Genomic DNA, 72,089 nt, shown 5'->3' with positions numbered 1-72,089 from the left:
CCAAGTTAGGTTATGGTTCGCCTCGCTCTGTGCCCCCTTGGTGATAGATGTAAGCCACAGCTGTGGAATTGTTGGAATCATGGCAGGACAACCCCGTAACCTGAATGTCCAGGCCTTCAGAGCCAGACCTGCAGCCCCAATCTTTAGGATATTGATGGGCAAGGTCCTTTCTGTCCTTGACCACTGTCCCTGCACAGTTGTCTTTTCTAGCACTGCTCCCCAACCTGAAAGGCTGGCATCTGTCATTACCCCCTTCCAGATAACTGGTCTGAAGGATTTTCCTTTCAGCAGATTCTGGGTTACCAACCACAAACTGAGGCTGAGTCACCCTTGTGGACAGCCGCATTGGCAAGTCTAAAGCTTGAACCATTTTGTTCAAAGCAGACAGGATACTGTTTTGCAACAGTCTGGAATGGAACTGGGCATAGGGAACTGCTTTGAATGAAGCCACCATCTTTCCTAACAACCTTGAGCAAAGGTGAATGGAAGGATTTCTTTTTGACCTGACCATCTGCACCAGCTCTCTTATGGCGTTGATCTTTGCCTGAGGCAAGAACACCTTTTTCTGGGCTGTGTCTATGATCAGACCCAAGCATTCCAGCCTTTTTTGCGGTTTTAAGGAAGATTTCTCTAGGTTGAGAATCCAACTCAGATTTTCCAGGTATTTGGTTGTAATGCACACGTTTTGCTCCAAACAGGCCCCGACTGGTGTATTAGCAATAAATCGTCTAGGTACGCTAAGACTGTTATGCCCTGTGCCCTTAACCTGGCTACAGGTGGAGCCAGAACCTTTGTAAACACCCAGGTGCCATAGCTAGCAGGAAGGGCAAGGCTAAAAACTGAAAATGATGCTGTTCTACCTCGAACCGTAGAAACCTTTGGTGAGCGGGAAATATAAGGACATGCAGATATGCATCCCTGAAGTCGATAGTTCTCTTGCTTGTAGGATAGAAACCACTGACCTGATCGATTCCATGCAAAAAGAGCAGATCTTCAGGGACTGATTTAGATTCTTTAGATCTAGAATACCGTAAAGAGGTTTGAATAAAACCCCAAACTTTGCTCTTCTGTGGGGATTTGTATGATCACCCCCTGAGCTAGTAATCAGTCTAGTGCCTGAAGCATAGATTGCCTTTTCCCTGGATCTTTGGGAACGTTTGACCTCATTAAACGAGATGGTGGAAACTCCTGAAATTCCGGTTTGTACCCTAGAGTTTTTGACCTCCCAGGACTTCTTTTGTGTCTGGGTCTGACCCTGAGGCTTTCCTCTAGACTCTGACAGCGGAGGACGTCGCCACTGCCTAGAGGCGGATGCCCCTAGCGCCGGAGAAAGAGCCTGCTTAAATGAAGGGTGTTTATTTCTTCTCTTGACTGGCAAAAGAGTACTTTTCCCACTTGAAATCTTTTGGATGTATTTGTCCACATGATCTCCAAATAGCCGATCCCCATGAAAAGGTAAGCCAGTCAGGAGCCTTTTTCATGGTGCCTCGGCTAACCAATTTTTTTTAAACCACAGGATCCTACGCATATATACTAGCACAAGCACAAGGCTGGTGAATAGAATCTTTAATGGCATCTATGGAAAAACATAATGTTCTTGGTAGTTCGGCCAAATCCTGGGCTTGCTGTACAGGAACCTCCTTAAGGGCCTGCCTAAACTGGTCCTTTAGGAATTGACAGATGCCTATTACAGCGACTGCAGGCTGAGTAACTGCACCTACCGAAGAAAAAGAGGATTTTAACAGGAATTCCAACCTTCTATCTGCTGGATGCTTAACCACTTCCCACCCGGCCAATGCACATATACGGCCGGGTGGGAGCCGTCTACTTCTGATAGGACGTTCAGGAACGTCCTCCAGAAGGAGTGGGATCGCGCGCGCGCGCGCGTGCCCGCGCAGCGGCGCGATCCCGATGTGCTCGTGTCACCCGGACACGGCACATCTCAGATCAGCAGGAGGGCTCTGTGATTGGCCCTCCGGATCACATGACGGCCGTGTCCAATCACGGCCATCATGTGATGTAAACAAACAGCCGGTTGCTAGGCAATAGGCTCCTCCTCTCCTCACACAGAAGTCATCGCTGAGGAGAGGAGAGCAGATCGCTTCAGCCGGCTGATGATCAGTAAGTATAAGCTGTTTTTTACAGCTTTTTACTCACTGATCACCAGTCTAGTGTAAACACACAACACACCACACAGTATAAACACAGTCCCCACATATGTCCCCAAAACACACATGTCCCCAAAACATACATGTCCCCAAATAATAAAAACACATGTCCCTAATAATAAAAACATGTCCCACTAAAATCATATGTCCCAATGATTATCTGCACACATATGTACGTGATCACCTGCACACATATGTACATGATCATTTGTGTACATATGTCCGTGATCACACAAACCAATTATTATACACTTAACAGAATTTTTTTTACCAAAAACATGTAGCAGAATACATTTTGGCTTAAATTTATGACAAAATTTGATTTTATTGGATTTCTTTTAAAATAGAAAAAAGAAAATATATTTTTTTTTCCAAATTTCCGCTATTTTGTGCTTATATCGCAAAAAATAAAAAACGGAGTCGTAAATAAATACCACCAAAATAAAGCTCTATTTGTGCGAACAAAATGATAAAAATGTCATTTGGGTACAGTGTAGCATGACCGCGCAATTGTCACTGAAAGCGCTAGAGCGATGAAAGCTGAAAATTGGGCTGGGAAGGAAGGGGCAAAAGTGCCCTGTATTGAAGTGGTTAAGCATTTGTTCATTGTCTACTGGACAAGTTAGATTTTTATTCACACTGGAAATAGCAGCGTCAACTGCTGGTACATTCCATCATTTGGTGAATTTCTCCTCCATGGGATAGAGTACCGTGAATCTCTTTGGAGGGAGAAAATCCTTATCCGGGTGATCCCATTCAGCATAAATAAGCTGTTCTAGTAATACATGGACAGGAAACGCATGCAAAGGCTGTAAAGGTTTTAAGGAACCCAAAGAAGAAACAGAAATTTCAGCTGACTCTGTCAGGGGTAGCTTGAAAGTGGAACAAACCATTTCCGGAAGAGACTGTGCCAGCAATTTCTCAGATTGTGAGGCTGAAAAGGGTTCATCCACCGTTGTTTTCTCCGCAGAGGAATAATCGGTTTGTGTTTCCTCCTGATCGCCTGAGGGTAACACCTCATCCTCTACCCACTGTTCCCCTGGTAAAGGGTCTAAGGTGGAGGAGGGGGATCTATCATGTTTCCTATCCCTTTGGATGGAGGATACAATTAAAGCCGCTAATCTTCCGTCTAGCCCCAACAGGGCGGAGGAAAAGGCATCTTCAGTCACGTATACAGGGGCTGAGATGTGAGAAGAAGCTGCACCACCAATTAGTTCCAATGACTCACCCTGGCTTGCCACATCGGGTATTTCAGGAGAAGTTGATAGTGTGCAGGCATGACTGGAGTTCCCAGCGCCTGGGGGTGAAGTTTTTGGTACCTTTTTTGAGGTCTTTGTGAAATATAGTCAAAAAGAAAGGCAAGCTTAAAAATATTGTAAAGTTTATTAATTATTTTTTTTAAATAAACATGTTATACTTACCTGCTCTGTGTAATATAATTGAACAGAGCGACCCTGATCCTTCTCTTCTGGGGTCCCCGGCTGGTGCTCCTGGATCCTTCTCTAAGTGTGCCACCATAAAAAGCTGCTTCCCATGGTGGGGCTCAATCCCGAAGCAGGCCATGTGTGCCCATAGACACTGCGTAGCTTGGCCCCACCCCAGCTCCCTCATCACAGGATTTGATTGGCAGCAGCTGGAGCCTGTCTCCCACTACCTCAGAAAAGCCTCTGAGAGTAGGGAGAGGTGCTACAGATGGACACAGCGCTGATCGAGTGAGGTAAGTATAGGGGGGTGTGAGAGGGTGATATGGGTACTTCAATGGAGGAAATGCATTAAGCACTTGCCAGTACGTTTACCGCGGGCGGCTGGCATTTGCAGGCTGGATCAGATACATGTAAGTGATTCAGCCTGCTTCAGGTTAGGGGCACGCAACGCACTGTTCCTGCGACCGCTGTGTCCATCGGACACGGGATTGTGGATCCTACAGCCTGATGATCATCTGATCACTATGCGCTTACAATGTCAACAAAGCTGTTATGAATTAATTTATTCATAACAGCTGTGTTTCCTATGCTATGATTGGCCCACAGCTATCACATGTAACCCATTCATGACAGTGAAAACTTTTCTGTTAGGCTCCATTCACACTTCAGCGTTTTGTATCGCAGGCAGATTTGCTACGATTTGAAAGCACTGATGTGTGAATGACAAATCGTGGCATTTGCATTTTGAGATGCCAATTATTTGAATGGCACCTAAAATTGTGGTGCGGGTCTGCTGCGATCGTCGCGTGATAGTGAGTAGCTCCTGAACTTTTTTTGGGCAACATGCTTCACATTGTGGCAAAATCTCAGCAAATATGCCCACGATCCAAAACGCTGTTGTGAATGGAGCAGCAGCTGTGTCTGGGCAGCCACTGCATCCCAATTGACATGAATGGGACTGCCTGCACACAGATAACAGAACACCTTTTCATCTTGTGCAGGCACCCACATGGGTATACTTAAAGCGTAATTCCAGCCTGACAAAAAATAAAAATAAAAGTCAGCAGCTACAAACACTGTAGCTGCTGACTTCTAATATAAGGACACTTACCCATCCAGGTATCCCGCAATGTCAGCACCCTTAGCCGATTTATCTATTGGCTTCAGGTGCAGGCACCGGCAATGCAAGTAAGAGAAACTGGGTCCTGTCGTCTTCTTGCACACACACAGGTCCCAGAAAGCAGTGGGGGGAAGGATAAGGGGCCAGACATGATGCAGATCACCGTGCAGCGATCTTACCAGGAAGTGGGAGCGAGTACCTGTCAAAATCAGGTACTCGCTTCACCCTCCGCCCCAGAAAGTGCCAAATGTGGCAGTGAGGGGTGGGGGTGAACAAGTGGAGCTTCTTCTGTTGGGTGGAGCTCTGCTTTAAGCTTTAGGTATTATTTTCTCCATTATGGTCTGTTAATTAAAACATTTTAAGGTATTTCTTAGATTCAAAAAAGTGCAAAAAATACCTGTTGATCCTGCCAGAAATGTTGTGAACTGATAACTCACTGCTCTCTGCTTGTACTGCACTATAATCAGTTCTCCCTGTAAAGGGCTACAGAACACCTCTTCTGTATGTTACAGGAGAAGGAAGGGAGGTGTTCTGTAGTCCTGTCTTGGATGACAATGCTGCAGCTCCGTGGATGCAGAAAGGTGAGGGTTGTTACTCCAAAATAGAATGTTTGCTCTTGTCAAGATTACAGGTGAAAATGAAGAAAACAGTCTGAAAAAAAGAAAACTAACAGAGCCACCGCATTTAAGAACCGGTAAGCTGCAATATATAATGTTATACTCGTTCAATACGTTTATTGAAGTTTTAACACATTTAATGGATTAAGATTGTGCATATTAGTTTACAGGACCTACTGTTGTAGATAAGCCAAGATGTAAGGAAATACACTAGGAATACATCTCCACCAAGAAATAGCAGTATAACGTATTATCAACTTAAAAATTATATTAAAAACATCCAGTGCAATATCATTTTTTTTCTTTAATGCAATTTTTATTTAAAGAACATTTTACATACAAAAAAATAAAGTGACTCACATCGCTCATCAAAAGAGTACAAAAACAAAAATAGTAATAAACATAGAGTTTCAGTCTTTGGCCTCTGCAACAAAGCAATGCTACTCACAATGTAAAATCATAGTGCAATCAAGGGTTCTTCAAATGGTTCTAGGGTCCCCAGAAGTGCAGAAACTTGCATTATAATAGAGGGCTCGCTTGCTAGAAAAAAACAAAACACATAAATGGAAAAATCTATTATTTTCCAATTAGGGGCATGTCAACAGTTTAAGAATATAGGATGCCAGAACTATAGACCCCAAGGTTTAATAAAGTGCTAAGGAAATATAACGCACAGATTTTCAATTGGATTCGGGTCTGGGCTCTGGCTGGGCCATTCCAAAACATTAATCTTTTTCTGGTGAAGCCATTCCTTTGTTGATTTGGATGTATGCTTTGGGTCCTTGTCATGCTGAAAGATGAAGTTTCTCTTCATGTTCAGCTTTCTAGCAGATGCCTGAAGGTTTTGTGCCAATATTGACTGGTATTTGGATTTGCTCATAATTCCCTCTATCTTTTGCAGCTGAAAAAAAAACAGCCCCAAAGCATGATGCTGCCACCACCATGCTTCACTGTGGGTATGGTGTTCTTTTGGTGATGTGCAGTGTTGTTTTTGCACCAAACCTGTCTGTTGAAATTATGGCCAAAAAGTTCAACCTTGGTTTCATCAGACCATAACACATTTTCGCACATGCTTTTGGGAGACTTCAAAATTTTTGTTTTTGCAAAATTTAGCTGGGCTTGGATGTTTTTCTTCGTAAGAAAAGGCTTTCATCTTGCCACTCTACCCCATAGCCCAGACATATGAAAAAGGTGGGAAAAGTTCTGAAATGATTTAGGATAGGAACAAATTTGGGGAATATCTCACTGTTGGGAGTACCCAAGACTCTTCAAAAGCTCCTCTCACTCATTACTTGTCTGGAGCAATGCTGTGGATGGTTTACTTCAGAGTCTGTGGCAGTTATATTTTACAATGACAGAGCAGCAGAGAACTACTGAAGAATCTTATAAATTCAAAATTCCATGTCCACGTTCTCCTAAATTAATGCAGATCTTACCCCTCTTTTCCTAAATTTCATTTCAGCATGTTGATGTCAAAATCATCTAACACAGATTTTTTACATTTTTGACTTAGAGGAGTTCCAGCCTGTAAAAAAATAAAATTAAAAGCCAGCAGCCATAAATACTATAGCTGCTGACTTTTAATATAAGAATACTTACCTGTCCAGGTATCCCGTGATGTCAGAACCCCTAGCCAATATGTCAATCGGCTTTGGGTGCTGGCACCGGTCAGATTAGCGAGCGCATCGGATCAGCGAATGGAAGTGACGCTCCGTCAGCTGCGCATGCGTTTCACCTCTACCAGGTTTGCTAATCCAGCAGAACACCTGCAGTCAGAAGAAGGCAGCAGACATCTTAGTAGACCCAGCTACATCTTGAATTTCTGAGTAATTTTAGCAATAAAGTGAGCGTATATATATATATATATATATATATATATATATATATATATATATATATATATATATATAAACATAGTATATTGCCATCTGCAATGCTGTTGGGATGTTACATTTTAAAAGAAACTGGACGCCAGCAGTAGGAAGGTGGCGGAGGCCATGTTGATAAAACCCACATTACTCTGCGCTAAACCTTTAGGCTTTCAAAATTAAACATCAAAACAGCATTACAGATGTCAATACACTATATTTATTATATATGCTCACTTTGTTGCTAAAATTACTCGGAAATTCAAGTCAAGCCATAGCTGAGTGTAGTAAGATGGCCGATGCAGTTGCACTCTGCAAGTACAGATGCTACAGAGCTTAGTAAATGCGTTAAAGCTTCACTTTACAAAGAATACCCAATCACGTGCAAGGAAAAAAAAAAAAACAGCATTTTTGCTTCCACATGATTGGTCGATGAAAGTCAACAGAGCTTATGCTCGTTTATTAAGCTCCGGAGCAACTGTTCCTGCAGAGTGCAACTCTATTTGCCTTTAGTAAATCAACCCCAATGTTCTGCAATAAAGTACCGGAGTGACGTCATCCCCTGCCAGTCAATGAAGAGGCTTGAAGACCGACACACAGAAAAAGATGGCAGCACAAGCGAGGTACTGTCGACATGTAAGTACTCACCATTTAGTTTGGCTTTAATTTACCCTTCCTGCATCCACTTCCTTGTTCCCTTAGTGCACTGGTGATGTAGCTCTGGCCACACAGATGCCCCCTGGGAAGGCAACATCACTCAGAGAGATCTCTTACCTAAGCTGTGACATCTCACAGAATATTGCAGTATGGCATCATTGGCTTCATCTGGCACATGCACCATCGGGCATTAACTTGTCTGTTGCTGAAAAAAACTTTTGCCCCAAGATCTCATGAGATCAAGGAAAAAGCTTTTTAAAAAACAAAACAAAAACCTGATGACTATGGCGCATTCGTGAGATGAGGCACATGACGTTAGGCACCTCATCTTGCATATGTGCAGTATAACATAGGTGTTAAAAATGGAAACAGAGCACAGCCTGCACAGAGGAAGCCTGTAGAAGCACAATATGAAAAGCAGCATGCACATAGGTAAATGTACCTGTCATAGGCAGCTCTTTGTCTGCCAGGGTATCCTCAGGGGTTCCTGCAGTTATCTAACGCAGCCTATTTCAACCAGAGTGCCCAGGTACCCTGGGGTGCCTTTAGGTTTCTTCAGCGGTGCTTTGGCAAAATGGCTAGAAATTGCCCCAAAAAGCCAGCAGATGGATGAAGCCTGCCTTTTAGTTACACAAAGCCACAGGTTTTCATAGTGCACCATTACGACCTTCTAGCCGCTGGCGTCCTTACAACCAGTTATCCTCTCCTGCTCCTCTCTGTTGGTGCTGCGGTCACATTAGCTGAGTGAGAGAGTAGAGAAACATTGGAATACTAGTCAGTACCAGTGAGCAAAAGTGTATTGGATTTAGAAGAATAAATCACCTCTAACGTTGGGTTTCCTACGTTTGTGGATGTTGATGCATTATGTAAACGATTAGAATAGTTTTTTGACATTTTAGAATGGGGTGTCTCAAGATTGTCTATCATTTTAGAGGGTGCCTTGAAATTGTCCATAATTTTAGAAGGTGCCTTGACTGAAAAAAGATTGAGAAACACTGATCTAATGCATGTAAGAAGAAAACCAACACGTTTCAGGGGCTTACCAATCCCCTTTTTTAGCCTGTCTGTCTCTCCTTTTTATTCCACTTCTGTACAAAGAAAAAGGTAATAAAGAAAAGAGAGAGACAAGCTGCTGGCCCTGATGAAGGGGGATTGATGAGCTCCGAAACACGTTTACATTTGATATGACCTGTCGCGTGCAAAAAATATTTACTGGACTTGCATTCATTTTTGGCTCTCTCATTATTTGTACATTCTTTATATAATCTTTATAGGAAGTGATTTTTTTTTTTTTTTTTCTATTCCTAAAATGACAATAAGGTGCCATGTTATGCTACCATTTAACAAAGTTTAGTGTCTCCTTTAAATAAGAGCCGCTGTGTTATATTTTGCTGGCAGGGCCCCTTGTGATGTATATAAATATATATTCCATTTGCATTCCTCCCATTGTTGTTCCAGCGTAAATTGCCAGCTTGATATTTTGTATTTTAGTTTTCAGATTATCACATACGATATCTCTTGTTTGAAATGTGATATTAGCACGAGTGTTGATGTAGCATCTGCTTAAACTGTCAGGCGATTTGTCAGCAGGCTGCAGGATTCCCCCCCGCACAGACTGTCTGGTTTGCATTCTACACATGCTGAGCAGCTAAGAATGGAGTTTATGAAGAATGGATGGTGTCTCTCCTCCAGTGTGCCTCTCCGCTTTGGTGAGTGTTGTATGCTCTGTTTCGTTTTGAGGCTGGTGATAAAGATCGGACAACGGCTCATTCATGCTACAAGTGTTTCCAAATGCTTGAACTTGGATATTGTTTCCAACAGTAGCTCTACTGAAACCTTCAGGGCCTCAGTGCAAGAAATCATGAAGGTCCCCCTGACTCCCTGGCCGGGGCCCTTCCCTCCGAGCCCAGAGGCGGAAAGCCAGAGACTGGTCGTAAGTGCGACTTTTGTGACTCTGGTAATTCTGCCACTGGTGTCAGTAGTTTTTCTAATTTTTTTAATTTTTTTTAAAGGTGTTATAAAGCTTCATGTTTTTTCACCTTAATGCATCCTATGCATTAAGGTGAAAAAAACACCTTGCACTCTCCGGCCCCCCCAAGCCCCGTTTACTTACCTGAGCCCCGAATCTCTGTGGGCACGATCCCACGTTGCTTTCCCCCAGCTCTTGTGGGCTCTTCATTGGATGATTGATAGCAGTGCAGCCATTGGCTCCCGCTGCTGTCAATCACTATGGCCACCGACTGTATCACACGGGAGCGCACCCACAAGCTAACCCCCTGGGAGAGCGCTTCCGGGGGGTTAGCTCTTGCGGAGAGGAGCCGAGACAGTAGCAGAGGGACCCCAGAAGACAAGGATCGGGGCCACTCTGTGCAAACGAATTGCACAGTGGAGGTAAGTATGACATGTTTGTTATTTAAAAATAAATAAAAATTAAACCTTTACAACCCCTTTAACCAGTTCCCGACCAGCGCACGCCGATGTACGTCGGCAGAATGGCACGGGCAGGCATATTGGCGTACAGGTACATCCAATCTTTAATGCTGCCCTGCCATCGATATTTTGTAAACGCTATAACTTTTGCGCAAACCAATCAATACTCGCTTATTGCGATTTTTTTTTTTACCAAAAATATGTAGAAGAATACGTATCGGCCTAAACTGAGGGAAAAAAAAGTTTTTTTAGATATTTTTGGGGGATATTTATTATAACAAAAAGTTAAAAATAATGCGTTTTTTTCAAAATTGTCGCTCTATTTTTGTTTATAGCGCAAAAAATAAAAACCGCAGGGGTGATCAAATACCAACAAAAGAAAGCTCTATTTGTGGGAAAAAAGGACGTCAATTTTGTTTGGGAGCCACGTTGCGCGACCGCGCAATTGTCAGTTAAAGCGACGCAGTGCCGAATCGCAAAAAGTGCTCTGGTCTTTGGCCAGCAAAATGGTCCGGGGCTGAAGTGGTTAAATTACTTTTTTAATATTTATATATTTTATATTTTTTAATATATATATATATATATATATATATATATATATATATATATATATTTTTTTTTTACAATATTATTTTTTAGGAGTCTGCTGGGGCCTTTGGTGAGATACCAGGGGTATAAAACAGACCTCTGATGTGCCACCTGTGAGACAGAAAAGGGAGATTGAGGACACAGACCTCAATGTCCTTCCCTGCAGCTTCAGCTGCACAGAATCAATGGACTGGAATAGCTCTGTACAGAGTTTACCGTTCAATCACAAACTGAATCAGTTTACTTTGCCTCAGTTATGAATGGACAGAATTAGTGATTGGTACGGATCACTGACTCTCTATACAGAAAAGGAAGGGGCTGCAAAAAGACACATTTACTGGCCCCTTTCCCCCTCTGCAACCTGACAATCCTCCCGCGGCAGCTAGCAGGAGAGGGGAGGTAGGAACCCAGCAGATCTGTGGGGGATGAGGGGCGCAGGGAAAGAGCACAGAGGGGCTGTAGAGCACAAGGGGGGCAGCAGAAGGAAGCTGGATAGGAGGAATGGTGGGGGCAGCTGCTTAGAAGAATCAATCTCTCTGTTTTCCTCGTGCAGCTGCTGAATGCCCACTTCTCCTCTCCCTCCCGCAGGCATTCAGTGGCTGCAGGAGTAAAATGGAAAGATCGATTGCTCTATATGCAGCTGCCCCCTGCCGCTCCTCCAATCCAGGCATACACAGGGCTGCACGGGCCCCCTGCAGCACGGGGCCAGGTCATAAAGGCAACTCCTGTAGGTAAGCCTCTGGTTTACAATAAGATTTGTTCACACCAAGGCACTGTGATGGGACGTGGGGGAAAAAAAAATACAGTGTGCAGCGTTTTTCACTTATAGTGATAGCTGAAGGACACACCAACAAAATGCTAAAAAAAAAAGCTTGTAAATACTCTTTGTGAGCAGTTTCAAAGATAAAAAAATGCCTTAGAGCGGTAGAGTTTGTACTAAAAATCTCCATTTAAAGTGTTACTAAACCCATCACCCTGCATTCATTATACCTTGTCTTCCACAGTACAGAAAACATGGATATGTAATTATTTTAGTAAATATAAACTGCTAAATACATTTTCTCATCAGCAGTATATAGCAGTCTTGTGTCTGGTTAAAGCTCGTAGGAGGAGTTTTCATTCTACTCTGGCTATGAGGCGGCAGGGCCCCTGACCCTCTGCCTGGACAGTGCTGATTGGCCTGTGTTTATTACATGCACTCTCCTAAGAAAAGAAAAAAACTCTCTAGCAATTCACATCAAACTGAGCATGTGCAGAATGACTCCAAAGGCTCTGTTCTATCAGGATTGGGGACAGTGGAAGAAGGGGAGGATCAGAGAAGACATGATCAAACAGCCTTTTTACACAATGCAGAGTATTAAAGTGATTGTAAAGGCTTGTTTTTTTCCCCCCTATAAAAATAACAAACATATGATACGTAGCTGCTCTGTTGCAGTGGATTTGCATAGAGCAGCCCGGATCCTCCTCTTCTCGGGTCCCTCTTCTGTGCCTTTTGCCCCTCCCTCCTGTTCAGTGCCCCCACAGCAAACAGCTTGCTATGGGGGCACCCGAGCTGAGTCACAGCTCCCTGTGTTTATTCAGACATCCCGTCCGGGAGCCAGGGGGTGCTGGTGCTGTGTCTCAACCAAACAGGAAGGAGAATCTGGATGGCTCAGACACTCGTGGACATCCCTGGACAGAGAGGACCTTAGGTAAATGTTAGGGGGGCCGAGAGGGGCTGCCACACACAGAAAACTTTTTATCTTAAAGCATAGAATGTATTAAGATAAAAAACCTTCTGCCTTTACAACCCCTTTAACCCCTCAGGTTCCACAGTGAGTATAACAAGCATCCTTTACTGTATATACAGACGTATTTTACTGTTGTGGATTTAGTAACACTTTAACTCCAGACTTTATAATAAAGCAAAAGCAATCCATATAACCAATGGGAGATTACCTTTGGATTTGAGAAATCTGTTTACACTGAATCTGCCAGTAGATAAGAAACATTTAGAGATTTTTATGCAGAATGAATTGACCTAGGAAAAGGATAGGGCATATTGACTATATTGAGTCTAGCTAATAAGAAAGCGGTGGGGACTGTTATTTTTGATAATGGCAAATAAAAGAAAGAAGTACATGTATTTTTGGGTGATCAGACTGCCTATGAAATTGTTAAAAAAGATTCCACTTCTGCTTATAAAATTTAACTAGAAAAGTAGTCTTCAAATTGCGAGGCGGGGGCCAGATGAGGCCCTTTGCTTGCCTTTATCCTGCCTTTAGGGCACTATTCCTCTCACTGATACAAGACACTATTCTGCCAACTGACATCAGCAATGGGGAACCATTTTCCCACTGACACCAACAATGGGACAATATTCCTCCCAATGATACCAACGATGGGGAAATATTCATCCCAATTATACCAACAGAGGGGTACTATTCCTCTCACTGATACCAACGATGGGGCACGTATCCTCCCAATGACACCAACAATGGGGCACTATTCCTCCCAATGATACCAACAATGGGGCACTATTCCTCCCAATTATACCAACGATAGGGCACTATTATAATTCTAATGCTAAGTCTGGACCCCCTAAAGTCTATAGGACAATAAACTGGCCTTGTCTTTAGAAAGTTTGGAGACCCCTGAACTGGAACATCTAGGTAAAGAAGGGTTATATTATGGCACCTTTATTCTACAACAGGGGTCCTCTAAACTTTTTAAGCCAGTTTTTTGTCTTATAGACTTTAGGGGCCCAGATTTATTATTAGGGGGAGGGATAATGCCCCATCATTGGGGGAGGAATAATGCCCCATCATTGGGGGAGGAATAGTGCCTCATCATTGATATCATTGGGATGAATAGTGCCTCAGTGTTGATATCATTGGGGTGAATAGTGCCCCATTGTTGAAATCATTGGAATGAACAGTGCCCCATTGTTGGCATCATTGGGAGGAATAGTGGTCCATCATTGGTATCCTTGGGATGAAAAGTGCCCATTGTTGGTATCATTGGGAGGAATAGTGCCCCATTGTTGGTGTTAGTGGGAGAAATGGTGCCTCATTGTTGATGTCCGTTGGCAGAATAGTGTGTTGTATCAATGGGAGGAATAGTGCCTCTCAAGGACTCAATAAAGGCAAGCAAAGGGCCACAGTTTGGAGACCACTCTTCTAGATTATGGAAGGGTTACAATCCCTTTCAGGATCGTTTGCCTTCTTTGTTGGGGAGTAATTTCCCTGCTCATCCATTTAATGTGTCAACCTTTTCAAAGAAAAAATAATGGCCTTGTTATCAAAAAAATTGCAACAGGTTCCATTTTTACTGCCCAAGCCAATAAAAACCAACCTTTGTGATCCCTTGTGTGCTCCAATGTGTCACTCAAACAGGAACTATGAGAAATCTCCCCAAATAGGAGCCAAACAGCAATAAAAACAGGACAGAGGTTCACATCCTTAGCTGGAGCATGCACAACAAACAAAAAATAATTGGCAGCTATTATGAATGTAATAACACAAAGGACTGGCAATATAACAATATGGTCCCTCATTTCATGATCACCCCAAGCCTCACAGTTTCCTGAGATAGCACTGCCCCAGGATCATAGGGCTGTAAAGGAATAGCTCTAACCAGTAATCCAAAGACCTCTTTTCCTTATTTGTAACAATGATCAAATTTCGGTGCTTCGTCTTGAAAGCCGCACCTGAATATATATTCTATACTAATTTGGCCTACTTTAAAGCTTTGATCAGTAAGCCTTGTTTTATCCTTCCAGGAGAATGACATGTGGATCAGCGTGCAAACTGTATCAGTCATACCCCGACGCAGATATTTCAGTGATGACTTTACTGCAACGAATCTTGTTTGCTTACAAAAAATAGGCTTTCACCATAAAACCTCTTTTAACCCTACTACTATTACTACTATTAATACTACTACTATTGGTAGATAACCTTATGCTGCGTACACACGGTCGGATTTTCAGATGGTAAATGTTCGATAGGAGCTTTTTGTTGGAAATTCCGTGTAGGCTCCATCGGACATTTTCCATCGTAATTTCCGACACACAAAATTTGAGATCTGGATCTCAAATTTTCCGACAACAAAATCCGTTGTCGGAAATTCCGCTCGTGTGTACACAATTCCGCCGCACAAAGTTCTACGCATGCTCGGAATCGAGCAGAAGAGCCGCACTGGCGATTGAACTTCAATTTTCTCAGCTCGTCGTACGTCACCGCGTTCTTGATGTTCGGAATTTCCGACAACATTGTGTGACCGTGTGTATGCAAGACAAGTTTGTGCCAACATCCGTTGGAAAAAATCCCATGGATTTTGTTGTCGGAATGTTCGATCGTGTGCACATGGCATTAGTCTTTGACATGGTTATCATTGGCAGAAGAAGCGTATCTCATTCAGACCATGGCATACTCTATAACAGTGATGGCAAACCTTGGCACCCCAGATGTTTTGGAACTACATTTCCCATGATGCTCCTGCACTCTGCAGTGTAGTTGAGCATCATGGGAAATGCAGTTCCAAAACATCTGGGGTGCCAAGGTTCGCCATCACTGCTGTATAAGATATACATTATTCCACGTCTGCTCTTTCCTCAATAAAGTTTGCAAAAAGTATTTTTTCAATAGGGGATTTAAATGAGAAAACCAGGAGTGAAGTACGTGAATCCCAGCTGTCCCTTACATGGAGGGACTAGCCCTTCTTTGGAATAAAGACTCTTTTTCCGTTTTTACTCCTCAGTCAACCTGATTTTTGGTCTAATGTCTAGACTGCTATAAGAATGTATTATTTAACTACCCAAAATGTTATACTACATTAAATCTTTCACCCAATTATTGCATCTGTTGTTTTAAATACCATTTTAAATTTAAAATAATGCTGACAAAATTCTTGTGAGTTTAGCCAATTATTTGTTGGATATTAATTCATCATAATCTGTGTAACTAGAGCTGATGAGCTTAAAGAGTAACTCCACTTTTGTTGAAAAGAGACTTTCCCCTCTGGGTGATCTATGTACATTGCAGGGATTTTAACAAACTTTGTTGTAGATTCCTACCTTTTGTTATTCTGAAGAAACTGTTATTTGTTTGTCTGTATGGGAGTGACTTTATAATTATCAATCAGCTGCTGTACCTGCGGGGCTCTAATGAGGTAAGTGGCAGGGTCTGCATCCATTTAGAAGTGATTTCCCTTTCAGAGTATCTCACCAAAATGACATTTTTGTTGCAGCGGATACCCAAAATCTGATTTGCATGTGAGTGCAGGCTTGTAGGAAAATCAGTGAGCCAATCGCACAAGCAGGAAATTACATTTCTGGGGGGCATTCTGTACACCATCTGTGTACAGAATGCCTCCAGGTAGCCATATTGCATTGCATTTTACAGAAAATTGCAGTGCTGCAGATTGAAAAGGAAAGTTCATTTTTAGTAATAGTTATGTGACTTGTGTCGCAAATGTATTTGCTATAGTATTGTTTTTTTATTTGCAATTTTTTTTTTCCATGAACGTAGAGTTACTCTTTAATGTAAGTCTCAAGCGTGCAAGCAGCATGCCGTTTTGAATGAACTACGTTGCAAAACAGCATTGAGTCTAATGAGTAAAGCCTGGTACACAATAACAGTTTTTTTTTCGTTTAACCCAGCAGGCTGAATGGAGAAAAAATGGAAGAGCTCAGGAGGAGACGATGTACTAACTATTCAATGTTAGTATCTAGGGGGCCGTCGACATGGGTGCCACCCTCACCCGCCCTGGAAACTACTGCTCTAAGGATGTCACTGCCACCCAATTAAGTGTAATGGACAGGCAGCGCCCGCTGCATAAGTTGCCAAATACTGGAGAATCTAATAGGTGGGAGGCTGCACAGGTGCACTAGCGCTGAATTACTCTCCTTCTCCCGCCCACCCTATAGAAAGGCATTCCAGAGTGACGCTTCAGATACTATTGCTATGTTGCTAAGCAACAGTAGTTGCAGCGTTGCTCTGGAATTCTTTTCTATAGGATGACCGGGAGGAGCGGAGTTATGCAGCACTAGTGTACCTGTGTGGTCTCCCTCCTATTTGATTCTCCAATAATTGGCAAACTATGCAGCGGGTACTGCGGCAGTGACACCCTAGAGCAGAATCACCCGGTACACCAACGGCACCCCCCCCCCCCAGTGGAGTGATGCAAGGTCACAGCCTATGTCTTTTCTGCATGAGGCATCCTAGAGAAGCGGAGACTTTAAAGAAGACCCTGGAATGGGGGGGGGGGGGGGGTTGCAGAAGAGGCCCTGGACTGAAGGGGTGCTCCGAAGGCCCTGGGCTGGGGGGGGGGGAGAGTGCAGAGGAGGCTCTGGACTGAAGGGTGCAGTGAAGGCCCTGGGCTGAGGAGGGTGTGTGGAGGAAGCCCTGGAGTAGGAGAGAACACAGGAGGCCCTGGACTGGGGGTGCAGAAGAGGCCCTGGACTGGGGGATGCAGAGGAGGCCCTGGACTAAGAGGGGAGTACACCGGAGGACCTGGACTGGGGGATGTAGAGGAGGCCCTGGACTTGAAAAGTGGGGTTGATGTGGTAAAGGACCTGGATTCGGAGAGCAGGGTGCAGAGGAGACTCTGAACTTGGGGTGGGCTGTAGAGGAGGCCTTGGTCTAGGAGAGGAGTGCAGAGGAGGCCCTGGACTAGAGGGGTGAGTTCAGAGTAGGCCATTGATTAGGAAATGGTGGTTGGTCTGGCAAAGGCCCCTGGATAGGGTCGGTACAAGATACTGGACTAGGTGAGGGTGTGTCTAGAGGTCCCAGATTAGGAGAGGGGGTGTCTGGAGGCCCTGAACTATGAAAGGGGGATCGTGGAGGCCCTATGACAGGGGTCTCAAACTCGCGGCCCGCGGGCCAACTGCGGCCCGCGGGACAATATTTTGCGGCCCCCCGCCTGGAAAAGCACTTAGCCACCTTCCCTCCGGTACTTGAAGAAGATGAAGTCGCCGCTCTGAACGCACTTGGTGCAGGTCAGCCTCCGGCGATGTTACACAGCGGGCAGCGCTCCACCGCCAAGTACAGTACCTCGGCGTCTCACCAGGGGGAGTAAGTGGCGGTGGAGCGCTGCCCGCTGTGTAACACCGCCGGACGCTGACCTGCACCAAGTGCGTTCAGAGCGGCGACTTCATCTTCTTCGATGGGAGGGACACGGAGAGGCAAGTACCAGCCTGTCAGTCACGCTCTCCACGCCTCACTTTTTTTCTTCTCTTTCCCGTTCAGGCGACAGGACGTTCTGCCATTAGAGGCCCTGCATGGGAGGAGGAGACGCAGGGGTTTCTCAATGGGCGTCTCCTTCTCCCTGGCTGTGTTGTGATCCAATCACATCAAAGAGTGTCACAGACAAGGAGTTTTTTTCTTCCTGGCTGTGACTCTCACTGTGATTGGATTGAGGCACATGGAGAAGGAGACGCCCATTGAGAAAATCCGGCGTCTCTTCCTCCTTGATGCTCAGTATTAGCATACAGGGCAAGAAATATACAGGGGGGCACAGCAGAGTGGAGGAGTGCTATTTTTATAAACCAGACAGGTGCGTGCCCACCCTAAAGGTTTTTGTGGAAAACTTGATGCGGCCCAGCCTTACCCAGAATCTACCTCCAGCGGCCCCCAGGTAAATTGAGTTTGAGACCCCTGCCCTATGACTAGGAAACAGGATGTCTGAAGGACCTTCCAGCTTCATAGAGAAAGAGACTGGATTTAAAGCCTGGGCTGAGGAAGAGTTCACAACATAAATGGGGACATTTATCAATTGTTGCAAGTAATGCCAAACAGGAGCAGAGAGACAAATCACGTGATAGATTTATTAAAGAAGTACATGCAACGCCTGTTTGGTTGTACTTCTCCTGCTGATCACATCGGTGCAGATTGTTTTGCACTCCTGTGACCCATTTTCAGCTGACAGCGGGCTTAAGCCCATCAGAGTCGGTCCAGGCTGGGGAAAGATCGAAACCATATGGTTGGGATCCACTCACATGCCTGGACTGGCACCCAGCTCAGCCTCTCAGCGAGCAACTGAGAGCCTGAGCCGGCCACCCGCCCCTTCCACAGCCCAGTGTTTCTGTGAGCACCGGGGGGGGGGGGCAGAGTAGAGTCTGACATCCACCAGCTCTCTGCTCAGGGAGCTCTGAGGACTGAGCTATCGGTGGTGTTTGATTACTCGGTTCTCAGCCTTAGAGCCGGCGGGGGACAGATGCAGGTACTTGGGTAAGTATGATTCTTAAATAAAAATCCCATACTTCTCTTTTAATTACCGACATCTCCTCTTTCCTGCTATCTGGCCCACATGACAATTAAGCCTCATTCACATGGAGCATATGCGTCCATGGCCGTGTACCGCGTGGGGATACATAGTGTCCTGTGCATCCTTGTGCAGGCAGTCCAATCAAAGTCAATTTGGACGCAGAAGCTGCATGGACAGTCGAATGTCAAAATTTGACATGCAGACAGGAAGGGATGCATGTATCCAAACGCACAGTGTCTGCATTCGGATCTGTGCACCCACTTCTATAGGTGAAGCTCTCTGGTGGATGCAGATGCAGCAAAAAGTGGCTCAGCATGCAGGACCTGTCTCAGCGCCTGTCTGAATGAGCCCTTAGGGGAATTTATCAAAACTAGAGCAGACAGAATTTGCTACAGCTGTGCACGGAAGCCAATAATCTCATATCTTTCATTTTTAACCCCTTGACGACTGGCTGACGCCGATATACGTCGGCAGAAGTGCATGTACAGGCATATTAACGTACCTGTACGTTGCCCTTTAAGACGCAGCATTGTGGGAGCAGGTGAGCGCCCGCCACAAGCCCCGGGAGTGTGATCGCGGGTCCCATGGACTTGATGTCTGCAGCAATGTCCGCGATCGTCTCACGGATGTAAACAAGCATTTCCCCATTCTTCCTAGTGACAGGACACTGATCTCCACTCCCTGTGGTAGAGAGCGGTGATCAGTGTCCTGTCACATGTAGCCCATCCCCCTACAGTTAGAACACATCCCTAGGACACACTTAACCCCTGCAGCGCCCCCTACTGGTTAACCTCGTTACTGCCAGTCACATTTACACAGTAATCAGTGCAATTTAAATCGCACTGATTGCTGTATAAATGTCAATGGTCCCAAAATAGCGGCAAAAGTGTCCGATCTGTCTGTCATAATGTCGCAAGTCATGATAAAAATTGCAGAACGCCACCATTACTAGTACAAAAACAAAATATTAATAAAAATGCCATAAAACTATCCCCTATTTTGTAGACGCTATAACTTTTGTAGAAACCAACCAATAAACGCTGTACCAAAAATATGTAGAAGACTACGTATCGGCCTAAACTGAGGAAAAAAAAAATCTCTTTTTATATATCTTTTGAGGATATTTATTATAGCAAAAAGTAAAAAATATTGCGTTCTTTTCAAAATTGTCGCTCTTTTTTTTTATTTATAGCGCAAAAATTTAAAACCGCAAAGATGATCAAATACCACCAAAAGAAGGCTCAATTTGTAGGGAAAAAAAGACGTCAATTTTATTTGGGAGCCACGTCACACGACCGTGCAATTGTCAGTTAAAGTGACACAGCACCAGATCGCAAAAAAACGCTCCGGTCTTTGGCCAGCCAAATAGTCCGGGGGTGAAGTGGTTAAAGCTGAACAAGCTGAAGATAGAAGCTGATTGGTTGCCATGCACAGTTGTTCCAGATTCTGACTGCACCAGTTTTGATAAATTCCCCTCGTTGTGTTTTACATTTCTTACTCCTGACTCCTGCATCCTAAGTACATCATATTCTTTGTTAAAGTGGTTGTAAAGGCATAACGTTTTTACCAGTGGCGTAACTAGAACCTTCAGGGCCCCAATGCAAGAAGCCATGAAGGGCCCCCCTGAACCCCAGCCAGGGCCCTTCCCTCCGAGTACGGCAGTGGAACTCCAGGGCGTGGTGACAGGTATGACCTTTGTGAGCCAATGCATGGAGCAGGAGAGGGGTATTCTGAGGAGCCGGCCGAGGACACAGGTCATGCAGGGAATGCACAACTAAAGAGCAGCCAGTGCGATAGTCAAGCATGGAGTTCTGCTAGTCACGCTCCACCTCCAGCCACCCGTGTGCATGGTGCACTGGTACCCCTAGCTGCCTATGCTGCTGCCGGCCATATGTTGAGGGGGGCTGCATGGGCCCCCTGCATCACAGGGCCCGGTTGCGGTCGCAACTGCTGCACCCCCTATAGTTACGCCCCTGGTTTTTACTCATCGTGCATTCTATGCATTAAGGTAAAAAAAACCTTCTGTTGCAGCAACCCCACCTAATACATACTGAGCCCCCTCTCGATCCAGAGATGTCCACGAGAGCCTTGGCTGTCCAGGGCTCGCACTCCTGATTGGCTTTTGGCAGCAGCGGGAGCCATTGGCTCACACTGCTGTCAATCACAGCCAATGAGCCAATCAGAAGACAGAGGGAGCGGAGTTGAGCCATGGCTCCATGTGTGCATGGACACACAGATCTGAGGCCCGGGAGCCTTCCTGCTTGGGTGCTCCCATAGCAAGCTTCTTGCTGTGGGGGCACCCAGAAAGGGTGAGGGGCCAGGGGTGCTGGCAAGGGATCCGAGAAAAGGAGGATCTGGGCTGCTCTGTGCAAAACCACTGCAATAGAGCAGGTAAGTATAACAAGCTTATTATTTAGAAAAACAAAACAAAAATCAAGACTTTAATATGACTTTAAGGTTTTCTTTGTGTAGGATATGCAATAGAACAGTTTTTTTTTTTATTAAAATGATTATACTGAGGTTTCTACTGTCTGCTACAGACTCGTGTGTGGCACAGGCATTGAAGCATATGGCCCTTTAAGCCCCCCCCCCCCTGTCGATGCAATCTGATCACACCTACAGTTTCGGAGTTGCGCCGCTATATTGCCACAAATCATTTTTCTTGAGGGGGGGGAAGGGGTTGCAAAAAAATTACCAGCCCTGGGTGCCAGATGTGCTAGCTACACCACTGCTCTCAGCCACTGGCTAATCAGGTGCCTATCGGCAAACCTTTTTCAGTCATGCCTCTTCACAAGAAGACGACCAAATGGTAGGCTTCTGTCGGACCAGCTGTCATACACATGGGCCGATACCTTTTGACATTCGGCCCGTGTGTACGGCCCTTAAATTTCAAGTCTTTTGTCAAAACACAACAGCTAAGTTCTCATCTTCATCTCTAAACATTCCTTTTAGCAGCTGACAAAGTTGGAGAACAATTACACCTGACCATCAAAGGAAAGAGAGTTGTCTTTGATTTATGGGCTGTGACTGACCATCTGGACTCACCAAGGTAACATATGTAAACATGACCCATTCCTTCCACCATATAGAGAAGCAGAGGTCTGTTTTATGATTTGAGCAAAGAGATCATTTCCACTCCTGCTGAATTGGGCAACATTTGAGTCATGGTCGGCTCTGTCGGCACCATCTTGCTTGACAAAAGTTGATTTAATAATCTACGGAACTGGGTGAAAATTCTCACGCATACAATGACTGCATCCACTCAGATGCAGGCTGTCCAAATACAATAGCCAGTAGTGTAGATTCCTCCATCTGCACTGAATGAGATAAAGTGTATATGGCTAGGTTTAAGGTGATGTTTCTCTCTAGTCTGGAACCCATGTGCGGTGATCTATTATGGTGACCTTCTGGGGACAAGATGTGATTATTGTGAAGTAGATGCACCTGTGATTCCGCCATCACTTCACTTAAGGTCCTCTGGGCTTCACCCACCACTCCAGCGATGGTCCTTAACCCATATGCCTGCCCCCATGGGCTGAACAAGAGAAAATCAGTTGATTGCCCTATGAATGATAGTAGTGAATGGAGGAATCGTCACTGCCTGCTATGGTATTCAGCATCCGTGGCACACGCGACTGTCTGAATCAGGGCCGGGACAAGGGGTGGGCAGGAGGGACAGCTGCCCCTGGCACAATGGTTTATTGCAAGGGTAAGGGGGCACTCTGACCCCAACCCCAAGGGAAAGGGGGGCGCGGCTTGGCATCTTTGCCCTGGGCGCTGGATGACCTTGTCCCAGCACTGGTCTGAATAAAATGGCCCTGCAATGATAATATATATTGTGACAACCATATTTTCTTATTACTTATACAGGGTGTGTTTCCTGATTGGGCCTTGCTATTCCGCTTACCTTACGGCAGACAGAAGGATCTGTCTGATTTGCAGTCTCTAACTATATGAAACACCCACTATTCTTATGGAAACCAGAGACCATGTGATTCTTGCCTAGGATTTATCACGATAAAGAGACTGGAAGTAGCTGCTTATTCATAGCAGGTGAGGTGTCTTTTTTTTTTTTTTTTTAAGATAATAATGCAAAATAAAATGTGTTAAAAAGATTTCTGCTATACAAATGTCACATTATTTTTTATAAAAAAAAGCACACTGAATAATTAGTTTATTATACTCCTGCATTAGAAGGAAAGGTTGTATATGTAGTTATTCTTTTATATGAGTAGAATGCACACTTATTTGTAAAATGATGCTTTGTTAGCTTTAATTAAATTCATTAGAGTGGGAGATAATTGGACAGAGTCACTTTCATTTTTAAAAGAACCAGATTGAGGATCAGTATGTTCCAGCATGTTAGCAGGCTTATACACTGGAGAATTAAGATTGACCAAATCACTTAAAGATCAGATACTTCAGCTGGAGGTGGAGTCTGGTGGGTTTATATCTGCAATGAATTTCAGTGGAGAACACTACCTAATGACTGTGGCAAGGTGGACAGAGCTTGGAACTCAAATGCAGAGACCATACTGCACAAGAGATACAAGGACGAAGGAGATTTAGGTTGCCATTATACCTGAGCATATTCGGATAAGAACAAAACCTGATTGGTTGGTATGGGCTGATGGGTTTTTGTTTGTGCCAAAACTGCTTTTTTCCACATACAAGTGTAATGCTGGGTGGTGGCCCCTTTAAGCCACCTAGTAGAACATTTCCCCTCCCTGCCAACGACAGAGTGCAGGGAGAGGGCAGGTCAAAGGAGGGCCCATCCAACCCATGGGCCCTCTGGGGTACAGGAGAAAATATAGGTGGATGACCGCACTAGGGTTGCCACCTGTTCGGAATTCACCCGGACAGTTCGGGTTTTGAATCATGTGTTCGGGTTTCAGTCCACCTGAAACCCGGACACAATATTCAGACAGGAATATGGCTTAGAACAGGGCCCCATAGGAGGGTGAGGGGGGCACTATGCATGCCACATTACTATTCTTTTTGGAGTGCCAAAAGGTGTCTCAGGCCTGTTATAATCCTATAGATCAGGGGTCTCCAAACATTCTTTTTTTTTTTTTTTATTGAAAGGATAAGACATTACAATGAACATCTCACAGCAATCAGTAAAAGCACGACACATTTTTAACAAATGAGATCTATAACAAACCATTCTTGAGATCTAAGTACAAGTTCTCACAAATAAAGAGATATTCATCCTTTCAAAAATTTTCAGTATATATAAACTGTTGACTATTCTTTCAAAATAAGGTATTGTTAAACCAAAAACACAAAGAGATTCTAGAAAATTGTTGCATAAATTTAAACGATTTTCCTGGCTGCGATCCAAGGTGACCATTGCGAATACAATCTATAAGACTTCCCTTCCATTGAAGCAAGAATCTGCTCATATTTAAAAGTTTCATAATTTTTTTTAGTAAGTTCACTAATGTTAGGAGAAGTAGGGGTTTTCCAGCTCCTAGCAATTAGGAGCCTAGCTGTGGATAGAATTTGAACTGTTATCATTCTCAGAGATGGGAGAAATTGATCAATATTCAGATTCAAAATTGCTAGTTCTGGTGTAGCTTGTCTAAGAAAACCAGTGATTTTAGAGATTAGTGAGAATACCCCCCTCCAAAAACTTCTTAAATGGGAGCATTCCCACAACATATGTATCAGCGTTCCAATCTTCCCGCAACCTCGCCAACAATCATGCGAAGCACCCCTTGTGAACTTTGCCGTAATGTAGGGGGTGTAATACCATCTAAGCATAAATTTTCTGTGTAGTCTCCCAGTGGGAGATGGACCTCACAAAGCAACAATTGCTCTGCATCGCCATCTTCCACTGGTCCACAGAAAAAGATAAAGAAAGATCCCTCTCCCACTTCTGGATGGGAGATATCCTGCTAAAACGACCCTTCTCTTGTATCAGGTTATAGAAAAGGGAAATCCCCCCTTTAAATGTCGTTTCGTCAGACCAGAAAGACCATGCCTGATGTGGTATTTTAATAGAGGAACCCCTATGTTGGTTTAAAAAGGAGGCAATTCGTAAATAAGTGAACAAAGCTGATGGTGGCAATGAATATTTGCGTGCCAGGGTCTCAAAAGGGATTAACCTGTCTTTCTCCCACAAGTCCGATACCCGTGAGACTCCCCTTTGCTCCCAGAGTGCTAGATCTAAATCTTCTAAAACGAAGCATAAAGATGAAATGGGAGCATGAATCTCTGTCAAGTTCCGATGGTCAATAACGCTTTGGACAAAATTATTCCATGTGTTCAGTACCAAGGTGATAATGGGATGATCTGATTTAAGTGTCGAACCGGCAAAGGAGGAGGCCAATAATGCAGCGTATAGGGAGTTGGGACCCATCCATGATTGTTCTATCGCTACCCATTGCTTCCCTATCTGATGCTGGAACCAAAATTTCAGTTGGTCTAATAGACACGCCATGTAGTAGTCCTTTAGAATAGGAAACCCCATGCCTCCCATCTCCCTTCTCCTGCAGAGAATAGACTTGGGGCACCTCGGCCTCCTCCCCTGCCATACAAAGGAAGAAAGTTGAGCCTGAGCTGACAAGAGAAACGACAAGGGGATCTTTATAGGTAGGGCCCTGAACATATATAATAGTTTAGGGAGAATTAACATCTTGTATGCTGCCAATCTGCCCATCCAAGTAAGATGAAATTTCCCAAGTCTGTCCAGTTCCTGATGGAGGGAAGACAGAAGTGGTATAAAATTCGCTCTAAATATCCCAGAACTAGGAGACATAATTTTTATTCCCAGATATTGAATTGGTTGATCTGTCCATGGGTACGGAAATCGTGTAGCTAACAGTTGTCTAGTTTTTTCTTTAACGTTAATCGCAAGAAGACTAGATTTGGATGCATTTACTTTATAATATGAAATTTTATTGAATTGCTCCAAAATATCATGCACTGCTGGCAGTGAGGTTATTGGACGGGACAGGGACAAAATAACGTCATCCGCAAATAACGTGATGGAGTGTGATTGCTTTAGGACAGGGACACCTGAAACGCGTGGGTGCGTACGAATCGTCTCAGCTAAGGGTTCCATTAAAAGTGCAAATATCAGGGGTGACAACGGGCACCCCTGTCGAGTCCCATTAGTAATATTAAAGCTGTCAGAGAACATGCCTTCCGTGTAGACCATAGCTGAAGGGGAGGTATATAAGGCTGTGATGGCTGACTTAATATTTCCTTCCAGGCCAAATTTATCTAATGCCCGACCCAGGTATCCCCAATGGACCCTATCGAAGGCCTTCTCTGCGTCTAGAGTCAGAAACAGAGAAGGATCCCCCGAGACCTCCGCTGCGTGAATCAAATTCACTATTCTCCTAGTTGCGTCTGGTGCCTGGCGGCCCTGAATAAATCCCACCTGGTCATTTTTAATTAACAATGGTAAAATTTTTGACAATCTATTGGCTACTATTTTTGCGTAAATCTTAACGTCGACATTTAATAGAGAGATGGGCCTAAAATTTTGAGGGGCATCAGATGATTTTCCTGGTTTGGGTAGGGTTATGACCGTGGCAGCTAACATTTCTTGGGGGAACGATGAGATTGATGAGGCTTTTTCAAAAGTGTTTAGTAAATGTTGACCTAAAATGGGGTAGAAGTTACGATAATACTCAGATGAAAACCCATCTGGACCTGGAGATTTATTTAATGGTAATGCTAAAATCGTTTTTTGGAGTTCGGTTATCGTAATGGGATCATTTAGCGCCGTCAATTGGTCTTGATCAATTGTAGGGAGTGTTATGTTATTTAGAAAACTATCAATCTTTTCCGTAGTTGGCTGTGGGACAGACTCATCATCCTTCAAATTATATAAAGCACTGTAATAGTCCCTAAAAGCATTGGCTATATCTTTTGGGTTGGCCACTCTAGCTCCACTAGTCGGGTGGTGGATGAAGGGAATTTTCTGTTTAATGACTTTTTCCTTCGTTTGCCTAGCTAAAAGTTTCCCAGCCCTATTCCCTTGGTGATAGAAGCGAGCCTTCCATTTTTTCAACGTGTAATCATGATTGGAGATCAAAAGCAGTCTAAGTTCGTGTCTAAGGCCGTCTAATTGTGACCCTCTGGCGCCATCAGGGGCCTGTTTATTAAGAGATTCCAATTTTCCAATTTGGGCAAGAAGGCAGTCAATTTTGTGGGTTTTCTGTTTTTTGGCTATGCTTCCCAGCTTAATGAGGACCCCTCTCATAAAGGCCTTGTGTGTTCCACAATGTAAAAGGGTCCGATACCGACCCCGCGTTGCGATCAAAAAACTCCCGAAGCTCGAAAGTAAGCTCTTGGGAAAATTTGGGGTGTGAAAACAAAGATGCGTCATTTCTCCACCTATTTGCCCTGGTCTCAAACTGTCTCCTCTCCACCATCACAGATATAGGAGCGTGATCTGACCATGAAATATTGTGAATGCAAGACATGCTAATTTTTTGTAATAGAAATTTGTCAACTAAGAACAGATCGATTCTTGAGTATGAATTATGTGCACTAGAAAAGTAAGAATAGTCACGTTCTGTAGAATGTTGGCATCTCCACACATCAAACAATCCCTCTGAGGCCATGAAATGCGCAAGAGTAACCCTCGCCCTGGGTTTGTTGGGACGAAATGAGACGTCCAAAGTTTGGTTTGGTATGGTGTTGAAGTCACCGCAGAATAAAAGGAAACCCCTGCGCATTACTGCCACTTTTTTTTTCACTTTATTAAGGAAGGACAATTGTTTACTGTTCGGGACATAAACATTCACTATGGTATAGACTGTACCATTAATCTCCCCTATTAAAATAATATACCTGCCCGCTGTATCCACTTCGACCTGTAGGCATTTAAATTGTAGTGTATCTCTGAGCAAGATAGCCACCCCCCTATGCTTTTTCTGGGCATTCGAAAAAAAGGTAATCGGAAAATGCCTGTTACTCAGCTGCGGGTGTTTAGTGTCCACAAAATGGGTTTCTTGTAGACATAAAATGTCACTGTGAATTTTTGTAACTTCTCTCCAGAGCATGCTCCTCTTGTGAGGGCTGTTCAGGCCTCTTACATTAAATGAGGTTACCTTGAAACCCATGTTGTGGCAAACAAAAACCTGTTGAACAGTAAGAATTATTACACCACTATAGGATCACAATGGTTAGCAAAATATTGCCAATGAAGAAATGAAAACAACCAAAAAAGTAAAAATAATGAATCGAAAAAAAAATGTGAAAAGAAAAATGAGAAACAGAGGATCACTGACCAATCAACGACCTCAACAGATGGCCAATAACGTATCTACTTCCCAAAAAAGAAAAACCGTAATCTGTAGAAAACCAAACCCTGTATACAGGAGACTTAAGTACTGTAGGATCAAGTTTTTCCACGTGAACCTAAAAAGTTCTTTGATAGTACAAAAACAATAAAAAAAGGTGATTCAATTGAATCAGTAGGGAAAACAACCCTTAAATAATAGAGGGCAAAGAGAGCTTTTCAATAGTCTGCCGTGTACCGGAGCTCTATGGGCGATGTTTGGTAAGTAGACCTGAGCGATCAGTCCGAAAGTCGCCTTGGCCAGGCAGGAGATCCTGTCCGGGGTGAAGGGGTACCTGAGCGAGAGCTGTCATCTGTCGGAGCCCTTCCTCCACCGATTTAATAGCAAATGTTGCACCGTCTCTGGAAACGAGAAGTTTCGCCGGATAGGCCCATTTATATGGAATACGATGATTTCTCAGTGGCTTCGTTATAGTCGCCATATTCCTGCGTCTTTGCATCGTAAAGGCTGAAAAATCTGGGAAAAAGGATAGGCCCAGAGCAGAAGGAGGAATATCATCAGGGTTACGAACACACATGTGGAACTTCTCTTTCGTTTGAAAAAAGTGGATCCGTACGATCGTGTCTCTCGGTAAGTGTTCTGGTATGTGTTTAGGCTTAGGAAGCCTATGGATCCTGTCTACCGTAAGGTCCGTCAATGACGCTTCTGGTAAAGCTTCCTGCAGGATTTTTTGAAAATAAGGAAGGAGATCCGGAGTTTTGACCGACTCTGGGATGCCTCTAATTTTGATATTGTTTCTCCTCGAGCGATCCTCGAGGTCGGCCATTTTTTCCTTCATCGAGAGCAGGTCATCCTCCCTTTCGTTGTGGGCATCAATCACTTTATTAATAGTTCCCGCGAATTCTCCCATCTTTCGTTCAACATGAGACACCCTAGTATCTACTGCCTTCACTTCCTCTTTAAAGTGTTTGGTAAGAGATAGAATGTCTGCGTGTAGCGTACTGCGGAGAGACACTAACATATCTTTGAGTGTGGTATCGATAACCGGTAGATTATTTGTGGGGAATTCCAGGATGGAGTCCTGTAGCTCTCTTGTGTCATTTAGTGAAGCATTACACAGTTCTTCCTCCTCCTTCCCCTGAACGTGTGGCTGCTTAGCTTTAATGGGGCTAGATGTGGAAGATGCTGTTGGGGAGTGCTGATTACCTCTCCTCGTAAGATCATCCTGGCGTTTTGAAAGGTTAGGCACCGGAGGATCCTCAGTAGCGTGCCTGCTTCTTTCCCTGCTCTCCGGCCTTCCGGCGCCATCTTGGGCCTGTACTTCACGGGGCTGACGGTAAAAGTCCGTCATGCGGCTGAGTCTTTTAGCCTCTTTCCGTCTCCTGGACATGGTCTGTACCTCTGCCCGACCTCGGGGGAGCTGAAACCGCCGCTGAAATCCGCTCAGGGATGCTGTAAATAGCTCCGGTATTCTGGCGGCGGACGGAGCTCTCTCACATACTCCTCGGCTGCCAGCCACGCCCCCTAGGGGGGTCTCCAAACATTCTAAAGAAAGGGCCAGTTTACTGTCCTTCAGACTTTAGGGTGGCCGGACTGTGACCAGTGAGAGTAAACAATGCCCGATCTTTGGTATTAGGGGAGAAACAGTTGGTGTCCATGGGAGGAAATGTGCCCAATTTTTGTTGTCGTTAGAAGAAATGAGGCCCAATCGTTATAGTGTATAAAATATATATTTTTGCTAAAGTGTTCGGGTTTGGCTTGAAGAAAAAGTGGTAAGCCTAGACCGCACACCCGGTAAGAGAAATCCAATTTATTTATTTCAGCAGGTTGAGATCTTGACAACAGCACACAGCATAACACACAGATAGCGTTTCACGTAACTAACAAATATTCAAAACCTGCTACTGGGATACTTCTGGCCTTTTTGCAGTGTGATGACCACATCAATGCAATCCAAGTCAGTAAGATGCAACCCAGTCACCCAGTCACGAATGAGTGCAGCGCATATTCATTCTGAAATAGTCTTGAAATAGTCTTGCTGAAGACAGGGACATCCGAGATGATAAAGATGGTAACCTTACTAGCAACAAGAATCATGGCTCAACTTGGAGAGGCATCTTAAGCTACTCCCATGAAAAAGTTGTGGCTTTAGTGTTCTAGTACAATTGTGGGGCATAGGCTGTCATTTGACCTGTTGTTTGCCATATTGCACCAATTTGTGATACAAGAGAAGAAGGCCTTAACAGATAAAGGGTTGGAGTTGGTTGAACTGCCCCACTGCGGACCTGCGAAAGCAATTGAGACTTAGAGTATGGGAGAAACATCCTTTTCACAGTTTTCACAACTTTTAGTTAAAGTGGGAGTAAACTCCCATGCATGATTTTTACCTGTAGGTAAGCTTATAGTAAGGTTTACTTATAGGAACTGTACTGTAAATATCTCCTAAATGTGCACCGTCTAGGAGATATTTACTTTAGATGCAGCACGTCACTGATACATACGCTCTGAAGGAATGGCATACCTGTGCTGATCCTTCAGAGCTGTGCCATAAATAGCACATTCGAGGGAGTGACATTACCGCTGGCTCGGCCTATTATATAGCTGAAGCCGGCAAATCTGGAAAGAAGACCAGGTAAAGATGGAAGCGCCTTCAGCGGTGACAGCATGCCACTGAAGGGCTTTGTTTTCAGGTAAGTCTATATTGCGCTAATATGCAATGCACATTATGACCTAAACTGCTCTTTGATTTCCCTATGGCAGCATCTCACCAAAAAATTACATTTTTGTTGCAGGGGATGCTCAAAAACAGATTTTTATCAGACTTCTGGGAAAATCAGTGAGCTAATCACACAAGTAGGAAATTACACATCTGGGGGGCTTTTTGTACACCATCTGTGCCCAGAACACTTCCAGGTATACATATTGCATTGCATTTTACAGAAAATTACTGACCTGCAGATTGAGAGGGAAAGGTCATTTTAAATAACATTGAATTACAATATGATTTGTGTTGCAATAGTATACGCTATATTTATTTATTTATTTTTTTCTATTTGCTAATTTTTTATTCCATGACAGTTGAGTTACCCTTTAAATATTCTGTCTTACTGGAAGCATTGCCTGACTGCTGATTAGTCCAATTTTTTATCCAGTCATTTCTGTCCACCCCACTTCAATTTAATGCAAAACAGTTCACTCATCTCTATTGCTGTGTATCAGCATGCAGGATCATCGTGCATGAAAATCATATCCAGTTAATTGTCAGTCTGACGCTGCACTGATAAATGCATTGATAGGACACTACCTCCCTCTAATGGAAAATCTGAAAATGGCACATTGTAATGGTTATCGAAAACATGAAGAAAACGCAGACAACTGCATATAGTATGTCAGTTGTGTTTCTAGTTGCATCAGTGAGTGTATAGATATTTATTGAAAACGAATGAATTGTTTATAACGTTATTATTATAGAAATTAGTAGTTTTGTTATAATAATTGTAAATGATTGAAATATGAATATTATTAATACAATTATTAATAAAATAAATTTTCTATGCAAAATAACAGGTGCACTTAGATACCAATATACAAGGAAAAGAGACGGCTGCCCTAGTGTAATTCCATTTTAATGATACAAATGCAAAATGTAAACAATTTTTTCTGGCCAACTATTTTAAGACACCGTATTTCTACCACATAGCGAAAGTCCACAAGGACCCATCATTATGCCCACCAGGTAGACTCATAGTGGCGAGTATAGATGGAATTACCAGTCGGGTGTCTCAATGTGTGGATGCTTTTCTCCAACCCCTTGTCACTTCTCTCCCTGCTTATATCAAGGATTCTGCACATGTCCTGGATACCCTACAATATTATAAGTGGGAGCCAGGATATCTATGGCTATCCTTGGACGTGAGTTCACTTTACATGTCACTTCCCCATGATGGTGGACTACGGGCAGTTGAATACTTTTTATCAGAATCAGACCATATTAATCCCATCCAATCCAAGTTCATTTGTCAATCTACTCGATTTATCCTGGAGATGAATTCTTTTTCTTTACAGGGGCAATTCCATAGACAGGTATCTGGCACTGCTATGGGTGCACATTTTGCACCCTGCTATGCCAGCCTGTTTATGGGGTATTGGTAGAAATTTCATATTTGTTCCCAGAATCCCCTCGCCAAACATCTGGTATACTATGGGAGGTATATAGTTGATGTTATCATTTGGGATGGGCCCCCTTATATTTGTCTCCTATTTCTAACACCACTACGTTTGGCATTCACTTTACCTATGTAGTGGACCCAAATATTTTGGTCTTTTTGGATCTTGAACTGGGTAGTGATGTTGATGGTAACATCACATCTAGAACCCATTTTAAAGAAACATATCTCCATCAAAAGAGTTGCCATCATCCCAAATGGAAAGAGAACATACCTTACAGTCAGTTTTGCCATTTACGCAGAAACTGCAGCAATATTAAGGATTATGAGAATCAGGCAATTGTATTAACTACAAAATACCTAGAAAAAGGATATGAACCCCAACATATCCAGAGGGCAGTGGACCGATATAGAGAAGGTACTACCATTAGGGATACGCCTACACTTGTTAAAGATCAGTTTGGCACCCTTTTTATTACAAGATTCAATGACCAACATTGGGCCATCGAAAAAGCGATTCAAAAACATTGGTCAACCTGGGGCAAGATAAAGCTCTTGGGAGAGTTCTCCCAAGTAAACCTCAGGTAGTCTTTTGACGGCAATAAAAAATCAAAAGCCTTATTGCCCCCAGTCCACTTAAAGAAAAGATTTCTAGGATTTCAAACATCCCCCAATTTTTTAATACCACAGGATGCTACAAGTGTAAAGGTATCAAGTGTAAAGCCTGTGGATTTATCTCACATGATCAAAAATTGTTTTGTATTAAAGAGGGATGCACCTTTTACATCAAACAGTTCATCTGCTGTAGCACCCAGTTTGCCATATATGGACTGAGATGCCCATGTGTTTTTTTTTTATGTAGATAGGACAGTGCGTGTCATGAGGACACGTTTTGGTGAACACCGTATGCTTATAGAGAAGGAAAGTGAGAAGCACAGTGTCCCACGTCATTTTAAATCAATCCCGGAGGGTGAAAGATTTGCCCGTTTATGTAAAGGAGAATCCTTTTGGATATTCACCCTTAACAGTATGACGCCTGAGGGGTTAAATGAGGAGCTTGAGATCGGTATGTTCATATGAAATATTATTGTATTGCCAAGTAGTATATCGTTCTCTATATGGAAATACTCTCAGTTCCCTTTACAGATGTTAATGAATTTATTAACTGCATACTTATTGACCGACCATATCATATTTTATTCAAATTAATTTTATTCAGATTCATTTTATTCCCACACACTTTTGTTCATATCATTTATTTGTATCAATTTTCTGCATTTTTTTATTTTGCTATTTCTTTTTGCGATTATCTGCGATTTTTATGTATGCAATTTCTTTTTGCGACTTCTCTTTGCAACTTTCTGCAGTTTTTATTTTGCCATGTCTTTTTGCGACTTTCTGCAATTTTTATATATTTCTTTTTGCGATCTCTTTTTGCGATTTCTTTTTGCGACTTCTCTTTGCGACGTTTGCATTTTTAATTTGCAATGTCTTTTTGCAACTTTCTGTCATTTTTTTATTTATTTATAGTTGCGATTTCTTTTTGTAACGTTTAGCATTTTTTTGGGATTTCTTTTTGCGACTTCTCATTGCGATTTTCTGTGATTCTTTTTTTTTTTGAGAATTATTGAAGGCGACCAACTATTTTAGGATAGAATGATGATTTTAATAGTTAAAGGATGAATTTCAGTAAAAATACAACAAATGTTAATGTTCTCAAAGTATGTTTTCTATTAATGATAATAATGAGAATTTGACCTATATATATATATATATATATATATATATATATATATATATATACAGTATCTCACAAAAGTGAGTACATCCCTCACACATCCCTTACATTTTTGTAAATATGTTTTTATATCTTTTCATGTGACAACACTGAAGAATTGGCATTTTGCTACAATGTGAAGAAGTGAGTGTACAGTGGTGTGAAAAAGTGTTTGCCCCCTTCCTCATTTCCTGTTCCTTTGCATGTTTGTCACACTTAAGTGTTTCGGAACATCAAACCAATTTAAACAATAGTCAAGGACAACACAAGTAAACACAAAATGCAATTTGTAAATGAAGGTGTTTATTATTAAAGGTGAAAAAAAATCCAAACCATCATGGCCCTGTGTGAAAAAGTGATTGCCCCCTAAACCTAATAACTGGTTGGGCCACCCTTAGCAGCAACAACTGCAACCAAGCGTTTGCGATAACGTGCAATGAGGCTTTTACAGCGTCCTGGAGGAATTTTGGCCCACTCATCTTTGCAGAATTGTCCTAATTCAGTTACATTAGATCGTTTTCGAGCATGAACGGCCTTTTTAAGGTCATACCACAACATCTCAATAGGATTCAGGTCAGGACTTTGGCTAGGCCACTCCAAAGTCTTCATTTTGTTTTTCTTCAGCCATTCGGTGGTGGACTTGCTGGTGTTTTTAGGATCATTGTCCTGCTGCAGAACCCAAGTTCGTTTCAGCTTGAGTACACGAACAGATGGTCGGACATTCTCCTTCAGGATCTCTTGGTAGACAGCAGAATTCATAGTTCCTTTTATCACGGCAAGTCTTCCAGGTCCTGAAGCAGCAAAACAGCCCCAGACCATCACACTACCACCACCATATTTTACTGTTGGTATAATGTTCTTTTTATGAAATGCAGTGTTCCTTCTACGCCAGATATACTTGGACACACACCTTCCAAAGAGTTCCACTTTTGTCTCATCGGTCCACAGAATGTTGTCCCAAAAGTCTTGGGGATCATCAAGATGTGTTGTGGAGAAATTGAGACGAGCTTTGATGTTCTTTTTGCTCAGCAGTGGTTTTCTCCTTGGAACTCTGCCATGCAGGCCATTTTTGCCCAGTCTTTTCCTGATGGTGGAGGCATGAACGCTGACCTTAACTGAGGCAAGTGAGGCCTGCAGTTCCTTGGACGTTGTTGTGGGGTCTTTTGTGACCTCTTGGATGAGTCGTCGCTGCGCTCTTGGGGTAATTTTGGGCGGTCGGCCACTCCTGGGAAGGTTCACCACTGTTCCATGTCTTCGCCATTTGTGGATAATGGCTCTCACTGTGGTTCGCTGGATTCCCAAAGCTTTGGAAATGGCTTTATAACCCTTTCCAGACTGATAGATCTCAATTACTTTCTTTCTCAATTGTTCCTGAATTTCTTTGGGTCTCGGCATGATGTGTAGCTTTTAAGGATCTTCTGGTGGACCTTACTGTGTCAAGCAGCTCCTATTTAAGTGATGCCTTGATTGTGAACAGGTGTGGCAATAATCAGGCCTGGGTGTGGCTAGAGAAATTGAACTCAGGTGTGGACAACCACAGTTATAGTATGTTTTAACAAGGGGGGCAATCACTTTTTCACACAGGGCCATGATGGTTTGGATTTTTTTTCACCTTTAATAATAAACACCTTCATTTACAAATTGCATTTTGTGTTTACTTGTGTTGTCCTTGACTATTGTTTAAATTGGTTTGATGTTCCGAAACACTTAAGTGTGACAAACATGCAAAGGAACAGGAAATGAGGAAGGGGGCAAACACTTTTTCACACCACTGTACATCTTGTATAACAGTGTGAATTTGCTGTCCTCTCAAAATAACTCAACTCACAGCCATTAATGTCTAATCCTCTGGCAACAAAAGTGAGTACACCCCTAAGTGAAAGTGTCCAAATTGGGCCCAGAGTGTCAATATTTTGTGTGACCACCATTATTTTCCAGCACTGCCGTAACCCTCTTGGGCATGGAGTTCACCAGAGCTTCACAGGTTGTCACTGGAGTCCTCTTCCACTCCTCCATGATGACATCATATGAGTCTATCAGCATGGCACATCACATCTTGACTTGGCAATATTCGCCCACTCTTCTTTGCAAAAACACTCCAAATCTGTCAGATTGTGAGGGCATCTCCTGTGCACAGTCCTCTTCAGAAAATCCCACAGATTTTCCATTGGATTCAGGTCTGGGCTCTGGCTGGACCATTAAAAAACTTTAATCTTCTTGTGGTGAAGCCATTCCTTTGTTGATTTGGATGTATGTTTTGGGTCGTAGTCATGCTGAAAGATGAAGTTCTTCTTCATGTTCAGCTTTCTAGCAGAAGCCTGAAGGTTTTTTGCCAATCTTAACTGATATTTGGAACTGTTCATAATTCCCTCCACCTTGACTAAGGCGTGATGCTGCCATCACCATGCTTCACAGTGGGTATGGTGTACTTTTGGTAATGTTCAGTGTTGTTTTTGCGCCAAACATATCCTTTCTAATTATGGCCAAAAAGTTCAACCTTGGTTTCATCAGACCATAACACATTTTCCCACTTCAGATGTGTTTTTGCAAAATTTTGCCAGGTTTGGATATTTTTCTTCGTAAAAAAAAAGGCTTCCGTCTTTCCACTCTACTCCATAGGCCAGATATATGAATATGGGAGATTGTTGTCACATGTACCACACAGCCGGTACTTGCCAGATATTCCTTCAGATTCTTTAATGTTGCTGTAGGCCTCTTGGCATTCTCCCTGACCAGTTTTTGTTGGAGGGACATCCAGTTCTTGGTAATGTAACTGTTGTGCCATAGTTTTTCCACTTGATAATGACTGTCTTCACTGTGTTCCATGATATATCTAATGCTTTGGGAATTCTTTTCTACCCTTCTCCTGACTGATACCTTTTAACAATGAGATCCCTCTAATGCTTTGGAAGCGCTCTGTGGACCATGGCTTTTGCTGTAGGATGCGACTAAGAAAATGTCAGGAAAGACCTACTAGAACAGCTGAACTTTATTTGGGGTTAATCAGAGGCACTCTAAATGACAGCAAGTGTGTACTGACCCCTATTTAACATGAGTTTGAATGTGATTGCTTAATCCTGAGCACAGCTACATCCTCAGTTATAAGAGGGTGTGCACACTTATGCAACCATATCATTTTAGTTTGAAATATTTTAGGGGAGGAGTAAAACTAAAAATTTGTTTTTCAACTGCGTTGTGCGGTTTATAGGTCACATTAAAGGTGGAAAAAGTTCTGAAATGATTTGTCTTTGTCTCATTGTTTTACATCTCAGAAACCTGACATTATAACACGGGTGTGTAGACTTTTTAATATCTATTGTAAGCGAAGGGAAGGTTAGCATATCTCCCATTCTTTGCCTTCTGAGAGGGACACCTTCTAGCACAATGTGTGTAGAAAAACAATAACCTCCCTCCCCCCTTCAGTATCGCAGATCATTAAGTATGAATATACAAAAAAATGTATTGGCTTTAAGGAGAACTCCAACTTTTGCAAAAATATAATACATGCACCCATAATGCAAAAAGCAAAAATGTGTATTCATTATTTTTTGCATTTGGCCCTGCCAGGCATTGCAACTGAAATTCTTCCTGCAAACTATTCCTCCAGCTCAGTATGGACCATCAGCTACAGAGCTGGAGGAAGTATCAATGGGCTACAAGTGCAGCGATGTCACATCTTTTGTGCTCCCTTGAGAACTACAGTCTCTGCCACAGTGGCAGGTGGAACCTGTGGTTTTGGCATTTACAACTCTCTGTGAATGAATGGCATGGTTGCACAGGCAGAACCAAACACAGCCTCTCTGAATTTAGAGCCATCAGAACCCTTAAAGTGGGATAGGGAGGAATTTGTGGGTGGATGGGGGCTGTAGACTCCAACCATTTTTCATGGTCAGAATCATAAACTTAGCTTTAATCTTCAATTTTTTTTTTTATCATTACTTTTTCCTTAATAGTCTACCAGCACACTCTTGCCTCTACATAGAGATGCTGCACCCAGGACATGTGACCCTTCTGACCTACACTTGTCCCAGCACTGTTAGTGGCTTTAATATTACAGCATGGGCACAGCACAAGTTTGCTTTAAGAGAAATTCGGAGGTGGATACCCATAGGCAAGATGACACTGTCTCTTTAACTGGTTCCCGACCGGCTCACACAGATATACTGTGGCAGAATGGCTCTCTTCGGGGCGAAATCCCATATATATATATACAGCTTCGCTTAGGAGAGCCACCAGAGGGCATGCGAGCGCCACTGGAGGAGCAAGCGTGTGCCCCCTTGTACAGCAGGGAACCCAGTGTGTGTCTGCGAAGAGAAGGCCAGATCATGTCTTTCTACAAAATAGAAAACATGATCTTTCATCTCCTATAGTCAGTCCTCATCCCCCCACAGTTAGAACACACAATAGGGAACACAGTTAACCCCTTGATCACCCCCTAGTGTTAACCTCTTCCCTGCCAGTGATATTTACATAGTATCAGTGCATATTTATAGCACTAACCACTCTAAAAATGTGAATGGTCCCAAAAATGTGTCAAAAGTGTCCAACCTGTCCGTCGCAATACCGCAAAAAATTACAGATCACTGCCATTACTAGTAAAAAAAATAAAAATAAAAACGCAATATAAATGCCATAAATCTTTCCCATAGTTTGTAGAAGCAAACCAATCAATATACGCTTATTGCAATTTTTTTTTTAACAAAAATATGTAGAAGAATACATATCGGCCTAAACTGAGGACAATTTTTATTTCTTTTTTTTTTTCTTTAAATTGGGATATTTACCATAGCAAAAAGTTAAAGATATTGGGGGTTATTTACTAAAGGAAAATCCACTTTGCACTGCAAGTGCACTTGTAAGTAAAGTCGCTGTAGATCCGATAATAAAGCTCTATTTGTGGGGAAAAAAAAGGACGTAAATTTTGTTTGGGTACAATATTGCACGCAGCGCAATTGTCAGTTAAAGTGACGCAGTGCCGAAACGCAAAAAAATGGCACGGACAATGGGCAACCAAATCTTTGGAGCTGAAGTGGATAAGCATCTCTCAATTATCCATAAGTGTGGCAACTGAGCACAAAATGCATTTTTTCCACTGTTGTTGGGTTTCTTTTGTGACAGGTTACTTTTAAGCAAAAACGTGTATCCACGAGTAAACCGTTGCAGACGCAAGTGAGCCATTTTTTAAACGAGACATTGGACAAAAAAGGAATACTTGGGAACATGTCCCTGATTTTAGATAATTGATTTTTATTCTGCTGAAAAAACACACACCGTGTATACAGGAAAAAGTGGCTTACAGCAGCCTGTGGTTGAAGGAATGCTTTAGCTGGGGGTATTTTATATCACCTTTGGTACCTCGGGCCACAAGTATGAAAATGAATGTAACTCTCACTTAACAGAAAGTAAACATTTAATTTGACTCATCACCACCAGTGGAAACATTGAGACATTGTGAAGGGATTATAAACTTCCAGTTTCAACACAGTTGTTTTGTTTGAGTGTACAGTAGTACAGTACAGTAGTAGTTTTCTGCACAGACATCAATGACCCCAAGATTTCTATAGACTCTTTTCATAAAACCTTAAACTATGTATCGTTACTATTCACTTTTTTATTTTCCTTGCATGTAATTGGATATTTTTTTTTGGCACACTGAAGGAAGCTTTACCTCATTTACTAAACTCTCGAGCAACAAAGTGAACAGACTTTTTGCCTTTAGTAAATCAGCCCCATGATGTCATAATCATTATCTACTTTCTTGATATTCATGCATTGTAAACATTTCAATTTTGTATGTCACATTGCTATATCATATCATCAAGTTGCATGCTATTAATTCAAATGAATTTTTTTTAAAAAGTAAAAAAAAAACCTTGGAATAATTTTTTTCCCCCCTAAGTGAAGAGTCTTTAAAGCCCACCCCAAATCACTTATCTTCACAGTGCTCCTCAATTGTTAAATCCTCTGAGGCAGCCACTGTAAAGTACCCATTGTCAGATAGTGTTGCTTCTTAAGCCTCATACACACGATCGGACTTTGTACAAACTTTCCCGTGGATTTTTGTACAAAGGGCGTCGGCCGAGAACTTGTATTGCATACACACGCGGGACTTTTTCAGCCAACTTTCACGAAATCATGTGGGTTTTCTGCTCTTTACCGCCACCTTTGGTCAACTTCTGTATTGTTGTCTGATCTTTTGCATTGGTTCTGAGCATGCGTGTTTGTACTTTGTACAAAAGTCCTATGGTTTTCTGTACACACGATCAGATTTTGCTCCATCTGACTTTTGATGCCAGAAAGTTTGTCCGTTCGCACAGCCAACAAAAGTCTGATGAAAACCGAAAAAGTTTGTCCGATGGAGAGTACACACGGTCGGATGTTGCCTTAAAACAGCTAATTTGCATGTTTTTTGTCAAAAAGTCTGATCGTGTGTATGGGCCTTTACATGGGGAATGTTACCTGCCTCCAAAGTTAGTGAAAAAGCTGGAGTCTACTTATGATCCATAATAATACTTTATTTTTAACAGTTTAAGCAGTCTTGAGCATCTATCTATATGAACAAGTAGCTAACACATTTTAGCCAAAGCCATAATCATAGCTAAGCATTAGCACCTTGTTGTTCATGTAGATGGTCAAGACTGCTTGCACTTTTACTAATAAGGGTCCAGCTTTTGGTTCTTTTATTAATTTATAACCTTTGGAGGCCTACAGGAACCAGGCTGTTTGAGACATCCCTGAAGCATATTTGGGGTATTGAAGTTTAGGGTGGGTGAGAAGTGGGTGGCAGTCTTTGTGATGCCCTAACCATTCTCTTAGTTTGAAAAACAATAGTTTCAAGCAGAGAGCACCTCTTTAATGTTCCATCTACTGAGACATTCTATTATTTGCTCTTGGTGAGGAAGTGTAATAGGCATTTATTGTATGACTACAGTTATATTTTATTGGCCGTGGTAGTGTCTACCTATACCCTGTGAATAAGTGTTTGTTATTATCCATGTATTTTAATTATTTTTGTATGGGGGCCTTTTAATAACTACGTCCACCTCTGTTCCAGAACTAGGGACATTTTTTTCCACCAAGTGACATGGTCTCTTTAAAGCCCACCCCAATCACTTATGTTCACAGTGCTCCCCAATTGCTCCATTCTCCGAGGCAACCACTGTAAAATACCCATTGTCAGCTAGTGTTGCTTCTTACATGGGGAATTTGTTACTTGCCTCCAAAGTTAATGAAAAAGCTGGAGTCTACTTATGATCCTTAATAATACTTTATTTTTAAAAGTTTAAGCAGTCTTGAGCATCTATATCAGGGGTAGGCATCCCCCGGCACTGGCGCCGCAAGCGGCACACAAAGCCTCATTTGCCGGCACTCGACTCCCTCCCCATCAGCAGAGCAGCGCAGGGAAGTGTCAGTGAGACACTAATGCATTCCAATTTTAGAATTCCCTACACATGTACTGAGGGGGAAGCACTGTGCCCCCACACAGGGCCAGATTAAGAGCATCATGGGCCTGGGGCTGAGGATTTCGGTGGGCCTTTTTATGGAAATAAATAAAACAATTTTTTGTTTAAAACAAATTAGTGGCAGTCCGTCCACTGTGGAGGGATCCCAAGATTGCAAAGTTCGGCTCACACTGCTGAGACCCAAAGTCGTGTGACTTTCTTGCATCTTTTATGATTTAACATTGCAGTCTACTGCACCCAAATCACACCAAAATCCCATAAAATTACTGGAATTACTGTCCTTGCGCCTTGAGTCACATTGATTAAGACTGCACCCACTAAAATTAATGTGTTTTGATTTTTGTAATTTTTTTACACAAATAGACCTTTTTTTTGGTGGTATTTAAACACCACAGTGGTTTTTATTTTTTGCTAAACATGAAAAAAGACCTGTTTAAAAAAAAAAATGTTTTTCTTAGTTTGTAATAATATTTTGCCATAAGTCATTTTTCTTCTTCACTGATGTGCACTGATGAGGCATTGATAAGGGGGCGCTGATGAGGCTGTACTGATATGGCGCACTGATAATCTGCACTGATATGCAGATCATCAGCGATGGGCTATGATGAGCTGCAGCGATAGGCAGCACTGATGGGCAATGAAAACTTGCATTGATGAGCTGCACTGATAGGCAGCACTGATGGGCACTGATGAGCTGCACTAATGGCAACTGATGAGCAGCACTGATGGGCTCTGATAGGGGTCACTGACAGACATCACTTATGGGCACTGATAAGGTGGCACTGGTGAGGCAGCACTATTATGTGGCAATGATGGGCACTTATGGGTAGCACTGACACTGATAGGTGGCACTAATAATCTGCACTGATAGGCAGCACTGATGGTCAATAATAGGTGGCACTGATGATCTGCACTGACAGGCAGCACTGATGGTCAATGATAGGTGGCACTGATGAGCTGCTCTGATAGTCAATGATTGGTGGCACTGATAAACTGAACTAATGGGCACTGATGGGCAGCACTGATAGGGCTCTGATAGGTGGCACTGACAGGCAGCACTGATGGTCAATGATAGGTGGTACTAATGAGCTGGACTAATGGGCTCTGATAGGCGGCACTGACAGACAGCACTTATGGGCACTGATAAGGTGGCACTGGTGAGGCAGCACTATTATGTGGCAATGATGGGCACTTATGGGTAGCACTGACACTGATAGGTGGCACTAATAATCTGCACTGATAGGCAGCACTGATGGTCAATAATAGGTGGCACTGATGATCTGCACTGACAGGCAGCACTGATGGTCAATGATAGGTGGCACTGATGAGCTGCTCTGATAGTTAATGATTGGTGGCACTGATAAACTGAACTAATGGGCACTGATGGGCAGCACTGATAGGGCTCTGATAGGTGGCACTGACAGGCAGCACTGATGGTCAATGATAGGTGGTACTAATGAGCTGGACTAATGGGCTCTGATAGGCGGCACTGACAGACAGCACTTATGGGCACTGATAAGGTGGCACTGGTGAGACAGCACTATTATGTGGCAATGATGGGCACTTATGGGTAGCACTGACACTGATAGGTGGCACTAATAATCTGCACTGATAGGCAGCACTGATGGTCAATAATAGGTGGCACTGATGATCTGCACTGACAGGCAGCACTGATGGTCAATGATAGGTGGCACTGATGAGCTGCTCTGATAGTCAATGATTGGTGGCACTGATAAACTGAACTAATGGGCACTGATGGGCAGCACTGATAGGGCTCTGATAGGTGGCACTGATGGTCAATGATAGGTGGTACTAATGAGCTGGACTAATGGGCTCTGATAGGCGGCACTGACAGACAGCACTTATGGGCACTGATAAGGTGGCACTGGTGAGACAGCACTATTATGCGGCACTGATGGGCACTTATAGGCAGCACTGATGTGTGACACTGACACTGATACGTGGCACTGATGATCTGCAGTGATAGGCAGCACTGATGGTCAATGATAGGTGGCACTGATTAGCTGCACTGATAGGTAGCACTGATGGTCAATGATAGGTGGCACTGATGACCTGCAGTAATGGGCACTGATTAAATGCACCTATAGGCACTGATAGGGCTCTTATAGGCGGCACTGACAGGCAGAACTGATGGTCAATGATAGGTGGCACTGATGAGCTGCACTAATAGACACTGATGGGCTCTGATAGGCGGCACTGACAGGCAGGACTTATGGGCACTGACAAGGTGGCATTGATAGGCGGCGCTGATCAGCTGCACTGTTAGGCGGCACTGGCACTGCTGAGCTGCAATAATGGGCACTGATAGGTGGCACTGATGAGCTACATTGATAGGTGGCACTAGCATTGATTGGATGGCACTGATGAGCTGTACTGATAGGTGGCACTGATAGAGGGCACTGGCACTGAGAGGAGGCACTGATAGAGGACACTGGCACTGATAGAGGGCACTGGCACTGATAGGAGGCACTGATAGAGGACACTGACACTGATAGGTGGCACTGATAGGAGGCATTAATAGGTGGCACTGATGAGCTGCACTGATAGGGGGCACTGGCATTGATTGGATGGCACTGATGAGCTGTACTGATAGGTGGCACTGATAGAGGGCACTGGCACAGTGGCACTACTGATGAGATGCACTAAATGGGCACTGATGGGTTGCCTGCACAGTCACTATCGAGTTGCACACATATATTAACGCCCCCCCCCCCATGTAAGTTAACTACTAGCCAATTTCAAACATTTCTGCCTGAGTCTGCTATTGAATTTTCCCTAGCGGCTAGCGCCTGTGGCTTACTTGATTTTAATTGTGCTGTGTCCACTCCAGGCAGATATTTCTCTTGGCTTACCGCTCGCAGCCTCGCACTCAGTACATCCAATCCTTTACCAGTCAAGCCTCGGGACGCTGGGGAAGGCCTCGGATGACGTCACGCCAGCCCGGACGTCAAGCTCCGCCTACAGGAAGGATGCGAGCAGCCGAGCACGCTCAGCCTTGGCGGCGCGCTGATACATACCGTCCGCATTGCAGGGCATTGTCTGCAACATTATCAGCGCCGCAATATGTGGGCCTATAATGCAGCTGCCTGGCAATAACAAAAGCATGTAGCAGCCAGTGATTGACTTATATTGCATGTAAATTAAAGTGTTTTGGGCCTATAATATGATGTGGGCCTGGAGCTTCACCTCCAAATGCCCCTATGTTAATCCAGCCCTGCCCCCACACATTGTAAAAGATGGGAAACATTATTTGGTTCTCTAACTTTTCTGTAGCTGCGATCGTCCGCTTATGTGATGGGGAAGAGATTGGGTGCAGTTTTGCTGGGGGGGGTGGTCCCTGTTTCCAGGAGGAGGACTGTCTTGGCTACTGCTAAAGCCAATCACAGCCCTGCTAGCCCCGTTCACCATCTGGAGGAAGATGACTCTCTTGGTTGCCACTACCAATCTCAGAAAGAAGGGATTTCACTGTGATTGAGAAAACCACAATCAGGTGACAGTTTGTGGAATTACTGTTGAGCTTCTGGGAACTTTGTTTAAATTATTCCCGAACCTTTGCATCACTTACTACTGAACCTCTGTGCTCTGCATCCCTTTAAATCACAGACAGTATTCAGCACAATGGAAAATCACATCCAACCACTTTTTCTCAGCTGCGGGTCCCCAACTTATGATCCTGCACACAGGCCCACTGCTTTCAGAAAACGCCCATCATTGCACATCCACTCCAGATGCTTGTATGTGACACCACATACATCACATACAAGCACGTGAGCTGGATGCGAGAGGTGGATGAGCAGGATGAGTGTGCCAGGACAGGTAGATGTGTCTCATCTCTGCTTCCTTTCACCACTCTGTATATCACACATATCATAGATGAGAAGAGGGTACAGGGGTGGAGCAGATGAGCAGGAGGGTACAACGGTGGGGAAAATGAGCAGGGAGGTACAGTGGTGGAAGAGATGAGAGGGGGGTTCAGCAGTGGGACAGAAGAGCAGGGGGGGGTACAGTGATGGACCAGATGAGCAGGGGTGTTCAGTGTTGGGGCAGAAAAGCAGGGGGGTAGAGCAGTGGGGCAGATGTGCAAGGAGGTGTATTGGTGGGGCAGATGAGCAGTGGGTTACATTGGTGGGGCAGGAGAGCAGGGGAAACAGTGGTGGGCCAGGAGAGCAGGGGAAACAGTGGTGGGGCAAGAGAGCAGGGGTACCAGTGGTGGGGAAAGAGAGCGGGGGGGTACAGTGGTGGGGAAAGAGAGCAGGGGGAACAGAGGTGGGGCAGAAGAGCAGGGGGGTACAGTAGTGAGACAGATGTGCAGGCGTTACATTGGTGGGGCAGATGAGAAAGTGTGTTACAGTGGTGGGGCAGATGAGTAGATGGGTTCAGTGTTAGGACAGATGAGAAGGTGATTCAGTAGTGAGACAGAAGAGAATGGGGATACGGCAGTGGAACAGATGTGCAGGGAGGTACAGTAGTGGGGTAGATGAGAAAAGGGGTACATTGATGGGGCAGATGAGCAAGGGGGTACAGTGGTGGGGCAGATGTGTAGGAGGTACAGTGGTGGGAGAGATGAGAAGGGGGTTCAGCAGTGGGACAGAAAAGCAGGGGGTACAGTGATGGGGAAGATGAGCAGGGGGTTACAGTGGTGGGACAGATGAGCGGGGTGGGGGGGTTCAGTGTTGGGCCAGATGAGCAGGGGGTTACAGTGGTGGGAAAGATGAGAAGGGGGGGTTCAGTGTTGGGGCAGAGGAAAAAGGAGGTACATTGGTGGGACAGATGAGCAGGGGGTTACAGTGGTGGGGCAGAGGAGCAGGGGGTACAGAGGTGGGGCAGATGTGCAGGAGTTGCCGGCATTCTTACTGTGGGTGCCCGACTGTGGCTTCACAGCCAGGCACGTACTAAGCATGCATGAGCCATGCTGTGTGCGCTGTGAATGGCCGGGAAATCTTCTGGGACCTGTGATATGTCCCCGAAGATTGCAGGGAGGGAGGAGAGGTGATCTTCCTTCCGGTGCTGCGGAGCCCCGGGAGGAAGTGGGAGCTGCATTACTTCTGAAAGCCACAAGGGAGGTCTGACAGCCTCTGCTCTGTCAACTATCTGATCTCATGCTCCACTCTTAGCTCCTGAGTGTATATAACGGGTTGGTCACATCCCTCCTAACTCTATTTTCTAGGTTCTGATGTTGTGTTTTGCGCAGTTAGAAGCATGCTTCTTGGCAGTGTCATTGAAGAGAGTGCTACATGTAGTAGCGGATGCCAGGAGTGCATTGTTTCTTATTACAGTCCAGGAAAGGATAACTAAGAAATATGGAAGCTGTCATTGCTGAAAATACTAGAATTTGTGAGATTAAAATGAATTACCAATGCTGACCACAAGGGGTCAGCATTGTTCAGTCTTAGATATGTATTGCACTTATAGGGTATTTCTAACAGATCAGAGCAGGGGTCTCCAAACTGCAGCCCAAGGGCCCTTTGCTAGCCTTTATCTGGTCCTTGGAGTACTATTCCTCTCAATGATATGAGACACTATTCTTCCCACTGATACCTAATAGGAGGCAGTATTTGTTCCACTGATACCAATAATGGTATACTATTCCTCCCACTAATACCAATGATGGGGCGCTACTCCTCCTCCTGCTGACCATCAACCCGGCGGCCATGTTTGTTCTCACTGATGCCGGGTGCAGGACATTTTATATCCCCACTGGCCACAATCCACCCCCTACAGTCAGAAGTGCAGTAAACTGGCTCCTTTGAAACGTTTAGAAACTCCTGGCCTAGAGTATAATTTTTTATGGAACATTTGTTTACTTAAAGCTAAACTAAACTATCTCAATCAATATTAACTATTTTAACTTTCATGCTACTAGCCTTAGTAAATAGATAGAGAAGTATATAATATTTATTTATTTTAAACTTTTTTTTTTTATATTCCAACATACAAGGAGTCCTCATGGGCATTTTCTTTCCTTTCATCTGGAGGAGGGGCTTTCGCAGCTAACCACACCCTCCTGCCTGCATTCCTGAGCTAAGGGCCGATGGATTCAGGGAAGTAAACTTCACTCTTGTCTTGATTACAAATGTACTCTTGTTACTTGCCCTGGTGATGAAGAAATCTCCCCAACTGTGCTACAGATACATTATATTGTTAAAAGTATCGGGACACCTGCCTCTATACGCACATGAACTTTAATGCCATCCCAGTCTTAGTTCGTAGGGTTCATTATTAAATTGGCCCACCCTTTGCAGCTATAACAGCTTCACCTCTTCTGGGAAGGCTGTCCACAAGCTTTAGGGGTGTGTCTATGGGAATGTTTGACCATTCTTACAGAATCGCATTTGTGAGGTCAGGCACTGATGTGGATAAGAAGGCCTGGCTCACAGTCTCCGCTCTAATTTATCCCAAAGGTATTCTATCGGGTTGAGGTCAGGTACACTGTGCAGAACAGTCATGTTCCTCCACCCCAAATTCGCTCATCCATGTCTTTATGGACCTTGCTTTGTACACTGGTGTGCAGTCATGTTGGAACAGGAAGGAGCCATCCCCAAACTGTTCCCACAAAGTTGGAAGCATGAAATTGTCTAAAATGTCTTGGTAAGCTGACACCTTAAGAGTTACCCTCAGTGGAACTAATGGGCCAAGCCCAACCCCTGAAAAACAACCCCACACTATAATCCCCCCTCCACCAGATTATTTAGACCATTGCACAAATCAAGGTCCATAAAAACAAGGAAGAGCAGAGGCCCAGTTGCAGCAGCATCCTCTTCTGCAACTTTCTGAAACTCCTCTTAATGAATTATTTACAGTGTAAAAAAATGAATTTCAGTTAGGGGTGTCAAATCAATAATGTTTTTTTGCAAGGGGAGGCAAATACTGAAGGGACATCATCTTACTGATAGGGATGAGCCAAACACCCCCCCGGTACGGTTTTCACCAGAACTTGCGAACAGACAAAAAATTTTGCGAACATGCATGTCATTGCCATAAAAAGTGTATGGGGACCCAGCTACTGCCCCAGAGGACATGTAGTAATGCAAAAAAAAAGTTTTTAAAAGGGCCGTTTTTTCAGGAGCAGTGATTTTAAGAATGCTTAAAGTGAAACAATAAAAATGAAATATTCCTTTAAATATCGTGCCTGGGGGTCCCCTTCATCTGCCTGTAAAGTAGTGCATTTTTCCCATGTTTAGAAAAATACTGCAGCAAAATGACATTTCTAAAGGAAAAAATGTCATTTAAAATTGATCAGGGCTCTAATGTATTGCCAGATCCCGGTAATATACATAAATAAAAAAAAATACAGTGTGGGTCCCCCCCCCCCCCAGTCTATACCAGGCCTTTTGGGCCTGGTATGGATATTAAGGTGAACTCCACGCCAATTATTTTTTTTTAAATGGCATCCCCATGGGGCCAAAGGGCCTGGTATGGACGGGGGGAGCTCATGCTGTTTTTTTCCTAATTCTATCATAGGGCTCCCCTTGACCACTTTAATACACTATATTATATATTGTACACTGCGATATATAGCCTGCACTGTGTATAATATAAATATATGTGTATGTGTGTGTATATGTGTGTGTGTGTATATATATATATATATATATATATATATATATATATATATATATACACAGACTGCACTATATACTCTGAACTGCAGTATATATACTATACGGACTGCACTATATACTTTGCTGAAAAATTGGGCCTTAAGTGTTGGTGGTGACATAACACGGTAACCCCTCACAGTTACTCTTGTTGGGTGCAGGAACGGTCCCTGCTGTTAAATATTTTTTCAGAGGCTGCTTGTCCTCTTTTAGTGGCCTGTGAGCGTTTGCCTCTCCTCGGAGGCCTTCCGGACATGATGGGTATTTTTTTGAATGCAAAGTTTGTGTGTGTATGTGCGTGTATATATATGTGTGTATGTGTGTATGTGTGTATATATATGTATGTGTATATATATATATTAGCAAATACACTGCCACTAACTAACCTGCCTGCCTAATCTAGCGCAATCTCTCCATCTCTGTCCACTATAACACACTATAAGGGTGCCGTGTAAGCAGCCTTATATAGTGTGGGGCATGAACTTAGTCACCCTGAGCCACGATTGGCCAAATGCAGCCTGCTTTTGGCCAATTATGGCTCTCGCTGAGGAGCGTGCTGTGATTGGCCAAAGCATACAGGTCAGGTGTATGCTTTGGAAAATCATCATAGAGCAATGCACTGCGGTCTTGCAGTGCATTATGGGGCGCTCAAATTTGCCGTGAACGCCCCATAAAATTTGCTGTTCGACGAATGGGCAAACACCCGATTGCGAACTCTAAGCTCATCCCTACTTACTGAAGTAGCCTGATTTAATAAACAGAATCCCAGGACAATGAGGTGATCCTCTATTTTTTGCTTCTAAAGACTTAAAGTGGAACTATAGAATTTTTGCATATTTGCACTTACCTGGCTTGGCTCAATGTAAGTATCCATTTCTAATATCCAGAGGGCTGCTAAGGATTGTGTAAAGCACTGTAGTAATATGCACTAAATGCAGTGAGACCCATGATCTTCTGGGTTCTGTGCAGCTTTCTATATGCGCAATGAATACAGGGGGTCACTCACTGGGCACTGCCACCATTCAGAGAAAGCCTTGTTTATTTTAATGAATACAAGATATTCTCTGATTGGACATGGTACTAAACAAGTAACCCAACACACATGCAAGCAGTGTAGGTACCTAAATTTGACCTAGTGTCAACCTCTTGCAGTCCCTGTACAGAAGGTCTTAAAGCGGTAGTAAACCCGCACATTTTTTCTTTTTTTGTTTTTTAAACCTGCAAAGCAAAAGGCATAATGAGCTAGTATGCACTGCATACTAGCTCATTATGAAATACTTACCTTAGAACGAGGCCCCGACATCTGGCCCGATCCACGCCGAGGGAGCTGACATGCTCCCTCTGCGTTTCTTCCGGGTATCGCGGCTCCGGCGCTGTGAGTGGCCGGAGCCGCGATATCGTCACTCCCGCGCATGCGTGCGGGAGATTTCAATCCGGCCGGCCACTGCCGGATTTTCAGGCTGAGAATCCCCTTGTGCGCATGCGCCGCTGCAGTCAGCGGCGCATACCGAGGGGAATATCTCCTAAACCGTACAGGTTTAGGAGATATTTTTTTTACCTACAGGTAAGCCTTATTATAGGCTTTCCTGTAGGTAAAAGTTTAAAAATTGGGTATACAACCACTTTAAGTGTGCTAGGAAGAGGCAGCAAAATGAGTCAATCCATTCAAGTGCAGACAAGAAACATGCTGATAGAAGGAGAATGAACTCATCGCTGTGCTGCTTCTCCTTTCACTGTCCCTTCATAAGCTAGGAGAAGGGTCCACGATGACCTGGGTTCAGAGGAAATGGGTTGAATGATGCTGGCAATCAGACTGAAGACATCCAGCTGTAGACAAATAGTACTACAGGATACATTTCCAAATGATTGCAGCAAAAGCCGGCTTTGTTATTTTATCTTTAAATGGGCTACTAATTTTTATCTTATTATTGGCTTGAATAACACTTCAGTTTTTAGGTTTGGATCTACTTTAATTTCCAGCTTTGCTGAGTTCATTATACCTGCAGTGCTATAATGGATCAGTGGCTCTTATACTTTCTGTGAGAAACCCTTGGTTCTCAGTCCTTTGACCAAACACCACATGCTCTAGTCTTGGGCTTGTTCACAATGGCATACTTAAAGTGGAACTCCACCCAAAACAGAAAGTTCCACTTTAAGTCCTCCTCCCCTGCTACATTTGGCATGTGGCATGTAGTTATTTATTTTTTTATGGGGGGGGGGGCCGTGGAGCGGGTACCTAGTTTTGACAGGTACCCGCTCCCACTTGGATTGCCTAGTTGTCCTCTCGTCCTCCCTCCAGACAGTGTTCTGGGACAGGTCACATATCCCAGAAGACTGCGGAACCATTCATAAAGTGCGGCACAGCTTGCTAGTGCACAGAGGGCAGCTGGCTGTGAAGCCAAAAGTAGCATAGCCAGCTGGTCACACTTAGTATGCCAGCACTGGGAACCCAATGGCTAGTGAAGAACTAGCCCAGGTGAGGACGGTGCTGGATCCCTGGACAGGTAAGTGTCCTTTTACTAAAAGTCATCCACTACAGGATTTGTAGCTGCTAACTTTTTTGATTTTTTTCCGGCGAACCTCCTCTTTAAGTGTACGCCACCTAACATCGCTATGTCTTGCCTTCAGAGGATGCACATATGTTCCGTGCAATCAAGTGCAGGCAGTCCCATTCATGTCACACGGCATGCAGAGGGTGCATGGGCACAGCCTCTACTCCAAACTTGACATCTGTGTACATTCGGGTGCATGTCCCCAAACACACACTGTCTGTGTCCTTGGACACACACACCCAACATGCATGGCTGTCAAATTGGGAGCAGTAGTTGTCTCTGTGCAGCTGCTGCATCCCAAATGTCATGAATGGGTCTGCCTGCATGAAACACCTTTGCATCCCGTGCCGGCAAAACACGGCCCTCGCAGGGTTGTAAAAAAATGCTGTTGGTGCTTGTTTGTTCTTCCAGATCTTCTTGTGTGAATCCTGACACTCTGCTTATGAGCTCAGCTTGTTCTCTGGCTTCTCTTGTTTCTCTGTCTGATGATTGCATCAGTGTTCTGCTTGGGTCATGACGCTGAATGCCTTGACCTTTTGTTTGCAACTAAAGTCTGCTTGTCCTAACCCCAGCTTGCTGTCACCTTGCAATTCAAGCCCAGTCACTAAAATTTCATTATAAGTTTTAACATGTTAGGCTTCATGTGCACGGGATGTTTTTACAACCTCTTCTAAACGATTTAACTTGACAGATAGTAACCCACGTTTAAAATGGCCGTTTTGTCACGTTTACATGCCGTCTTAAGCAGTGATTTGCCGCGTTTGCGTTTAAAATCGTTTAAAAAATAAAAATAAAAAACGCCTGTAAACGAAACGCAGCTAAATGCGATTTCCCGCGTTTAGAAGCGTTTGGCGCTTGAAATGCCTGTAAACTCAGCTTCTGATGGGTTTCTAAAAAATGCCTCTAAACTCAACTGCCTAGAAACAACTGTAAATGACCCTGTGTACATGTACTGATAAGATAACACAGAGGAGAGCTCAGGGGCAGCTGGAAAAAATGCCCAACTGCTCCTAAATGTCTGTTTACCAGCAACAGTGTACATTTTTTTCTACTTTATATCTTTATTAATTTCTTTTTCAATTAAATACAACTCATACAACCTTCCAATAAAAAAAACAGTATCAACACAATACCTGTTTACATATCCCTCTCCCATCCTTCCCTTCCTACATTCATCACCTACCCCACTCATACACTCCCATTCATCATACTTCCTTCTTACTAAGAGGTACCTTCGTTCATCATTTTTGCACACCATTCTTTCCATATCTTATCAAACTTTTTAATACCCCCTTGTCTCATATACGCTACTCTCTCTTTAAGGATAACCCTATTCATATTTTGCACCCACTCGCCACTCGTGGGGGGTGTGGCAGATTGCCATTTCTGGGCTATGAGTTTTCTAGCCTGAAAGAGACACCTTACTTTGGCTAAATTACTATCCTTGGGGTCACTACTCCCCTTGATCCATCCCAATACACATCCCATTGGTTCCATTTCCACTGCCATCTCAAAAACCCTGCTAACTATCATCACAACCTCCCTCCAATACCGATGTAGCTTAGGACATCTCCAAAACATGTGGATCATATCTCCTTCTGTCCTACCACATCTCGGACACGCTGCATCGCTCCTTCTACCAAATTGGGCCAACCTCTTGGGGGTATAGTATGCTCTATACAATAACAGTAGATGTGAGAACTTTTGAGATGGGGAAATGGACACCCATGGCGCCACCTCGAGGATCCTCTCCCATTGGTCCTCCGAGATGTCACCCACCTCAGACTCCCATTTTTTCCTGTTTTTTTGAGCCTGTTTTTTTTCCTGAGATTTCTTACACAACTCGACATACACTTCGGATATTAAACCTTTCCCTGATTTTGCTCGTATTATGTCCTCTATTACGGGTATCTGACTCCATTCCATTACTATACCCTGGAACTGTTTATCCAAAGCATGCCTGATCTGCAAGTATCTAAAAAAGGATTTTTTCGGAATTAGGAACTGGTTCCTTAACTCTTGGAATTGTTTCATTCTACCGTCTCGATAGATCTGATGAACAAAGTGTATACCCCTTTTTTCCCATTCCCTTACTTGTCCTATTTTTAAAACCTCTTCCAACTTATTATTTGCCCATAAGGGGGAATATTCTGTAAATCCCTCATAACCCAATATTTTTTTAGTTGTCTCCCACACCTTAATCATTAATCCTAGGGTAGGGACCTCCCGTATGAATGCCCCTGCCTCTAATGCTACTACTAGTGACCTTCCGAGGAATTGTGTGAGGGGAGAACCCTTTTTCCACCCCTCTCCCCCCACTTCCTCTCCTGATAGGTGTTGTAGCTGAGCTGCCATGAAGTAATTAAACGGGTGTGGGAGCGCAACTCCCCCTCCATTACTTGGAAGTTGCAGAGTCTTTAACCCAATACGTGCTCGACCCCCCTTCCACATCAGTTCTCTAAATATGGATTCTATCTTATGGAACCAGTCCTTATATATCCATACTGGGGAATTATGTAGTACATAGAGAAGTTGCGGCAAAAGAATCATTTTAATAAGGTTGCATCGACCTGCTACTGAAAGTGGTAATTTCTTCCATATCTTAATTTTTTGTTTAAATTTGAATACCAGTGGAACCAAGTTATTTATCACATATTGCTTAGGGTCTTTAGAGATGCAGATACCCAGATATTTCATCTTACTCACTATCTGAATATGTGCAGCTTCACAAGGTAGGGGGCTAACTAATGGGTCTATAGGCAATATACAAGATTTGTCCCAGTTTATTTTTAAGCCCGCAAGATGTCCAAAATTAGTAATTCTATACATCACTTCCCCTATTGAATGCTGAACATCTCCAAGAAGCAAAAGGAGATCATCTGCGAATAATACTACTTTTTCTTCTTCCTCCCCTCTCCTAAAACCTTTTATTCTCATATTTGATCTCAAGGATATAGCCAAAGGCTCGATCGCCATAGCGAACAAGAGGGGAGACAGGGGACACCCCTGCCTCGTACCTCTCTTCAGTCGGATCCCAACCGAGCTTTCGTTGTTGACTCTAATTCTTGCTTCCGGACATCTATATAACATTTTAACCCATTTTATGAATACCGGGCCCACCTTGAATTCTCTCAGGACTCTCCAGAGATAGCTCCACTCTAGAGAATCAAAGGCTTTAGCAGCGTCCAAGGATAAAACCGCTCTCTGGCCATCTCCATCCACTGGAATCTGGAGGTTCAAAAATACCCGTCTTATATTTGTACTTGTGGATCTCCCAGGAATAAATCCTGATTGATCGTGATGAATAATTTTCCCTATCACTACATTCAGTCTATTTGCCAGGACCTTAGCTAGGATCTTAACATCCAGATTCAGCAGAGAGATGGGTCTATATGATGAGGGGACAAGAGGGTCTTTGTTTTCCTTTGGCAGCACTATTATATTTGATTCTCTCATTGAGGGAGGAAGTTCCCCTGCTTCTAACGCCCAATTAAGGACTTTCAGAAGCTCCGGAATTAGTACCTCACCAAAGTGACGATAGACCTCCACCCGTCTGGGCCTGGGGCTTTCTGACCTGCCATTTCTTGTACTATACGCCGAATCTCTTCGATCGTTATAGGACCGTCTAGCATATCCCCATCTTCTTTCGAAAGATGTGGAATAGCCAGGGGGTTGAAGAATATATCCATTTCCTCCCTCATCTCGGCCTGGTTAGATTGATATAGGTCCTCATAGTACGCTCTAAATCTCTCTACAATATCTGAATTGTTAGTAGATATCCTGCCATCTACCATACTAATCCTTGGTACCGTAGATGGAGCGGAATTTGTTTTCGCCAGGTATGCTAGCATCCGCCCTACCCTTTCCCCTTCCCCAAATGCTAGTTGTTTCTGAAATAAAGATTTATTTTCGGCCTTCTCCAGCATTATATGACGATATGCCTGCTGCGCTTTCATCCATTTTCCCTGGTTATCTAATGTTGGGTTGGGTTTACAGCAACAGTGTACATTTTTAATGTGATTTCAAAATGTCATTTTGATATTTTCAAACATGCAGATTTTATAAAAATAGTAGACTATAATGGCAAAAGTTTGAGGACACCTGACCTTCACACCAACATGTGCTGGTTGGACATTCTGCTCCAAAACCCTGGCTATTATTAGGGGTATACATTTGTAGATGCAGTCCCCACTCTTCTGGGAAAGCTTAAACAAGATTTTGAAGTGTGTCTTTGTATGATCAGTTATTGATATTGTATGAGAATACCTGGCTCGTAATCAGCATTCTCAGAGGCGCCTCTAGGCTTTGTGAGGCCTTAAGCAAATCTTAGACATGAGGCCCAACTCACGCCCATAATGGGAAAAATAATTCAAGCAAAAAACTGTCTGCAGAAAGATGCATGGATCTAGTGCACAGGTGATCAGCACCACTTCCAGGGCACCCTCCTCACTGATCAGACATATGCAGCCAATGCTGGGGGGGGGGGGAGAGGGGGAGGTGAAAAGGAGAGAGGGGTGATAGAGAGATCCCTAGCCCTGTTCCTGTCTGCAGCCCCTCCTGTGCCCCATGTTCCAGTCTACAGACCCTGTCTGAACTGGCGGGGTGAGAGAGCACTGGTGTGGGAGGAGCAGAGAGCACTGGCATGGAGGGGCAAAGAGCACTGGGGGAGACAGAGAGCAAGGGGGGGGCAAAGAGAATGGGGATAGAGAGCACAGGCGCTGGGGAGCACAGTAGAGTGGAGAGCACTAGGGAGAGGAGCCAGGTAGAACATGGGGGGGGGGTGGAGAGCACGGTGCAGCTGAAAGCACTGAGGGGAGCCAGAGAGCACTGGAGGAGCTGAAGAGCACTGTGAGGGAGAGTTGGAAAGCATGGTGGGGTGGAGAGCGGGGGGGGGGGGGGGAACTGGGGAGCACAGTGGGGTGGAGAACATAGGAGGAGCCAGAGAGCACATGGGGGGCAGGCAGAGAGCACATTGGGGGGGGGGGGAACTGGAGAGGACGGTGGGGTGGAGAGCACTAGGGAGGGGAGCCAGGGAGCACATGGGTGACTGGAGAGCATGGTGAGGTGAAAAGCACTGGATCACTGCGGGGAGCCAGGGAACACATGGGGTGGGGGGGGCAGAAAGCACTAGGGTGGCTGAAGAGCACTGTGTGGGGAGCTGGAAAGCAAGGTGGGGTGGAGAGCATGGAGGGCGGAGAGCAGATGGGGGTTGAGAAGATGGTGGGGTGGAGAGCACTGGGGGGGCGGGGAGCAGATGGGGGACCGAGAGCATGGTGGTGTGGAGAGCATGGGGGTGGAGGAGATCTTGGAAAGCGGAGCCAGGGAGCACATGGGGGGACCAAGAGCATGGTGAGGTCAAGAGCACAGGGGGGGCCGGAGAAGATCATGGGGCGGAGCCAGGGAGCACATGGGGAAACTGGAGAGCACTAGGGAGTGGGGAGCCAGGGAGCATATGAGGGGCAGAGAGCACTGGGGGAGCTGAAGAGTACTGTGTGGGGAGCTGGAAAGCAAGGTGAGGTGGAGAGCATGGGGCCAGAGATCAGATGGGGGGCTGAGAGCATGGTGGGATTGGATAGCACTGGGGGGGCAGAGAGCAGATAGGGGACCGAGAGCATGGGGTGAGGTGGAGAAGAACATGGAGGTGGAGCAAGGGAGCACATACAGGGGGCAGCAAAAAAATCAATATGCAGCAGCTCCACCTATCCAGGAGCAGAGGAGGGCTGCATGGCCAGGCACTCGCTTTCTCTCCAGACTGCCAGGAAGCACCAGAAGTTCAGATCCATTGAAGATCTTTCCCCTTCACAGTCATGGGGCATCGCTGCTGGGTAGTTTCTGTCCCTGACTGCTTAACTGAATTGGCGGCCGGGTAACCGGTGAGCAGGGTGGACTGAAGGAGCAGCCCAGCTACCTCAGCAGCTGTGTCTCCTATGGCTACCCACACGCCTTGCTGAGATCGCACCTGGAGTTGGGTGCTGGCACCCTATAGGTCTTTGCTGTCCCACTCCCTGGACCTGCTGCCACCAGACCGGGATGCTCTATGATTGGCCCAGGGGGCCCTCAGACAGTGCCCGATTGGTCAGACTGCCAGACTGCCCCCTGAGCCACGGAGTCCCAGCAGTGGGGGGGGGGGAGGGGGAGGCAGAGGCGCCAACATTAGTATTGATCGATCAGGGCTTAAAGTCATTGTGAAGGCAGAAAGTTGCATTTTTGCATTCTATGCATTAAGATAAAAAGCCTTCTGTGTGCAGCAGCCCCCCTCAGCACCCCCTAACATTTACCTGAGGTCCCTCTCTGTCCAGCGATGTCCATGAGTCTCTCAGTCATCTGATATTCTCCCTCCTGATTGGCTGAGACACAGCAGTGGCACCATTGGCTGTTGCTCCTGTCAATCAAAGTCAGCTATCAAATCAGGGGAGAGAGAAGCAGGGCTGGGTCGGGGGTCAGTGTCTGAATGGACACGGGGAGCTGTGACTCAGCTCGGGGGGACTCCATAGCAAGCTGCTTGCTGTGGGGGCACTGAACAGGAGGAAGGGGCCAGGATCACAGAAGAGGGACCCAAGAAGAGGAGGATCTGGGCTACTCTGTGCAAATCCATTGCAACAGAGCAGCTAAGTATAACATGTTTGTTATTTTTATGGGGGAAAAAATTCAACTTTACAATAACTTTAAGACAATGTACTTTACTAAACATCTCCTGCTATAGATATAGGTTTTCCCAGAAGCACTATGTTTTAATTCCACTATACAATAACTTTAAAGTATTAACGTGTCTTAAAGGAGTTGTATGGTCATAGTATACACTTTCATTTCATAACATCAGCATTGTAATAACAATACAAACACTCATCTTTGACAATCCAATATACGCTTACTTGAAAAATCTCCTTTCATGTTATGAGTTCTGCCTGTCTGCTGGACATATCTTTCCATATCTTCCTGTATTCCCTGTATGCTTTGCAGCTTCTCCTCTGCTGTTTATGTTCATTTTTTCATGGACTACATATCCCATGGTACTTTGCTGCCTGCAGACAGTGATTCCTCTTCTCAGATACTCTGTAGTTCAGAAGGCAGGCTCTGCGAAATGTGTGACACAGCAGTGCCTACTCACAGGGCATAGTGATTAGGTGTCACGGAAGGAACTAAATGTGTGGGGTTCTTTACAAAGTAAGTTTACACACTTTAAGATTGTTTTGATTATAATGAGTAGGCTAGAAACAATTGAAGTGCAATGTGGAATTTAATATAATAATTTTAAATATGGACCATAAATACATATTAAACCCTAATGAAATGAGATTTGTTATCCATGAACCACTTGTGGAAACAGGAAAAAAATTGGGACTTCTAAGCCCTTGTACACACGGTCGGACATTCCCACAGAAAATGTCAGATCGGACCGTGCTGTCGGATAATCCGACCGTGTGTGGGCTTCATTGGACTTTTTCCGTCGGAATGTCCGACCAACAAAGTTTGAGAGCTGGATATAAAAAATTTTCTGACAACATGATCCGATAGGACTTTGTCCGATCGTTTGTAGAGAATTCCGATCGGACAAAGTGCCACGCATGCTCAGATCAAATTTCTAGACCAAAGCTATGGGCTACTAGCCTGAACATAGTCCCGTTGTAACTAAAAAAACGTCATCACTTTACGAACGACTGGATTTTCCGACAACTTTGTCCGACTGTGTGTATGCAACACCAGTTTCGGACAAAATCCGTAGGAAAAAATCCAACGGATTTTGTTGTCGGAAGGTCCGACCGTGTGTACATGGGCTAAGATATTTGTTTGGTGCACAATTTTGCTTAATTACTGTAGGATTTCTCAATTTGGATGACATGAACTTCTTTTCTTGAGAGCTGCCAAACCCAAGCTATAACAATTCCTGAAGTTTTGTGGCTGAAGATTTGTGTAGAGCACTTCATCTGTTGTAGAGCATTGATGTCTGTGTCCATATTCGGGATATTCCACTCATACCCTGCATGGTTGAGGGGATACCTCAAAAAGAGACATAGCAATGAAATAATGTCAGAAGATATCGTTTTAGCTGGAGCTGCACTTTAAGACTGAATTATCACCCCACTCATAAGCAAAGAGTATGGCAGGTCTTTTTTTAAAAACAACGTTTTTATCACACGCACGAATACCTCAATCCACGGTCCTGTGACAGGTGGCAACCTAGTCCTATGATCTTCAGTGCTGGGGTGGGTACCTCTAGCAATGGCCATGTTCCATTCTGATTGCATGGCCGCTGGGCCTGAACTGATTACAGTGCAAGAGTGATGACAGTGATGAGAAGGGTGTCTATAAGACCAGTCATTAGAAACCAGGATTGGTGGAGAGGAAAATCACATACCTTAAAAAAGACCTACAAAGTGCTTATGATCAAGGGTGGAGTGATGTGGGGGATAGGGAACCATTATTTTATTTATTATTCTTTTGAGCTAGTTGTGTCAATATTTCAGACAACTATCTACTGGAATATTCTTATGCTAAAGCACATCTCACATCAGGGCTGGGATAAGGGATGGGCAAGAGGGACGGCTGCCCCTGGCGCAATGGTTTATTGCAGGGGTAGGGAGGCACCCTGACCCTAACCCTAAGGGAAAGGGGGGCGCAGTTTGGCATCTTTGCCCTGGGCGCTGGATGACCTTGTCCTGGCACTGTCTCACATCCTCTAATTTTTTTTCCCAATGGGACCTAAGGTTTAAAGACCAGAGGAGCTCCCTTTTCCTTAGCCCTTCTACACACGGTCGGAGAATCCGTCGGAATGTGTCCTATCGGACCGTGTTGTCGGATAATCCGTCTGTGTGTGTGGTATGCATCGGACTGATTCCGTCGGAATATCCATCGGACCCAATTTTCCAACTTGTTGGAAATATTTCCCGACCAACTGGTTCGATCGGACATACTCCGATCATGTGTAGAGAATTTTGATCGGACCAAGTGCCACGTATGCTCAGATCAAATTCCTACATCAAAGCTATTGGCTACTAGCCTGAATGTAGTCCCATCGTAACGAAATTACGTCATCACGTTCTGAATGATCAGATTTTTCGACAACTTAGTCCGACGGTGTGTATGCAACAGTTTCGGACAAGATCCGACGGATTTGGTTGTTGAAATCTCCGACCATGTGTATAGGGGCTTAGAACTCATCTCTGTCTCATCCTCTGATTCCACCTTTCCTACTCAGAATCCAAAAGCCTAATGTAACTCTACCCGCAAATGACTCCGGTAAAACCTATTCCTATTACTGACTTTATTAGATTTGCTGCCTGATATAGTTTCCTTTTGTACTTCATTGCCCTGTATATATGTATGCTTGTTTGTCTATACCACTTCTTATTTGGATGATGTAGCTGATCTTGGGGACGATGACCCCCCTACACACGGCTGACTCAATATACTCTGACTGATAACATGACTATTATACTTTGTTCTTGTATTCTTCTGTACTTTTCAAGCTAAAACGATTTATAGGGAATAAAAAGAAATACAATAAATTGTATTGCTAGTTGTCTGGAACTTCTCTTTAGCAATGGAATCGTTTTCAAACCTTTCTGTGATATCCCTTTTAAGGTGAGAGATTTAATTAGACCAGGTGACTGAGCAAATTCTATGAAATGAATTTTCAGTTCCAGGAATAAAGTGGCCATGATTCACTTTGATGTAGACATCTGACACAGGAAACAACACAGATTATTTTAACGCCGTGTTTGATGGTAAACAGGATTATAAAGACTATTTTAACAGTGGCAGCAGTGTAACTTCCACATACAGTTGAGTCCTGGGATAGTGTGACGGAGAGGCGCCTGTGCATATTATATATGTATGGTGTCAGTTACACCATCCTTCCTAATGACTGACAGGTCATAAATATACAGTATCACAGGCCATTGTGGCTTTTTTAAGAACTTGGGCTGTTGTGTCTTTATTTTATATATGGGATTAATAAATGAGCTTCAGGTTGAAAAAAGACACAAGTCCATCTATTCCTAGTCCATCTAAAAAAAAAAATAATGAATTCATTTTTAAAAAAATCATATAATCCCATATACACAATCCTTCACTGACAGTTGATCCAGAGGAAGACGAAAAACCCCAGCAAAGCATGATCCAATTTGCTACAGCAGGAGGAAAATTCCTTCCTGATCCCCCCTAGAGGCAATCTGATTTTCCCTGGATCAACTTTACCTATAAATGTCAGTACCCAGTTATATTATGTACAGTGTCTTGAAAAAGTATTCATACCCTTTGAAATTTTCCACATTTTGTCATGTTACGTGATAGACTAACACAAAGTGGCACATAATTGTAAAGTGGAAGGAAAATTATAAATGTTTTTTTTTTTTTTAAATAAATATCTGAAAAGTGTGGCGTGCATTTGTATTCAGCCCATTTACTCTGATACCCCCTAACTAAAAGCTAGTGGAACCAATTGCCTTCAGAAGACACCTAATAAGTAAATAGATTTCTTCTGTATGTAATTTAAAGTGGTAGTAAAGTCATTTTTATAAGTTTAACCTACAGGTAAGCCTATAATAAGGCTTACCTGTAGGTAAAAAAAATATATCTCCTAAACCTGTATAGTTTAGGAGATATTACCCTCGCAATGCGCCGCTGACTGCAGCGGCGCATGCGCACAGGTGATTCTCGGCTGAAAGTCCGGCAGACGCCGGACCCTGCCGGGAAGAAATCTCCCACATGCATGCAGACGATATCGCGGCTCCAGACACTCACATCGGTGGAGCCGCGATACCCGGAAGACACGCCGAGGGAATATGTCAGCTCCCTCGGCGTGGATCGGGCCAGATGTCGGGGCCTTGTTCTAAGGTAAGTATTTCATAATGAGCTAGTATGCGGTCCATGCTAGCTCATTATGCCTTTTCTTTTGTAGGTCAAAAAAAAACAAAAAAACACTTCAGCGGGTTTACTCCCACTTTAATCTCAGTTTAAATACAGCTGTTCTGTGAAGCACTAGTGAACCAACAGAATCATGAAGGCCAAGAAACACACCAATAGAAGTGTACGCAAATAAAAGTGTCAAAATGATTATATCGGGGACAACTTAAAAAACATAAATGAATGATGACTCAGCGATGTGCAAATGCCCCACATAAATCAAATAACCAATGTCCACATATATAGAAAAGTCCACTGAGTAGAGGAGTGGCTCTAGGTCCCAAGCGAAGACAAATAAAATATGGTCACAGCTGGCTAAGGACATCATGAAGCGTATTCTGATAAGGCAATCAGTACTCTTACCGGAACAGGTGGACGCACAAACCGTACAATAGTACGTCAAAACTGCTTGTAATACTGGTTTCCCAATGCACGGTGATGCCCAGCTGACGGAAAGGCCTTTTTTTAAAGCATTCTACTGAGCTGGCCAGAACCACCTCTGGTGGGAGACTATTCTAATGTTTTCACAGCTCTTACTGTAAAGAAACCTTTCTGTATTTGAAGTTTAAATCTTTTTTTGGCTAGATGTAAAGAGTGCCCCCTTGTCCTCTGTGATGACATTTCATTTGGAGTGGTGTTTCATTTTTAATTTTATTTTAGATGGATTCTGCCTTAAAAATCCTAAGATCACATCTGAGCTTTGACCGAATGCTTACTGTCCTCTTGGAGGTTTTTCTGCCGTTCTGAGCTGGCTAAGTGGAAAACGATTCAGTACTGTCCGTGATACTTTTTTTTTATTTGCACTAAAAAAAATTCAGGATAAGCTTCTTCAGGGTTCAAGCAGTACTAATGCACAAAGTTTTAGCAGAATGTTAAAAAAAGGCAATCTTTGAAGGAGAAAAGTAACTAATTTGAAGGAGAAAAGTAACTAATGGGCTACTATGGGCATAGTAGCCCATTATGTGTCACTTACCTGACACAGGAGCCAGCGAAGTCACCGCTGTCCCCTGTAGTCCGCAGCATCCATCTTCTCGGTGGGTCTCGCTGCTCCGCCGCTGTCATTTGGCGAAGCCACGATGACGTCACTTCCGCGCATGCGCACGGGAGCCGACACGCGCAGCATCTCCGTTGTTGGAAATGCCGCGCTCAGTGCGCCTGCGCGCCGCTGTCTACGGCGCATGCGCCGTAGACAGCGGTGCCTGTCTTCCGGCAAATATCTCCTAAACCGTATAGGTTTAGGAGATATTTCTTGGACCTACAGGTAAGCCTTAATCTAGGCTTACCTGTAGGTCAAAGTGGTTTGTAAGGGTTTACAACCACTTTAAATGAGTTAAAGTGGTATTAAACCCAAACACAAACAATTATTATATTGCAGCCTACTAATTCTTAGATTTTATGGCTTCATTCATTTTCTTGTTTAGTCTTTCTGTCTTTTATTTCCACCTGGTGGTCCTGCCAGTAAGTATGTTGTTTGTTAACAGAACAATCTCTCCTGCAAATGTATCATTTAGGCAGGGTTTACATATGTGTGAATTGGATGCAGTTTTCCCAATTCGCATGACATGTGAATGTGACCAGCTTTCATTGGAGCCGGTTCACACATGTCCAGGGCAACCACGGTGCAGTTTCCAAAAGGTTCCTGTGCGTTTTTGGGTCCAGTTCAGATGCGAATTCAGGCAAAAATGTGGACCTGAATGGCACCTGAACCAATGAACAGAAATGCACTGAAACCCCAGGATGAAAACTGCGACCGCACATATGTGAACCCAGCCTTAAGAGTGTTCTATTTACCACTGACCGGGGTGCTTCTTATAAAGGCCCTTATCTCGAAAGTGTGAGCTGAAGTTTGACTACAATTTGTTAGTGTATCAAAATCGGCTAGTACATCTACCACTCCCCTCCCGCCAGACTGAAAATGCTGCTGTCTAAAGTTGCCCACTGTGCTCCTTCATCCAGAGTGCTGTCTGTATAATACAGGAGGTGTGTGACTGGCCAGATCACCAGGGAAAAAAAAGAGAAAAAAGCATAAAAAAATAAATAAAACAAATGCAGTCACCACAGCTAAGGATTGGCAAACTGAAATATATTTCATTTTTGTATTTAGGTTTAATACTGCTTTAAAGAGCAGTCTATGTTGTTTGTCATGAATGGCATTTCACACTATATTAGACACACTAATTGAACATATTAGGATGTCGGAACGATCTACTATCACCGTTTAATTATAAACATTGCAAGGATGTCAGCAAGCTTTATAACAAACCCTTACCTGTTTCTGTCCTCTAGACCAGTGGTCTCCAAACTGTGGATGGTGGGCTGAATGCGACCCTTTGCTTGCTTTTATTCCGCCTTTGGGGCACCATCCCTCCCAGTGACACCAAGGATGGTGCACTATTCTTCCCAATGACACCAACGATGGGGCAATATTCCTCCCAATGGCACCAACGATGGGGCACTATTCCTCCCAATGACACCAATGATGGGGCACTATTCCTCCCAATGACACCAACGATGGGGCACTATTCCTCCCAATGACACCAATGATGGGACACTATTCCTCCCAATGACACCAACAATGGGACACTATTCCTCCCAATGATCCCAACGATGGGTCACTATTCCTCCCAATGACACCAACAGTGGGACACTATTCCTCCCAATGATACCAACGATGGGGCACTATTCCTCCCAATGACACCAACGATGGGGCACTATTCCTCCCAATGACACCAACGATGGGGCACTATTCCTCCAATAACAATGACAGGGTCCTATTCCCGGTTCTATTGACCAGTGTTGCTATGTCTTTTTTTGTTATTTTACTCCCACTGACCACCAAATCAGAGGCATTGTTTATTCCCACTGTCGTTTGGGCATTTTCTACTCCTTGAGGGACCACAGTCTGGCTCCCCTAATATCTGAAGGACAATAAACTGGACCTTAGTTTAGAAAGTTTGGAGATCCCTGCTCTAGACAGTGAGCCATGTCATGCTAGTGTGGGAGTGATGATATTTAGAGCTAAGCGGAAAGATCCACCTCCAGGATCATATCATTACTTACAGTGTCGTAACAAACAGCGTGTTCCCTTACATATGGCGGCCGACATAAACTTTTGGACTTTTGGCCTAAACAGAGGCAGAAAACTGTATGGCCCACTCTGTAAAGATTTCTGAAAATTCTGGGATGTGCTGCCAACGAAAAGCATGACCATGGTTGCAAGGTAGACAAATTTATAGCGACTTTTTTTTTAGTTTTGAAAAGAGTACATAAGGATTAAATAATTCATGCACATGGCTGCAAATATGTAGTGTTCTCTCTCTATTTATATGTATCGGAATGCAGGTACCATATTTATCGGCTTATAACATGTGCCAGCGTATAACACGCACCCCAAGTTTAGGAGGGAATTTTAAGGAAAAAAACTTTTAGGAGGGAAGTTTAAGGAAAAAAAAACTTACATTTAAATGCCCATCAATGCAGCCTTATCAGTGTCCATCTGAAGCCTTGTCAGTGTCATTTGCAGCCTTGTCCATCATTGCACTCTTGTCAGTGTCATATGCAGCTTTGTCATGCAGCCTTGTCCATCATTGCAGCCTTGTTCACTATTGCAGCCTTGTCCACCATTGCAGCCTTGTCCATCAATGCAGCCTTGTCCCCTTGTCTGTGTCATTTTCAGCCTTGTCTGTTTTATTTTGAGCTTTTATTTTTAAAAATGGCGTCCCAGAGATGTCCTGCGTATCTCGGCGGCCCTCGGTAGTTCTCGGCTGCCTTCGGCCATTCTCGTTGGCTTTCAGCCACCTTCGACCCTTCCCGTCGGTTTTCGGCCACCTTCGGCCCTTCTCAGAGGCTTTCGGCTGCTCTTGCACATTCTCTGTGGTTTTCGGCCGCCGAGAAGGGCCGAAAGCCGCCGGGAAGCACCGAAGGCGACCGAAAGCCGCCGAGAAGGGCCGAAGATGGCTAAAAGCTGCCCAGAGGCTCCAAAATGGCGGTGGATCGGCGTATAACACGCACCCATGATTTTCCCCTGATTTTAAGGGGAAAAAAGTGTGTTATACGCCGATAAATATGGTATATGTTTTCATCATGCTCACAGCTGTTTAAAGACCAGTAAGCTTGTACTGTGTTCAGATCCTTTAAAAATATGTGGTTTGTGCTAATGTTAGTTAGTTAGTTAATTAGTTAGTTAGTAAGGTTGAATAAAGACACCAGTACATCCAGTTCAACCTGAGTATCATCAGTCCCTACCCTCAAGGAGCCCACAATCCAAGGTCCCCAACTCACATTCATATACTAGTGCCAATTTTATAGGGGATAGAAGCCAATTGACCTACCAGAATGTCTTTGGAGTGTACAGTGAATGTTTGGAGTGAATGTGTACAGTGCAAACACATCTATGGGAGCCCAAGATCCACCTATGTCCAAGAACAAAGGGCTCCAGGTGGCAAAGGCTTCCTGTATCCTAAAAAACAATTGGCTTCATCAATGCTGTAAGTTTTTATGCATGTATGCATGAACAATACATGTGTACAATGTATGGACAATATAACATAGGATCTTGCTGACATTGTATAACTCGGTATGTCCATGTGCATGATCCCTAAAGCTTCCCTCAGTTATCAGTAACTGGAACAGGCATCCCCATAGGAAGATTTCATGCTTATTCTTGTTCTGTTCAGGAGCAGCTGTCTGAGAAGAGATGGGAGAAAGAGGGCAATGCTGCTGCTGTTGGGCTGTGTGTGTAGCTCGAGTAAGCCCCACCCACCACCTGGGAACACAGAGAGGAAGAGGAAACTGAGCTCCTGTGCATCGTGGGAATGACAAGAGCCTGCTGGGAGGACTTGTGGTATTTTAGTCCTCTGGAAGACTGATCCTGTGTTTTGGATCAGCTCTGGAACTACAAACCCCAGAATTACTAGAGCTCTGGAGAGCAGAAAAGAAGGGACTGTTCCTAGGCTATGGGCATTCGCACAAGGGACAATGGTGAAAGACACACACAGTGTAGCAGATTGCTGTTGGGTTGATTTGCCGCAGTGTAAGAGATGCTGAGTAGCCGAGATCCCCTAGTTTGTGGGAGCGTCACTATCAAGCCTAGTATCACCACCTTATCATGGAGAGGATGTCACGGCACCTGATACCATTGAGCCGTGTACGGAGAGTAGGAAGAGACAAGTTGCCACCCTTTGAGTTGCTGCTGGCATAACACCCTATTTAAAGAAACACTTTTGCCCACTTGGGATACCATAAGGGCACCCATACCCTAGTTCTTGAAAAACATTTTTTTGAGTACTCTAATGCTGGTTTTGGGCCCCAATGCACTATACTAGACAGTAGGGGAGGGTTTGCCAAAGTCTGTTGGATCATTGTCCTAGCATTGCTCCTCAGACAGAACCTTCTCCAGTTTAGCGATTATTTATAGGTCTGCCTGTTTATTAATAAATGTGTACCTGTGTTTTTTTTGCAATTGTTGCAATGTTTATTGCCATTTTACTTGGTTCAAGTGTCATAGTATTATTGCAGGTACTTATATAGCACTATTAATTTACACAGCACTTTTCACATTTATTGTACATACAGGCAGAACATGCAAAGTCCAGATAGGTAATATCATGGTTGGGATTTGAAACTTTAACCCTAGTGCTGCCAGACAGAAGTGCTAACCACTTAGCCACTGTGCTGTAGTATTGCATACTGTTGCAATAAGTTTCCACTTCTCACCACCGGTCAGAGAACATGGTACTGCTTGCAGAGTTGTACAGTGCCTTGCGAAAGTATTCGGCCCCCTTGAACTTTTCAACCTTTTGCCACATTTCAGGCTTCAAACATAAAGATATAAATTTTTTATTTTTTGTGAAGAATCACCAACAAGTGGGACACAATTGTGAAGTGGAACGAAATCTATTGGATATTTTAAACTTTTTTAGCAAATAAAAAACTGAAAAGTGGTGCGTGCAAAATTATTCGGCCCCTTTACTTTCAGTCAGTCCAGAAGTTCAGCGAGGATCTCTGAATGATCCAATGTTGTCCTAAATGACTGATGGTGATAAATAGAATCCACCTGTGTGTAATCAAGTCTCTGTATAAATGCACCTGCTCTGTGATAGTCTCAGGGTTCTGTTGAAAGTGCAGAGAGCATCATGAAGACCAAGGAACACACCAGGCAGGTCCGTAATACTGTTGTGGAGAAGTTTAAAGCTGGATTTGGATACAAAAAGATTTCCCAAGCTTTAAACATCCCAAGGAGCACTGTGCAAGTGATCATTTTGAAATGGAAGGAGTATCAGACCACTGCAAATCTACCAAGACCTGGCCGTCCCTCTAAACTTTCAGCTCAGACGAGGAGAAGACTGATCAGAGATGCAGCCAAGAGGCCCATGATCACTCTGGATGAACTGCAGAGAACTACAGCTGAGGTGGGAGAGTCTGTCCATAGGACAACAATCAGTCGTACACTGCACAAATCTGGCCTTTATGGAAGAGTGGCAAGAAGAAAGCCATTTCTCAAAGATATCCATAAAAAGTCTGGTCTAAAGTTTGCCACAAGCCACCTGGGAGACACACCAAACATGTGGAAGAAGGTGCTCTGGTCAGATGAAACCAAAATCGAACTTTTTTCCCACAATGCAAAACAATATATTTGGCGTAAAAGCAACACAGCTCATCACCCTCAACACACCATCCCCACTGTCAAACATGGTGGTGGCAGCATCATGGTTTGGGCCTGCTTTTCTTCAGCAGGGACAGGGAAGATGGTTAAAATTGAGGGGAAGATGGATGCAGCCAAATACAGGACCATTCTGGATGAAAACCTGTTGGAGTCTGCAAAAGACCTGAAACTGGGACAGAGATTTATCTTCCAACAAGACAATGATCCCAAACATACAGCAAAATCTACAAAGGAATGGTTCACAAATAAACGTATCCAGGTGTTAGAATGGCCAAGTCAAAGTCCAGACCTGAATCCAATCGAGAATCTGTGGAAAGAGCTGAAAACTGCTGTTCACAAACGCTCTCCATCCAACCTCACTGAGCTCGAGCTGTTTGGCAAGGAAGAATGTGCAAGAATTTCAGTCTCTCGATGTGCAAAACTGATAGAGACATACCCCAAGCGACTTGCAGCTGTAATCGCAGCAAAAGGTGGCTCTACAAAGTATTAACGCAAGGGGGCCGAATAATTTTGCACGCCCCACTTTCATTTTTTTATTAGTTAAAAAAGTTTCAAAAATTCAATAGATTTTGTTCCACTTCACAATTGTGTCCCACTTGTTGGTGATTCTTCACAAAAAAATTTTTTTTATATCTTTATGTTTGAAGCCTGAAATGTGGCAAAAGGTTGAAAAGTGTCAGGGGGGCCAAATACTTTTGCAAGGCACTGTAGGCACTGAGAACAAGGGACAAAAGACAACAGCAGTTCCTTTGGAGGTAAACACTACATCTTTTATAACCATTCAAATATATTGGCAATTGGTTTACACTGCAGTTGGGAACCTTTGTCATTAAAAACTAGTGTGCGAGGGCAATTTATGCATGGAAGGGTGTCAAGAACACAGCCATCTCCTCCAGTGCCATTGGAACCCCCAAAATAATTTTTACTTATGGGCATTGGTACCTTGACAAACACAAGTAGCCCTAACTGCAATAGCAAAGGTATGAACAAACACTAGTGCCTGCTAACTGTCAGTAACCTTAAGCTAGCCATACCCATATAGATTTTACTTGTCCAAGCCATTAAACAGTGTGGATGAAGCAATCTCCCCTGTTGGCTTTTTTTTTATTCTATATTCTAAAGTACGCTGCACTTTCAAACTTAAAATCCAAATAGTGAAATGAAAAAAATGTGCTATATAACAACGGCAATAAAGTGATAACGTGCTAAAATACATACAAATAAAGTGCTTTCATGCGGGATATGATAAAAAGTCCATATGGTGAGAAAAAAAAAAAAAAACAATCAATAAAAGCCTTAAACCAATATAATGGTGAACCAAACTATAAAATCCTTATTTAAAAAAATAAAAATAAATATATATATATATATATATATATATATATATATATATATATATATATACAGATTATATTGTGTACAATAGCAATGTTTCTGTTTATACAACACAATACAGTCATTATCAGGGTAGATTATTTAATGATAATTTGATTTAGTGTACAGTAAATAATTGATCTTTCTTTGAAGTAAATCCTTGCTTCTAAAAATTAGGCAATTTAAAGGCTGCCATAGAATACTCGGATTTTGGCTGATTCCTGCTGAATTGGCAGAAATTCAAACCATGGGTGGCCATGTTAGCATCACCAGTCTTGATTTTTCAAATGACTTCTATCGAAGGAGCCAGGTGGAAAATTGTTGGCAAATGGTGACTACATCTGATCAGACTGTTCTGGTATACAGGCACCGATGTCAGCAATCAGAATAAAAAAAAACAATAATATGTCCTGCAAGCCACCACTTGCTATAAGCCCCAAATAGGGTCTCTTAAATGACAGGAGGGTAATGAGGAAGATACGAATTAACCCCTTATATCAACGCGCATAGGGGAAGGGGACAGGATGGAACGCTAGTTAGTGCACCCACTATACCACCCTGATATCAACCGCTACAGATTGGTTTTATGCGATTTTAGAGTGGCGTCCTGGCACGCCATGCAAATGTGAGTACCCTGCAAGGGATTTTTTACTGTGTTGATAACAAAAGTTTTAACATACTACACTATGAAGTCCTTCTTTTTCTATTGGTATTACTGAGGCACAAAAGGCACTCCATTGCTATATTGAAGCACAGAGTGAGGCCACCACAGGTATCCGGATTTACCGGTGAACCATTTACAGGTTCCAATGCGTGTATTGACCAAGCCTAATCAGCAAGGTCACACGCTCTAAGGTGAGTGGCCATTACCGGGGGGAACACCTGAGTGCACACGCAGCACCTTAATATTGGACTGATATCACAGCAACCACTGAATCGCATGGATTACATTGGAGCACTTTTGAACTTTTTTTGATTGCACAGCACATTGTAGCACTTTTTTCTCATATATATATATATATATATATATATATATATATATATATATATATATATATATATATATATATATATATACATATATACATATATATATATATATATATATATATATATATATAAAATTTATTTTTATTTTTATTTTATTTTTTTAAATAAGGATTTTATAGTTTGGTTCACCATTATAT

General features: G+C 43.6%; 1 long non-coding RNA gene across 2 annotated transcripts; it reads left to right on the top strand.

Moving 5' to 3' along the window:
• The first annotated feature begins 18,517 nt into the window (after positions 1 to 18,517).
• LOC143960223 (uncharacterized) lies at positions 18,518 to 68,325 on the top strand. 2 transcript variants are annotated; one of them, XR_013270285.1, is made up of 3 exons: positions 18,518 to 22,168; positions 22,990 to 23,172; positions 67,541 to 68,325. It is a non-coding gene; the product is annotated as an uncharacterized LOC143960223 (long non-coding RNA). The 2 variants fall into 2 exon arrangements; XR_013270284.1 differs by having other exon boundaries at positions 18,518 to 23,172.
• Positions 68,326 to 72,089: the final 3,764 nt, after the last annotated feature.

Source organism: Lithobates pipiens, unplaced genomic scaffold (assembly GCF_037356315.1).
Source record: "Lithobates pipiens isolate NorthernLeopardFrog02 unplaced genomic scaffold, aLitPip1_a1.2 Scaffold_8, whole genome shotgun sequence".
Classification (NCBI taxonomy): domain Eukaryota; kingdom Metazoa; phylum Chordata; class Amphibia; order Anura; family Ranidae; genus Lithobates; species Lithobates pipiens.
Note: the sequence above shows the minus strand (reverse complement) of the source record. Positions and strands in the feature narration are given on the sequence as shown.